Below are 72,089 nucleotides of genomic sequence, written 5' to 3'. Positions count from 1 at the left end.
CAGTAACTTAGGTTTGCTTGAACTACCCTTAAAAGGTAGACAATTCAGTTAGAGTAATATGCAGGAGAACCCTCTATTAGAAAAACTTGACTGGTTCTTCACTTCTGCTTCCTGGATGATTTCATACCCAGATTCCATGGCCCTTCCACTTGCAAGACCTATTTCTGACCACTTGCCTTGTTTGATTAAAGTGAGAACTTCTATTCCAAAAGCAAAAGTGTTTAGATTTGAGAATTACTGGTTGAAGCATAGCTCTTTTAAAGATATAGTCAAAGCTGCCTGGGATATTCCTGTGGGATACAATAATCCTACAAAATTGATCAATGCTAAGTTTAAAAATCTAAGGAGGGCCCTAAAATTATGGTCAAAGAATCTGAGTTGTCTTAAGAAACAGATTGCTGATATCAATGAGTGCATTTCTCTCTTTGATTTCTTTGAGGAATTTAGACCACTGGATACCATAGAGTGGAATTGTAGGGCCTTCCTAAAAGATCAATTGCTGACTATTTTGAGGAACCAAAAGATTTATTGGAAACAAAGAGGAAAAGTAAAAGGAGTAAAATTTGGGGATGAAAATACAAAGTTTTTTCACACAAGAGCCTCCATTAATTACAGACATAATAAGATTGCTATGCTCCTTAATGAGGATCAAATTGAAATCACTGATCATGATGGAAAGGCTGGCTTACTTTGGGAAGCCTTCAAGCAGAGATTAGGAAAATCTGAGGGACATACAATGCATTTTTGATTTGGAAGACCTTCTTGCCAACCAGATCAACCCAGATATTTTCAAGGACATTGAACAGCCATTCTCAGATGAGGAAATAAACAATGTGGTTAAGGACTTGCCTACTGACAAATCCCCTGGGCCAGATGGTTTCAACAATGAATTTATAAAAGCATGCTGGGACATTATTGGAGCTGATGTAAGAAACTTGGTGCATGCCTTCCATGAAGGTAATATTTCTCTAGAGAGCATCAACACCTCATATATCACACTCATCCCAAGAACTCTGCCCCTCTGACCCCTAGTGATTTTAGACCCATTTCCTTGCTTAATGGGGTGCTCAAGATCATCACCAAGTTATTGGCAAATAGATTGCAAAAAGTTATTTTGCAAATGATTCACATTAACCAATATGGATTTCTTAAGGACAGGGTTATCCAGGACTGTTTGGGGTGGTCCTATGAATACATTCACCAATGTTACAAATCCAGGGAAGAGTTGCTTGTGCTGAAATTAGACTTTGAAAAAGCTTTTGATTCCATTGAACACCAAGCAATTATAGATATTCTTAGAGCTAAAGGTTTTGGAAACAAGTGGATCTCATGGATACAAATGATCTTTAATTCTGCTTCAACTGCTGTAATGCTGAATGGAGTACCTGGTAAGAAGATTTACTGTAGAAGGGGAGTTCCACAAGGAGATCCTCTTTCCCCACTGTTGTTTGTTATAGCTGCAGACCTGCTTCAATCAGTAATCAATAAAGCAATGGGAATGGACCTCCTTCATGCACCTCTGCAAATAAACTTCCAACACTGATTTTCCAATTGTCCAGTATGCAGATGGCACCCTGTTAATAATGCAAGCTGATTCTAGACAGTTCATCTGTCTTAAGGCCCTTCTGAACACTTTTGCATCTGCCACTGGCTTAAAGGTAAACTACCAGAAGTCTATCATGGTACCTATTAATATCAGGGAGAGAGGGCTCAAATTTATGCTGGAACTCTTAATTGCCAGATGGGACACTTTGCATTCACATACCATGGCCTTCCTTTAGGACTTCACAAACCAACAGTGGAGCAGTGTTTACCACTCGTCAACAGGATTGCAAAAAGATTAGCTGGTATTGCCACATTCATGACCTATGCAGGTAGATTGATAATGGTTAAATCAGTCCTGGCATCTCTCACAATTTTCTATATGAGTTGCTTGGATGTTCCAGTCACTATTAAACAACAAATCTTGAAATACTTCAGGCGTTGCTTGTGGAGAGGACCAGATATGGAAGACCATAGACCAGCTTTAGTAAAATGGATCACTGTCTGTAGACCAAAGTGCCAGGGAGGGCTAGGTGTCATGGATATCTTCACACAGAACAAGGCACTGCTTATGAAAAACCTACACAAGTTCTACAACAGACATGACATTCCATGGGTGCACTTAATTTGGGAAACGCACTACAATGAGGACAAGTTGCCAGGAGGTGAGTTAGCAGGTTCCTTCTGGTGGAAGGCAAACTTGCAATTAGTCCAACAGTTTAAAGGCTTAGCAAGGTGTAACTTGGGAGATGGCAGAAGTGCTTTTTTCTAGTTTGACTTATGGTCTGAGCAAATACTGCAACATCAGTTCCCACATCTATTCTCCTTTGTGATTAATGCAAACCTTACAGTGCAGCAGGTTCTGGTCACAGAGTACTTTGAAGATCTTTTTCACCATCCACTGTCAATAGAAGCTCATGATCAATTCTTGCAGCTTGAGGAGATGTGCCACTCCATGAGGCAATCACAGTACCAGAACCACAATGACACATGGAGTTACATCTGGGGTAATGAACATTTTTCCACTGGCAAGGCCTATAATGTTATGATTGGTTTCAAACCAACTCCACCCCGCTTCAGCTAGATCTGGAACTCCTCATGCCAACCAACGCACAAAATGTTCTTCTGGATGCTTTTACATGACAAACTCAATACAAGAAAACTTTTGAGAAGGAAATCTTTTGTTTTAGAAGACTATAACTGTGCTCTCAGGGGTGCCAACAGGAGGAAACTTTGTATCTTTGTTTTGGGGATGCTCATTTGCTGAGAGATGTTGGGATCACATCTGCCCCACCAGATCTCCAAATTTATCTGTTCTTGAGGCATTTCAGGACATTAAAGAAAAACTAGGTTTACCTTTCTTCATGGACATAATTATACTCACCTCTTGGGCTATCTGGATTTCCAGAAACAACAAGATCTTCAAACATATCAATCCCACCTTCCAAGGATGGAAAAACATTTTCTTGATGGAGCTGAAGTTACTAAAGCATAGGATGAGGCCAAAGCATGCTAACCATTTCAACTCATGGCTGGCTCTCCAAGGATAGCTTTTTCCTCTGTTTTGGCAGCTTCTTCCTGCCTAGTTTTTTTAGGTTTAGCCTTAGTCCTAGCCTTTCTCTTGCTCTTTCATAGCTTCTTCTTTTTTTTTTCCTTAGGGGCTCCTCTCAAGCCCTTGTAGTTCTTTTCTGTTGTTCTTGTACTGCTGGACCTTGCCTGGTTATTTATAAAAATTGCAGTGGGGTGTTTTGCCCTATTGTTTATAGTCAAAAAAAACAGAACAAGTGACAACATAGGAGTTCAGTCGAAAACCAACTTACCTAGACATTGGCTCGGAGAACTGCACTGGCATCATAAGCATCTTGACTATTCTAGTGCATAGTCTTCACCCGCTCCATCATCAGGCTCGCTTGGCGTATAGCTTCTGCTGTGGCGCTTGCCTGATCCTCTGGGGCGCGATGGGTGGTGAAGAACGGAGTTGCCGGTTTAGTTGGAGCAGCTTGAAAATCCAAGGCGTGACGCTGAACAGATGAAGCAGGGACGGGCACGGTCGACGATGAAGGGCGTGCAGTCGACACCGGAGCTGCAAAAGTGACAGAGGTCTGGTTCACATCTTCAGGTTGTTGAACCACTGGCTCCGTTACCGGCATCGACTGAGACGTTTGGCCAGCAGTTGCCTTCTTACTCGAAGCCTTCCCCCTCCTTCCCATGGTCCTCTGCGGCACGTCTTCATCATCCGGAAGCTCAATGACATTGGGCGGAGCTTCAAAGCAATCGTTTATGAGAGTTCACTCGACCGTCAAAAAAGCAGATTAAATAATGATAGAAGGGCAAAGAGTTTTACCTGCATGAGAAGTGACCGCGTCCTCCATCTCTTCATATTCATCATCTTGGTAAATAGAAGTCCCAGAGGCAACACTGCAAAAGTCAGATTTCACTCGGTCAGAACAAGAGAGTGAGTCGACCAAAGTTTGAATCGTGCGAAAACTAAAGAGTTGGGCCCAATAATTACCCAGAAGCGATGGGGACAGACACTTTGATCTTGGGCAGAGCCTTCCGGAGTTTTGATGTCACGACTTTGGGCTGCCTGGGAGATTTTTTAGTCGGCATAGGAGAAGACGTCCGAGTACACTTTAAAGGCTGACCAGTCGGAGGAGTCATTTTACCCTGAATGCTTGCTGGATCCTGCCTCTACTTGGGGCGCCTCTCTATGCGAGGCGGAGAGTCGACCTCCTCGCCACTGCTCGAGTCCTCACTCTCCTTGTCTCCTCCTTCGTCCGAGTGCCAGTCGCCGCTGTAACCCCCGCTCGCCTCTCCCTCATGCTCTTGCTCTCCGTTGGGTATCGAGTACAGTTCAGTGAAGGTCTGCAAAGGATAGAGTCGAGTGGATACTCGTCAATTTCAAAAGCTAACACATATAGAGTAGAATACACTCGGAAGGAAAGAATCAAACCTTGTTAGGCTCGGTGGTGTTGTCGAGTGGAGGAACCCTTCTGAACCCCCTAGGGTTGTCCTTATTCCCAGTGATGCCTTGCAGCCACAGCTCCACCATCTCTTCACTGACTTCCTCCGGGTGGATCTGAGTGTTGTCCTCAACGCCCGAGTACAACCACATTGGGTGGTCACGAGCTTGGAGCGGCTGTATGTGTCGACTCAGAAAAGCTTCTAGCAAATCCATACAAGTCACGCCATCGCGGACAAGTTGGACCACTCGCTCGATGATACGTCTGATAACCCACAAGTATAGGGGATCGCAACAGTTTTCGAGGGTAGAGTATTCAACCCAAATTTATTGATTCGACACAAGGGGAGCCAAAGAATATTCTCAAGTATTAGCAGCTGAGTTGTCAATTCAATCACACCTGGAAACTTAATATCCGCAGCAAAGTATTTAGTAGCAAAGTAATATGATAGTAGTGGTAACGATGGTAAAAGGTAACGGTAGCAAAGGTAATATTTTTGGTGTTTTATAATGATGATAACAATAGCAACTGAAAAGTAAATAAGCGAAGAACAATATATGGAAAGCTCGTAGGCAATGGATCAGTGATAGAGAATTATGCCGGATATGATTGATCATGTAACAGTCATAACCTAGGGTGACACAGAACTAGCTCCAGTTCATCAATGTAATGTAGGCATGTATTCCAAATATATTCATACGTGCTTATGGAAAAGAACTTGCACGACATCTTTTGTCCTACCCTCCCGTGGCAGCGGGGTCCTATTGGAAACTAAGGGATATTAAGGCCTCATTTTAATAGAGTACCGGACCAAAGCAATAACACATCGTGAATACATGAACTCCTCAAACTACGGTCATCACCGGGAGTGGTCCCGATTATTGTAACTTCGGGGTTGCCGGATCATAACACATAGTAGGTGACTATAGACTTGCAAGATAGGATCAAGAACTCTCATATATTGATGAAAACATAATAGGTTCAGATCTAAAATCATGACACTCGGGCCCTAATGACAAGCATTAAGCATAGCAAAGTCATAGCTACATCAATCTCAGAACATAGTGGATGCTAGGGATCAAACCCTAACAAAACTAACTCGATTACATGATAAATCTCATCCAACCCATCACCATTCATCAAGCCTACGATGGAATTACTCATGCACGGCGGTGAGCATCATGAAATTAGTGATGGAGGACGATTGATGATGACGATGGCTACGGATCCCCCTCTCCAAAGCCCGAACGGACTCCAGATCAGCCCTCCCGAGAGAGTTTAGGGCTTGGCGGCGGCTCCGTATCGTACAAAATCCTTCTCCTTGGTTTTTTCCCCGAAAGTGAATATATGGAGTCAAGGTTGAGGTCGGTGGAGCGTCAGGGGGCCCACGAGGCAGGGGGCGCGCCCAAAGGAGTAGGGCGCGCCCCCGCCCTCATGGAGAGGTGGAGGCCCCCTGACGTGGATCTTCCTTCCAGTATTTATTATATATTCCAAAATAATTCTCCGTTGATTTTCAGGTCATCCCGAGAACTTTTATTTCTGCACAAAAATAACACAATGGCAATTCTGCTAAAAACAGCGTCAGTCCGGGTTAGTTCCATTCTAATCATACAAGTTAGAGTCCAAAGCAAGGGCAAAAGTGTTTGGAAAAGTAGATACGACGAAGACATATCAACTCCCCCAAGCTTAAACATTTGCTTGTCCTCAAGCAATTCAGTTGATAAACTGAAAGTGATAAAGAAAAACTATTACAAACTCTGTTTGCTCTTGTTGTTGTAAATATGTAAAGCCAGCATTCAAGTTTTCAGCAAAGATTATGAACTAACCATGCTCACAATAACATTTAGGTCTCATGTTTACTCATATCAATGGCATAATCAACTAGCGAGCAATAATAATAAATCTCGGATGACAACACTTTCTCAAAACAATCATGGTATGATATAACAAGATGGTATCTTGCTAGCCCTTTCTAAGACCGCAAAACATAAATGCAGAGCACCTTTAAAGATCAAGGACTGACTAGACATTGTAATTGATGGTAAAAGAGATCCAGTCAAGTCATACTCAATGTAAACTAACAGTAATGGATGCAAATGACAGCGGTGCTCGCTAATTGGTGCTTTTTAATAAGAGTATGATGACTCGGCATAAAAGTAAATACATAGGCCCTTCGTAGAGGGAAGCAGGGATTTGTAGAGGTGCTAGAGCTCGGTTTTGAAATAGATATGAATAATATTTTGAGCGGTATACTTTCATTGTCAACATAACAACCGAGAGATGGCAATATCTTCCATGCTACACACATTATAGGCGGTTCCCAAACAGAATGGTAAAGTTTATACTCCCCCTCCACCAACAAGCATCAACCCATGGCTTGCTCGAAACAACGAGTGCCTCCAACTAACAACAGTCCCAGGGGAGTTTTGTTTGCAATTATTTTGGTTTGATTTGCATAAAGCATGGGACTGGGCATCCCGGTGACCAGCCATTTTCTCGTGAGTGAGGAGCGGAGTCCACTCCTCTTGAGAATAACCCGCCTAACATGGAAGATACGGACACCCTAGTTGATACATGAGCTATTCGAGCATACAAAACAGAATGTTTATTTGAAGGTTTAGAGTTTGGCACATACAAATTTACTTGGAACGGCAGGTAGATACCGTATATAGGTAGGTATGGTGGACTCATATGGAACAACTTTGGGGTTTATGGAATTGGATGCACAAGCAGTATTCCCGCTTAGTACAGGTGAAGGCTAGCAAAAGACTGGGAAGCGACCAGCTAGAGAGCGACAACAGTCATGAACATGCATTAAAATTAATCAACACCGAATGCAAGCATGAGTAGGATATAATGCACCATGAACATAAATATCGTAGAGGCTATGTTGATTTTGTTTCAACTACATGCGTGAACATGTGCCAAGTGAAGCCACTCGAATCATTCAAAAGAGGATACCACCCTATCATACCACATCACAACCATTTTAATAGCATGTTGGCACGCAAGGTAAACCATTATAAGCTCCTAGCTAATTAAGCATGGCATAAGCAACTACAATCTCTAATTGTCATTGCAAACATGTTTATTCATAATAGGCTGAATCAGGAACGATGAACTAATCATATTTACAAAACAAGAGAGGTCGAGTTCATACCAGCTTTTCTCATCTCAATAAGTTCATCATATAATCATCATTATTGCCTTTCACTTGCACGACCGAATAGTGTGGAAAATAATAATAGTGCACGTGCATTGGACTAAGCTGGAATCTGCAAGCATTCAATTCAAGAGAGAAGACAAGGTAATATGGGCTCTTTGTTAGATCAACAATAATGCATACAAGAGCCACTTTAACATTTTAATTATGGTCTTCTCCTCTCGACCCCCAAAGAACAAGAAAGAAATAAAACTATTTACACGGGAAAGCTCCCAACAAGCAAAAGAAGAACGAGAAATCTTTTTGGGTTTTCTTTTTAATTATTACTACAAGCATGGAAAGTAAATTAATTAAAAGCTACAACTATTTTTTTTGTTTTTTATCAAGGTTTATTAAACACACAAGAGGAAAGCATAAAAAGGAAAATAAACTAGCATGGATGATACAGTGAAAAAGTATGAGCACCGACAACTAGCAATGAGTGTGTGAACATGAATGTAATGTCGGTGAGAAATACGTACTCCCCCAAGCTTAGCTTTTGGCCTAAGTTGGTCTATGGCCACGGCTGGCCTGGCGGATATCCAAAGTAATAGTTGGGGTCGTACTGTGAAGAAGCCTCGGATTGCCACTGGTTGGCAATCACCTCCGGATCCCACTGGTAATCAGACTGTCACGGAGGATCAAATTGTGGTTCCGGTAGGCGTGAATGGCCTCCAACGGAACAAGGTACTTGCCTGCAGATAAATCAAACAAGGAAGGAGCAGGCAAGGTAATAGTCTCAAGATGATTTTTACCAAATATTAATTTTTACTTAAGCTCCTTTTCCCTATTCTTAACAATAAAGTCATGTGCTACCATACTCTTATAATCTAGATAAACAGGAGGCAGCAACTTCTCTTCCTTCTCATAATGCCTAATAGGTATATTAAAATGTGCAGTGAGGCGCGAGGCGAAGATGCCTGCAAGGACGGGCCCCTTAGTACGGTTAATATTTAACCGCTTTGCAACAATAGCGCCCATACTAAATGTGTCATCACGAAATAAGGCATGGCACAAAATAACAATATCAGGGGCACTCAGGTTTCCACAGTTTCCGCGCCCAATTAAGCATCTACTAGCAAATATAGCAAAGTAACATAGAACAGGAAAGTGTATGCTAGTGATTCGTGCGTCGAAAACCTTCCTCGTTTCCCCTACAACAATTGTATCAATAAACCCATCCACATCGTCACGATGTGGTTCCTCCACACTGCCCTCGAAAGGGATCAAACAAACCTGACAAAAATCATGAAGTGACATCTCCTTATGCTCATCATATAAATAAAATTCCACCGTAGGTGGTGAGCTCCTAGCATGGAAATGAAAGTTTTGCACAAAGATATTGGTGAGTAAGAGATATTGTTCGCGTTGGTCGTGGAGGAAGGCGGTGAGGCCTGCATTCTCAGCCAATTCATAGAAATCATCGTAAATCCCGGCTGCTCTCAAGAAATTATCACAAGGCCACTCACATGGCGGAACTTCCGCGGTGCGAGGAAGATTATATTTGGGCCTCTTATCCTCCTCACTTTTCTTATCCTTCGAGCTTCGGCTCGATGAGCCCCTCAAAAATCTCTTCATCTTTTTCTGAAAATTTCTGAAATTTTTAGTAAATTCAAAATAAAAGTGAACCAAACTCAACAAAATTGATATCAACTACTCCTACAAGTGCCTAGAGGATATATCATGCATTAAAACTACTTTTGACCACATAAATTTGACATGCAAGCTCAAGAACAAGGTCACCTAAGCAGCAAAAATTTGCAATGAATAAAGCACTAGAACAAAAACTAATTGGACTATTGGAGGAGTCACATACCAAAGAACAATCCCCCAAAGCAGTTTTGTGAATGGAGCTTTGAGCAAGGAGATTGAAAATGGCAGCAAGATGAGCTTGGACTCGGGTTTGAGCTGGTTAGTGATGTTTGTGGGAGGAAGGAGTGTGTGGTGGCTGGAATAAGTGGAGGGGAGCCACCGTGGGCCCATGAGGCAGGGGGGCGCCCAGGGGGTGGGCGCGCCCTGGACCCTCGTGGCCAGGTGCTTGCTCCCCCTGTTGTGTTCTCGGTGCCAGATATTCTCAAATATTCCAGAAAAAATCATATCTAAATTTCAGGGCATTTGGAGAACTTTTATTTTCAGGGTATTTTTTATTGCATGGATAATTCAGATAACAGACAGAAAAAACTATTTTTGCTTTATTTAATATAAATAGTAGAAAGAAAAAAGAGGGTACAAAGAGTTGTGTTTTCTAAATTCATCCATATCATGCTCATCAAAAGGAATCCACTAACAAGGTTGATCAAGTCTTGTTAACAAACTCATTCCAAATTGCATGGAACCAGAGAATTTTCGAATAACACTAGGTTACCTCAACGGGGATATGCATGTCCCCAACAATTAGTATATCATATTTCTTCTTGACAGTAGGAAGAGGAAATTCAAAACCTCCAATGGTAATAGTTGGAATTTTTCCAGTAGAGTTTATGCTATGAACTTGAGGTTGTTTCCTTGGAAAGTGTACCGTATGCTCATTGCCATTAACATGAAAAGTGACATTGCCTTTGTTGCAATCAATAACAGCCCCCGCAGTATTCAAAAAGGGTCTTCCAAGAATAATAGACATACTATTGTCCTCAGGAACATCAAGAATAACAAAGTCCGTTAAAATAGTAACGTTTGCAACCACAATAGGTACATCCTCACAAATACCGACAGGTATAGCAGTTGATTTATCAGCCATTTGCAAATATATTTCAGTAGGTGTCAACTTATTCAAATCAAGTCTACAATATAAAGAGAGGGGCATAACACTAACACCAGCTCCAAGATCACATAAAGCAATTTTAACATAGTTTCTTTTTAATGAAGCATGGTATAGTTGGTACTCCGGGATCTCCTAGTTTCTTAGGTATTCCACCCTTAAAAGTGTAATTAGCAAGCATGGTGGAAATTTTAGCTTCCAGTATCTTTCTTTTATTAGTAACAATATCTTTCATGTACTCAGCATAAGGATTCATTTTAAGCATATCAGTCAAACGCATACGCAAAAAAGATAGGTCTAATCATTTCAGCAAAGCGCTCAAAATCCTCATCATCCTTTTTCTTGGATGGTTTAGGAGGAAAAGGCATGGGTTTCTGAACCCATGGTTCTCTTTCCTTACCTTGCTTCCTAGCAACAAAGTCTCTCTTATCATAACGTTGATTCTTTGATTGTGGGTTATCAAGATCAACGGTAGGTTCAGTTTCTACCTCATTGTCATTACTAGGTTGAGCATCAACATGAACATCATCATTAACATTATCACTAGGTTCATGCACATTACCAGATTGTGTTTCAGCATCAGAAATAGAAATATCATTAGGATTCTCAGGTGTGTCAACAACAGGTTCACTAGAAGCATGCAAAGTCCTATCATTTTTCTTTTTCTTCCTCTTAGTAGGACTAGGTGCATCAATATTATTTCTCTGAGAATCCTGCTCAATTATCTTAGGATGGCCCTTAGGATATAAAGGTTCTTGAGTCATTTTACCACCTCTAGTCATAACTCTAACAGCATTATCATTTTTCTTACTATTTAATTCATTGAGCAATTCATTCTGAGCTTTAAGTACTTGTTCTACTTGAGTGGTAACCATAGAAGCATGTTTACTAATAAGTTTTAGTTCACCTTTAACACTAGCCATATAATCACTCAAGTGTTCAATCATATAAGCATTATGTTTCAATTGTCTACCAACATAAGCATTAAAATCTTCTTGCTTAACCATAAAGTTATCAAACTCATCTAAGCATTGGCTAGCAAACTTAGTAGGAGGGATTTCAGCTTTATCATATCTATAGAGAGAATTTACCTTTACTACCTGTGTCGGGTTATCAAGACCATGTATTTCTTCAACAGATGGTAAATTAAGACCATGTATTTCTCAATACGAGGTAAATTCTTAACATCTTTAGCTTTAATACCTTTTTCTTTCATAGATTTATTTGCCTCTTGCATATCTTTAGGATTAGTCCTAGAAAACCCCTTTTCTTCGGAGTTGGCTCAGGAAGTGTCCAATTATTTTCATTGGTCAACATATTATTCAATAAAATTTCAGCTTCATCTGGTGTTCTTTCCCTGAAAACACAACCAGCACAACTATCCAGGTGGTCTCTGTTAGCATCGGTTAGTCCATTATAAAAGATATCAAGTATTTCATTTTTCTTAAGAGGATGATCAGGCAAAGCATTAAGTAATTGGAGAAGCCTCCCCCAAGCTTGTGGGAGACTCTCTTCTTCAATTTGCACAAAATTATATATTTCCCTTAAAGCAGCTTGTTTCTTATGAGCAGGGAAATATTTAGCAGAGAAGTAATAAATCATATCCTGGGGACTACGCACACAACCAGGATCAAGAGAATTAAACCGTGTCTTAGCATCACCCTTTAATGAGAACGGAAATAATTTAAGGATATAATAGTAGCGAGTTTTCTCATCATTAGTGAACAGGGTGGCTATATCATTTAATTTAGTAAGATGTGCCACAACAGTTTCAGATTCATAGCCATAGAAAGGATCAGATTCAACCAAAGTAATTATATCAAGGTCGATAGAGAATTCATAATCCTTATAAGTAACAAAGATAGGTGAAGTAGCATAAGCAGGATCATATTTCATTCTAGCATTCAAAGTTTTTTGTTTTAGCTTAGCTAATAGTTTCTTAAGATCACTCCTATCATTGCAAGCAAGAAAATATCTAGCGGTTTCTTCATCCATAACATAGCCTTCAGGTACAACAGGCAATTCATATCTAGGGGGAGAATCTTCATCATCACTTTCATCAATATTATTAGTTTCAATAATTTCATTCTCTCTAGCCCTAGCAAGTTGTTCATCGAGAAATTCACCAAGTGGCACAATAGTATCAAGCATAGAAGTAGTTTCATCATAAGTATCATGCATAGCAGAAGTGGCATCATCAATAACATGCGACATATCAGAATTAATAGCAGAAGCAGGTCTAGGTGTTGCAAGCTTACTCAAAACAGAAGGTGAGTCAAGTGCAGAGCTAGATGGCAGTTCCTTACCTCCCCTCGTAGTTGAGGGAAAAATCTTAGTTCTTGGATCTTTCAAGTTCTTCATAATGATAAGCAGATATAAATCCCAAGTGACTCAAAGAATAGATCTATGCTCCCCGGCAACGGCGCCAGAAAATAGTCTTGATAAACCACAAGTATAGGGGATCGCAACAGTTTTTGAGGGTAGAGTATTCAACCCAAATTTATTTATTCGACACAAGGGGAGCCAAAGAATATTCTCAAGTATTAGCAGCTGAGTTGTCAATTCAACCACACCTGGAAACTTAATATCTACAGCAAAGTATTTAGTAGCAAAGTAATATTATAGTAGTGTAACAATGGTAAAGGTAATGATAGCAAAAGTAATATTTTTGGTGTTTTATAATGATGATAACAATAGCAACTGAAAAGTAAATAAGCGAAGAACAATATATGGAAAGCTCGTAGGCAATGGATCAGTGATAGAGAATTTTGTCGGATTCAATCGAACATGTAACAGTCATAACCTAGGGTGACATAGAACTAGCTCCAGTTCATCAATGTAATGTAGGCATGTATTCCGAATATATCATATGTGCTTATGGAAAAGAACTTGCATGACATCTTTTGTCCTACCCTCCCGTGGCAGCGGGGTCCTATTGGAAACTAAGGGATATTAAGGCCTCCTTTTAATAGAGTACTGGACCAAAGCATTAACACATAGTGAATACATGAACTCCTCAAACTACGGTCATCACCGGGAGTGGTCCCGATTATTGTAACTTCGGGGTTGCCAGATCATAACGCATAGTAGGTGACTATATACTTGCAAGATAGGATCAAGAACTCTCATATATTGATGAAAACATAATAGGTTCAGATCTGAAATCATGGCACTCGGGCCCTAGTGACAAGCATTAAGCATAGCAAAGTCATAGCAACATCAATCTTAGAACATAGTGGATACTAGGGATCAAAACCTAACAAAACTAACTCAATTACATGATAAATCTCATCCAACCCATCACCGTTCAGCAAGCCTACGATGGAATTACTCACGCACGGCGGTGAGCATCATGAAATTGGTGATGAAGGATGGTCGATGATGACGATGGCGACGGATTCCCCTCTCCAAAGCCTCGAATGGACTCCAGATCAGCCCTCCCGATAGAGTTTAGGGCTTGGCGGCGGCTCCGTATCGTAAAACACGATGAATCCTTCTCCTTGGTTTTTTTCTCCCCGAAAGTGAATATATGGAGTCAAGGTTGAGGTCGGTGGAGCGTCAGGGGGCCCACGAGGCAGGGATCAGCCCTACCCCCCTGGGCGCGCCCCCTGCCTCATGGGCCCCCTGGTGGCCCTCCGATGCCCATCTTCTGCTATATGGAGTCTTTCGTCGAGGAAAAAATCATAAGGAAGCTTTCGGGACGAGACTCCGCCGCCACGAGGCGGAACCTTGGCGGAACCAATCTAGGGCTCCGGCGGAGCTGTTCTGCCAGGGAAACTTCCCTCCGGGAGGGGGAAATCATCACCATCGTCATCACCAACGATCCTCTCATCGGGAGGGGGTCAATCTCCAACAACATCTTCACCAGCACCATCTCATCTCAACCCCTAGTTCATCTCTTGTATCCAATCTTTGTATCCAAACCTAAGATTGGTACCTGTGGGTTGCTAGTAGTGTTGATTACTCCTTCTAGTTGATGCTAGTTGGTTTACTTGGTGGAAGATCATATGTTCAGATCCATTATGCATATTAATACCCCTCTGATTATGAACATGAATATGCTTTGTGAGTAGTTACCTTTGTTCTTGAGGACATGGGAGAAGTCTTGCTATTAGTAGTCATGTGAATTTTGGTATTCGTTCGATATTTTGATGAGATGTATGTTGTCATCCCTCTAGTGGTGTCATGTGAACATCGACTACATGACACTTCACCATTGTTTGGGCCTAGAGGGAGGCATTGGGAAGTAATAAGTATATGATGGGTTGCTAGAGTGACAGAAGCTTAAACCCTAGTTTATGCATTGCTTCGTAAGGGGTTGATTTGGATCCATATGTTTCATGCTATGGTTAGGTTTACCTTAATACTTCTATTGTAGTTGCGGATGCTTGCAATGGGGGTTAATCATAAGTGGGATGCTTGTCCAAGTAAGGACAGCACCCAAGCACCGGTCCACCCACATACCAAATTATCAAAGTACCATACGTGAATCATATGAACATGATGAAAACTAGCTTGATGATAATTCCCATGTGTCCTCGGGAGCGCTTTTCTCTATATAAGAAATTGTCCAGGCTTGTCCTTTGCTACAAAAAGGATTGGGCCATCTTGCTGCACTTTATTTACACTTGTTACTTGTTACTCATTACCAATTACCTTATCACAAAACTATCTGTTACCGATAATTTCAGTGCTTGCAGAGAATACCTTGCTGAAAACCGCTTATCGTTTCCTTCTGCTTAGGGGTGGACTAACGAGCTGCTCGGCTCGTTAAGCTCATGCTCGTTAGGCTCGTTCTCGTTAAGGCTCGACTCGTTAAGCTCGTTAATATTAACGAGCAGAAAACCCTGCTCGGCTCGGTTCGTTCGAAGCTCGTTAAACTCGTGAGTGTCCGCGAGCGCTCGTTAACAGATTCTGATGTCTTATGGTCTATAGAATGAGTCTTTATATGTGGTGTTTAAGAAGGGAGATGGTGGCTACAAAATGAAATGCTCTAGTTTGTTGCCTCCTATGTAGATTAGATTGAATAAATGGCCTGAGGTGCTATGAAACGGTTGTCATCTAAGATGAAAATATGTGTTGTGTTGTTGCTAACGAGCTTAATGAGCTACTCGTGAAACTTGTTAGATCATTCATTAAGCTCGTTAAGCTTAACGAGCTGAAATCAATGCTTGGCTCTGTTCATTAAGAAGCGAGCCACGAGCTTAACGAGTCGAACTGTCGAGCACTCATTTTGCTCGCGAGCTACGAGCTTTTGGTCCAGCCCTACTTCTGCTCCTCGTTGGGTTCGACACTCTTACTTATCGAAAGGACTACGATAGATCCCCTATACTTGTGGGTCATCAAGACTCTATTCTGGCGCCGTTGCATGGAGTGAAGCGCCTTTGGTAGGTGGAATTTCGTAAGGAAAATTTTATATAGTGTGCTAAAATTTACTGTTATATTCATGCCGGGAGGGGCTTGTTCGGGGTATCTTCACCCTGACTGGTAGAGCAAATAGTTTCTCCTCAACCTACTGGACCTACTGAAAACGAAAATGTTCACTTCGAAATTCCTTCGACTATGATAGAGAAACTGCTGGCTAATCATTTTGCAGGAGATGGAACATTGCATCCTGACTTACACTTAATCTATGTGGATGAAGTTTGTGAATTATTTAAGCTTGTAGGTATGCCCGATGATGTTATCAAGAAGAAGGTCTTCCCTTTATCTTTGAAGGGAGATGCATTGACATGGTATAGGCTATGTGATGATATGGGATCATGGGACTATAAGCGATTGAAATTGGAAATTAACCAAAAGTTTTATCCTATGCATCTTGTTCATCATGATCGTAATTATATATATAATTTTTGGCATAGCGAAGGAGAAAGCATCGCTCAAGCTTGGGGGAGGCTTAAGTCAATGTTATATTCATGCCCCAATCATGAGCTCTTAAGAGAAATGATTATTCAAAAAATTTATGCTCGGCTTTCTGACAACAATCGCTCCATGCTCGATACTTATTGTATTGGTTCCTTTATGATGAAGACTATTGAATTCAAATGGAATTTATTGGAGAGAATTAAATGCAACTCTGAAGATTGGGATCTCGGCGAAGGTAAGGAGTCAGGTATAACACCTAAGTTTGATTGTGTTAAATCTTTTATGGATACCGATGTTTTCTGTAAATTTAGCACTAAATATGGACTTGACTCTGAGATAGTAGCTTCTTTTTGTGAATCCTTTGCTACTCATGCTGATCTCCCTAAGGAGAAGTGGTTTAAATATAATTCTCCCATTGAAACAAAAGTAGTTGCACCTATTAAAGTTGAAGAAAAAACTATCACTTATGATGATCCTGTTGTTCCCACTGCTTATGTTGAGAAACCACCTTTCCCTGTTAGGATTAAGGATCATGCTAAAGCTTCAACTGTAGTCAACAAGAGTAATATTAGGCCACACAAACCCCCTGAGCAAGTTAAAGTTGAACCTAGTATTGCTATGGTGAAAGATCTCTTGGACGATAATATTGATGGGCATGTTATTTACTTCTATGATGAGACTGCTAGAATTGCTAAACCTGGTGCTAACGATAAACATAGACCTGTGGTAGGCATGCCTATTATTTTTGTTAAAATAGGAGATCATTGTTATCATGGCTTGTGTGTTATGGGTGCTAGTGCTAGTGCAATACCTATTTCCTTATACAAAGGAATTATGCATGATATTGCACCACTGAGATGGAAGATATCGATGTTACCATTAAGCTTGCTAATAGAGATACTATTTCACCAATTGGGATTGTTAGAGATGTTGAAGTCTTGTGTGGGAAGGTTAAATACCCTGCTGATTTTCTTGTTCTTGGCTCCCCTCAAGATAGCTTTTGTCCCATTATATTTGGTAGACCCTTCTTGAATACAGTTAATGCTAAGATAGATTGCAATAAGGATGTTGTTACTATTGGTTTGGATGATATGTCTCATGAGTTTAATTTTTCTAAATTTCCTAGACAACCCCGTGATGAGGAATTGCCTAGCAAAGATGAAATTATTGGTCTTGCTTCTATTGTTGTACCTCCTAATGATCCTTTAGAATAATATTTGCTAGACCATGAGAATGATATGTTTATGAATGAAAGAAGGGAAATAGATGAAGTATTCTTTAAACAAGGACCCATTCTGAAACACAATTTGCCTGTTGAAATCTTAGGGGATCCTCCTCCACCCAAGGGTGATCCCGTGTTTGAGCTTAAACCATTATGTGATACTCTTAAATATGCTTATCTTGATGAAAAGAAGATATATCCTATTATTATTAGTGCTAACCTTTCAGAGCATGAAGAAGAAAAATTATTGAAAACTCTGAAGAAGCACCGTGCTGCTATTGGATATACTCTTGATGATCTTAAGGGCATTAGTCCCAGTCTATGTCAACACAAAATAAATTTGGAGAAAGACGCCAAACCAGTTATTGATCACCAACGACGGCTGAATTCTCAAATGAAAGAAGTGGTAAGAAAGGAAATATTAAAGCTCCTTGAGGCAGGTATAATTTATCCCGTTGCTGATAGTCAGTGGGTAAGTCCTGTCCATTGTGTCCCTAAGAAGGGAGGTATCACTGTCGTTCCTAATGATAAAGATGAATTGATTCCATAAAGAATTATTACATGTTATATAATGGTAATTGATTTTTGCAAATTAAATAAAGCTACTAAAAAGATCATTACCCTTTGCCTTTCATTGATCAAATGCTAGAAAGATTATCCAAACATACACATTTTTGCTTTCTAGATGGTTACTCTGGTTTTTCTCAAATACATGTGTCAGCTGATGATCAAGCAAAGACCACTTTTACTTGCCCTTTCGGTACTTTTGCTTATAGACGTATGCCTTTTGGTTTATGTAATGCACCTGCTACCTTTCAAAGATGCATGATGGCTATATTTTCTGACTTTTCTGAAAAGATATGTGAGGTTTTCATAGAGGATTTCTCCGTTTATGGATCCTCTTTTGATGATTGCTTGAGCAACCTTGATCGAGCTTTGCAAATATGTGAAGAAACTAATCTTGTTCCGAATTGGGAGAAATGCCACTTTATGGTTAATGAAGGTATTGTCTTGGGGCATAAAATTTCTGGCATTGAAGTTGATACAGCTAAAGTTGATGCTATTGAAAAGATGCCATGTCCCAAGGACATTAAAGGTATAAGAAGCTTCCTCGGTCACGCCGGTTTTTATAGGAGGTTCATTAAGGACTTCTCAAAAATTTCTCCTCCTCTGACTAATCTATTACAAAAAGATATTCCTTTTGTCTTTGATGATGATTGCGTAGAATCATTTGAAATACTTAAGAAAGCATTGATTTCTGCACCTATTGTTTAGCCACCTAATTGGAATTTACCCTTTGAAATTATGTGTGATGCTAGTGATTATGTTGTAGGTGCTGTTCTAGGGCAAAGAGTTGATAAGAAATTAAATGTTATTCAATATGCTAGTAAAACTCTAGACAATGCCCAGAGAAATTATGCTACTACTGAAAAAGAATTTTTAGCAGTTGTTTTTGCTTGTGATAAGTTCAGACCTTATATTGTTGATTCTAAAGTAACTATTCACACTGATCATGCTGCTATTAAATACCTTATGAAAAATAAAGATGCTAAACCTAGACTTATTAGATGGGTTCTCTTGCTACAAGAATTTGATTTGCATAGTATTGATAAAAGGGAGCTGAGAACCCTGTAGAAGACAACTTGTCTAGGTTAGAAAATGTTCTTGATGACCCACTACCTATTGATGATAGCTTCCCTGATGAACAATTAAATGTCACAAATGCTTCTCAAACTGCTCCAAGGTATGCTGATTATGCTAATTATATTGTGGCTAAATTTATACCACCTAGTTTCACATACCAGCAAAAGAAAAGGTTCTTCTATGATTTGAGACATTACTTTTAGGATGACCCACATCTTTATAAATAAGGAGTAGATGGTATTATTAGATGTTGTGTACCTGAGCATGAACAGGAACAGATCCTCAATGCGACCCGGGCTTAATGGAGGACACCATGATGGAGATAGAACTGCACACAAGGTATTGCAATCCGGTTTTTATTGGCCGACCTCTCTCAAGGATCCCGAAAGTTTGTCTTGTCTTGTGATGAATGTCAAAGAATTGTATATTAGTAAAAATTCAGAAAGGGCTATGAGTTATTCAACTTGTTATTGAACATTTATGTTTGGGCTTTGATTATATGGGACCATTTCCTTCCTCTAATGGGTTATACACATATTTAGTTTGTCGATTACGTTACTAAGATGTAGAAGTTATTTTCCTGAGGTTTGAGTCCCTATATATGTAATGACTGATGTGTTCACATTTTTTTCATGGTGCTTTTGTTAAAATGCTTACTAAGTATGATTAATCATTTAGAATTGCATCTCCTTATCACCCACAGTCTAGTGGTCAAGTAGAATTAAGTAAAAGAGAGCTCAAATTAATTTGGCAAAAGACTGGTAATAGATCTAGAAAGAATTGGTCCAAGAAACTTGATGATGCATTATGGGCCTATAGAACTACATATAAAAATCCTATGGGTATGTCTCCGTATAAAATGGTTTATGGTAAAGCATGTCACTTACCTCTTGAATTAGAACATAAGGCATATTGGGCTATTAAAGAGCTCAATTATGATTTTAAACTTGCCGGTGAGACGAGGTTATTAGACATTAGTTCACTGGATGAATGGAGAACCCAAGCCTATGAGAATGCCAAACTATTTAAAGAAAAAGTTAAAAGATGGCATGATAAAAGGATACAAAAGCGTGAGTTTAATGTAGGTGATTATGTATTGTTATACAACTCTCGTTTAACATTTTTTGCAGGAAAACTTCTCTCTAAATGGGAAGGCCCTTACGTTATCGAGGAGGTATATCATTTCGGTACCATAAAAATCAACAACTTCGAAGGCACAAATCCAAATGTGGTGAACGGTTAAAGAATCAAACATCATATCTCAGGTGAAACCAATATTATTGAAACCATAACCTGGAGGAATACATAAGGGAGACTTTCTGAAATGTTTCAGACTTCGGAAAAAATAGGTATGTGGTACGGTAAGTAAATCGACTCCAAAACAGTTCTAATGGCAATATTTTTTTGTTTTGGAATATATAAAAAATAGGAAAATAAGAAGCAGTCCGGGAAGGACACGAGGCTTCCACGAGGGTGGGAGGCACGCCCTACCCCCCTGGGCGCGTCCCCTGCCTCGTGGGCACCTCGTGTGCTCTTCGGACTCCATTTTTTTTGCACGATACTCCTTTTGGTCGGTAAAAATTCATTATATAATCTCCCAAAGGTTTTGACCATCGTATCACGCAAATATCTCTTGTCTTTGTTTCAGTTGTTTTCTGTCAGGGTTGTCAAGGCCAGGCATCATGTCGTCCGCCTCCTCCAACAATGGTGACAACGGTGCTTGGCTAATGAAGATAGAACTGAAGAGGGGAGAACCAATGGAGATCAACAAGGATGAAGGGATCAAGAAGGCCATGGAGGATCAAGTTCCGGCAGCAGAAGACATCCTTCAACTTGATCACAACCTTCTTACCCCAACTAAGATCGAAGCTTTCAAGATGATTGAGTTAGCTCATATACAAAACAAATATCTCACACGTGAAAATATTTTGTTGAAGGAGCATATCATCGCACTCAAGGGCATTATCCGCAAGTTGGAGGACCTCCTACGCTCGATGTGCGACTATCCATCATCACCAACACCCTCTTCACCGACAAAGAAGGAGACATAATCACATGGGTATGGGCACTCCCCTTGGCAACTACCAAGCTTGGGGGAGTGCCCCGGTATCGTATCACCATCACTTTTATCTTTACCATTTTTCTTAGTTCGGTCCTTTTGATAATATCTTGATCTAGTAGAATAAAGTTTTAGTATGATCTAGTTGTGAGTTTTGCTTTATGATCCCTCTATGTAATCGAGTCTGAGAGCTATATAATAAAGATTAGTGTTGAGTCAAGGGCTTGATTATTTTGCTATGATCTTGAGGGAATTCAATAAAATAAAAGAGAAGAAATAAAAAGAAACAAAGAGATCATATGGATCTTATGGAAAGTAATGAGCTCACATATAAAGAGTATGATGAATAAAAGTTGTTGAGAGTTGACAAACATAGTTTTGGTCATCGTTGCAATCAATAGGAAGTAATAAAGAAAGAGAGGTTCACATATAAATATACTATCTTGGACATCTTTTTATGATTGTGAGAACCCATTAAAGTATGACATGCTAAGAGTTGACGTTGGACAAGGAAGACTACATAATGGGTTATGTTTTCTTACATCTGAGATAAATTATATTGTCATGGATCATCCAACATGTTGAGCTTGCCTTTCCCTCTCATGCTAGCCAATTTCTTTGCACCAAGTAGAGATACTACTTGTGCTTCCAAATATCCCTAAACCCAGTTTTTCCATGAGAGTCCACCATATCTACCTATGGATTGAGTAAGATCCTTCAAGTAAGTTGTCATCGGAGCAAGCAATAAAAATTGCTCTCTAAATATGTATGACTTATTAATGTGGAGAAAATAAGCTTTATACGATCTTGTGATGTGGAAGAAATAAAAGCGACGGAATGCATAATAAAGGTCCATATCAAAAGTGGCAATATAAAGTGACGTTCTTTTGCATTAAGACTTTGTGCATCCAACCAAAAAAGCGCATGACAACCTCTGCTTCCCTCTACGAAGGCCCTATCTTTTACTTTTATCTTCTACCTTATATAAGAGTCATGGTGATCTTCACCTTTCCTTTTTACATTTTATCCTTTGGCAAGCACAATGTGTTGGAAAGATCCAGATATATATAGCTAATTGGATCTGAGTTTTCATGAACTATTATGGTTGACATTACCCTTGAGGTAAAACGTTGGGATGCAAAACTATAAGCCCCTATCTTTCTCTGTGTCCGATTAAAACTCCATACCCATAAATATTGTGTGAGTGTTAGCAATTGTGAAAGACTAAATGATAGTTGAGTATGTGGACTTGCTGAAAAGCTCTTTTATTGACTCTTTCCTATGTTATGATAAATTGCAATTGCCTCAATGACTGAGATTAGAGTTTGTTGGTTCTCAACGGAGTTTATGATTCATACTTGAAATTGTGATTGAATTGTCACTTTAGCATAAGAGATCATATGACAATATATATATATATATGTTGATGTTCTAAGAATGATCATGATGCCCTCATGTCCGTATTTTATTTTTATTGACACCTCTATCTCTAAACATGTGGACATATTTTTCGATTTCGGCTTTCACTTGAGGACAAGCGAGGTCTAAGCTTGGGGGGGGGGGAGTTGATACATCCATTTTGCATCATGCTTTTATATCGATATTTATTGCATTATGGGCTGTTATTACACATTATTTCACAATACTTATGCCTATTCTCACTTATTTTACAAGGTTTACATAAAGAGGGAGAATGTCGGCAGCTGGAATTCTGGGCTGGAAAAGGAGCAAATATTAGAGACCTATTCTGCACAGCTCCAAAAGTCCTGACACTTCACGGAAGTTATTTACAGAATATATATATATATAATACTTAGCGCAAGAAGTACCAGAGGAGGGCCATCCACCAGCCACGAGGGTGGGGGCGCGCCCCCCTGCCTCGTGGGCCCCCGGGTTGCCCTCCGATGCCCATCTTCTGCTATATGGAGTCTTTCATCGAGGAAAAAATCATAAGGAAGCTTTCGGGACGAGACTCCGCCGCCACGAGGCAGAACCTTGGCGGAACCAATCTAGGGCTCCGGCGGAGCTGTTCTACCGGGGAACCTTCCCTCCGGGAGGGGGAAATCATCACCATCGTCATCACCAATGATCCTATCATTGGGAGGGGGTCGATCTCCATCAACATCTTCACCAGCACCATCTCATCTCAAACCCTAGTTCATCTCTTGTATCCAAACCTCAGATTGGTACCTGTGGGTTGCTAGTAGTGTTGATTACTCCTTGTAGTTGATGCTAGTTGGTTTACTTGGTGGAAGATCATATGTTCAGATCCATTATGCATATTAATACCCCTCTGATTATGAACATGAATATGCTTTGTGAGTAGTTACGTTTGTTCCTAGGGACATGGGAGAAGTCTTGCTATTAGTAGTCATGTGAATTTGGTATTCGTTCGATATTTTGATGAGATGTATGTTGTCATCCCTCTAGTGGTGTCATGTGAACGTTGACTACATGACACTTCACCATTGTTTGGGCCTAGAGGGAGGCATTGGGAAGTAATAAATAGATGATGGGTTGCTAGAGTGACAGAAGCTTAAACCCTAGTTTATGCGTTGCTTCGTAAGAGGCTGATTTGGATCCATATGTTTCATGCTATGGTTAGGTTTACCTTAATACTTCTGTTGTAGTTGCGGATGCTTGCAATGGGGGTTAATCATAAGTGGGATGCTTGTCCATGTAAGGACAGCACCCAAGCACCGGTCCACCCACATATCAAATTATCAAAGTACCGAACGTGAATCATATGAACGTGATGAAAACTAGCTTGACGATAATTCCCATGTGTCCTCGGGAGCGCTTTTCTCTATATAAGAAATTGTACAGGCTTGTCCTTTGCTACAAAAAGGATTGGGCCATCTTGCTGCATTTTATTTACACTTGTTACTCGTTACCAATTACCTTATCACAAAACTATCTGTTAACGATAATTTCAGTGTTTGCAAAGAATACCTTGTTGAAAACCGCTTATCATTTCCTTCTGCTCCTCGTTCGGTTCGACACTCTTACTTATCGAAAGGACTATGATAGATCCCCTATACTTGTGGGTCATCACTCGACCAGCATAGCAACCTCATCTTTCTCCTCTAGAGTCACTCTCAACGAAGAAGGCTTCTCTACTCGCTCAGTGGAATACGAAGGAAGACCAGTCGACTGACCAGGAGTCGGTTCATCCTTACAGTAGAACCAGGTCGACTGCCACCCCCTGACGGAGTCGGGAAGAACCATAGCAGGGAAAATGCTCTTTTTTCTCATCTGGATCCCTAAACCCCCACACATCTGAATCATGTTTGTTCTCTCATCACTCTGATTGGCCTTTTTTACCGACTGAGAGCAGCAGGTGAAATTATGTTTGAAGAGGCCCCAGTGTGATCAACAACCCAGAAAATTCTCGCACATGGACACATAGGCAGCGAGGTATGTGATAGTGTTGGGGGAGAAGTGATGAAGTTGAGCCCCAAAGAAATTCAGAAATCCTCGAAAGAAAGGATGGGGAGGCAAAGAAAAATTGCGGTCGACATGGGTCGCGTGTAGGACACACTCACCCTCTTGTGGTCGCGGCTCAGTCTCGTCCCCCGGAAGCCGCCAAGACTCATGGCCAATCAGCCCTCCGTCCACCAGATCTTCCATGTCCTCTTTCACGATGGTCGACCGGATCCAGTCGCCCTGGATCCAGCCGCGCGGCAGAGCGGCTCTTGACGACGACCCGCCCGACTCGTTTCTTCCCCTTCACCTTTGCTTTCTTCACGCACTCCAGAGCAGTGGTCTTGTCCTTCCCCATTGTGGTGGAACAGGCTCAAGCTGGGCGGCGGTGCCGAGAGTGGAGACGGAAGCAGTGGGGAGCGGAAGAAGGAAGAGGGGAATGGGACGCACAGTGCGAAGGCAGCGGCGTCAGCGCCTTATATGGCCCCGTTCCCCGAGTGACTGACTGGTGGACCCAGGTGATCCTGTCAAATCCTGCAACAGGCGCGCGTGCAGTACATGGCAAAAAAAGTGGCACGGGGATCGAGGCACCCCTGCCTAATCTGCTCCGATTACCACGGTCCTCTCCGCCTCGCACGCTTCCCCAAATTTTGAATCCCGCCAGATCCGGGAACAACAGGGCAGTCGATCATACCGAAGATTTTATACAACACTAGTAGTCGAAATTCATCAACAGAAACTTCACTCGGCAAACTTCTGAATGGCTCAAGGTGACTGGAAGACGAAGTCGAGGCCGTCTGCATGGTTCGTCAATCCAGTCATATGCTTCCGCAACATAAAGGTTGGATCAGAACCATTGTCAACTTCATTTTCCACTTGAACCAGAACCATTCAGGGGCTAATGATGTTGCCATGTACCTGGGGTAGAGCAATAGACCTGATTTAAGCACCCTCCCCAAGGACACTGCCCTATAGTCAAAGACATCCAAAGGATAATAAACTCTACCGACTGGAATTTCTTCAAGGTGCAACCCACTCGACCATGAGTTCCACTCGGATAACCCAATTCCATTTGACCATGATATAATCATTCGACCACATCACAAACCACTCGGAGCGCAGAAGATCAAAGGCCACTCAGGATGGCAACGGTCAGGCGTTCACTCCGTAGCCTTAAAGGTCATTTATATCACTTTAATGTTGACGTTAGCAGTAACGTCCCTTATTTATGTACATTGAACCCTTGTAACGTGGGTTGGTTGGGGTCCGGGCGCACTCTATATAAGCCACCCCCTCCTCTGGCACAAGGGTTCACACCCCCTATAACTTCATGCATAATCCAATCGACCGAGCCTCCGAGCACTGATACGTAGGGCTATTACTTCCGCCGCGAAGGGCCTGAACTCGTACATCTTGCGTGCACAATCTCACCGTAGCTAGGATCTTGCCTCTACATTCCTACCCCCCTACTTTACTGTCAGACTTAGAACCATGACAGACCGTACTCTAGTTGACCTATGAGGTTTAGTAGTAACTTGATCTGAAGTTTCATGATCATCATCATTAGCTTCCTCACTGATTGGTGTAGGAATCACTGGAACTGATTTCTGTGATGAACTACTTTCCAATTCGGGAGAAGGTACAATTACCTCATCAAGTTCTACTTTCCTCACACTCACTTCTTTCGAGAGAAACTCCTTCTCTATAAAGGATCCATTCTTAGCAATGAATATCTTGCCTTCGGATCTATGATAGAAGGTGTACCCAATAGTTTCCTTCAGGTATCCTATGAAGACACATTTCTCCTCTAAATATATACCTTCAAGCGCTAACCTCCCCGGCAATGGCGCCAGAAAAGAGCTTGATGTCTAATACACAACCTTCTTCTTGTAGACGTTGTTGGGCCTCCAAGTTCAGAGGTTTGTAGGACAGTAGCAAATTTCCCTCAAGTGGATGACCTAAGGTTTATTAATCCGTAGGAGGCGTAGGATGAAGATGGTCTCTCTCAAGCAAGCCTGCAACCAAATAACAAAGAGTCTCTTGTGTCCCCAACACACCCAATACAATGGTAAATTGTATAGGTGCACTAGTTCGGCGAAGAGATGGTGATAAAAGTGCAATATGGATGGTAGATAAAGGTTTTTGTAATCTGAAAATATAAAAACAGCAAGGTAACTAATGATAAAAGTGAGCATAAACGGTATTGCAATACGTTGAAACAAGGCCTAGGGTTCATACTTTCACTAGTGCAAGTCCTCTCAACAATAATAACATAATTGGATCACATAACTATCCCTCAACATGCAACAAAGAGTCACTCCAAAGTCACTAATAGCGGAGAACAAACGAAGAGATTATGGTAGGGTATGAAACCACCTCAAATTTATTCTTTCCAATCAATCCGTTGGGCTATTCCTATAGGTGTCACAAACAACCCTAGAGTTCGTACTAGAATAACACCTTAAGACACAAATCAACCAAAACCCTAATGTCACCTAGATACTCCAATGTCACCTCAAGTATCCATGGGTATGATTATACGATATGCATCACACAATCTTAGATTCATCTATTCAACCAACACATAGAACCTCAAAGAGTGCCCCAAAGTTTCTACCAGAGAGTCAAGATGAAAACGTGTGCCAACCCTTATGTATAGATTCCCAAGGTCACGGAACCCGCAAGTTGATCACCAAAACATACATCAAGTGGATCATAGAATACCCCATTGTCACCATAGGTATCCCACACAAGACATACATCAAGTGTTCTCAAATCCTTAAAGACTCAATCCGATAAGATAACTTCAAAGGGAAAACTCAATTCATTACAAGAGAGTAGAGGGGGAGAAACATCATAAGACACAACTATAATAGCAAAGCTCGCGATACATCAAGATCGTACCACCTCAAGAACACGAGAGAGAGAGAGAAAAATCAAACACATAGCTACTGGTACATACCCTCAGCCCCGAGGGAGAACTACTCCCTCCTCGTTATGGAGAGCACCGGGATGATGAAGATGGCCACCGGAGAAGGATTCCCCCTCCGGTAGGGTGTCGGAACGGGTCTAGATTAGTGTTCGGTGGCTACGGAGGCTTCTGGCGGCGGAACTCCCGATCTATTCTGTTCTCCGATAGTTTTAGGGTATATGGATATATATATAGGCGGAAGAAATACATTAGGGGAGCCATGAGGGGCCCACGAGGGTGGAGGGCGCGCCCCCTGCCTCGTGGCTTCCTCGTTGATCCCCTGACGTGCACTCCAAGTCTCCTGTGTTGCTTTCTTTCCAAAAATAACTTTTCCGAAGGTTTCATTCCGTTTGGACTCTGTTTGATATTCCTTTTCTTCGAAACCCTAAAACAAGGAAAAAATAGAAACTGGCACTGGGCTCTAGGTTAATAGGTAGTCCCAAAAATCATATAAAATAGCATATAAATGCATATAAAACATCCAAGGTTGATAATATAATAGCATGGAACAATAAGAAATTATAGATACATTGGAGATGTATCAGGATCCCCAAGCTTAATTCCTTCTCGTCCTCGAGTAGGTAAATGATAAAAACAGAATTTTTGATGTGGAATGCTACCTAACATATTTCTCTAAGTAATTCTTCTTTATTGTGGCAAGAATATTCAGATCCATAAGATTCAAGACAAAATTTTAATATTGACATAGAAATAATAATACTTCAAGCATACTAACTAAGCAATCATGTCTTCTCAAAATAACATGGCCAAAGAAAGTTCATCCCTACAAAATCATATAGTCTGGCTATGCTCCATCTTCACCACACAAAATATTTAAATCATGCACAACCCCGATGACAAGCCAAGAAATTGTTTCATACTTTTGATGTTCTCAAACTTTTTCAATCTTCACGCAATACATGAGCGTGAGCCATGGACATAGCACTATAGGTGGAATAGAATGGTGGTTGTGGAGAAGACAAAAAGGAGAAGATAGTCTCACATCAACTAGGCATATCAACTGGCTATGGAGATGCCCATCAATATATATCAATGTGAGTGAGTAGGGATTGCCATGCAACGGATGCACTAGAGCTATAAGTGTATGAAAGCTCAAAAATAAACTAAGTGGGTGTGCATCCAACTTGCTTACTCACGAAGACCTAGGGCATTTTGAGGAAGCCCATCATTGGAATATACAAGCCAAGTTCTATAATGAAAGATTCCCACTAGTATATGAAAGTGACAACATAGGAGACACTCTATCATGAAGATTATGGTGCTACTTTCAAGCACAAGTGTGGTAAAAGGATAGTAGCATTGTCCCTTCTCTCTTTTTCTCTCATTTTTTATTTTTTATTTATTTGGGCCTTCTCTTATTTTATGGCCTCTTGTTTTTATTTTTTTATTTTGGCTTCTTTGGCCTCTCTTTTTTGTCTGGAGTCTCATCCCGACTTGTGGGGGAATCATAGTCTCCATCATCCTTTCCTCACTGGGACAATGCTCTAATAATGATGATCATCACACTTTTATTTACTTACAACTCAAGAACTACAACTCGATACTTAGAACAAAATATGTCTCTATATGAATGCCTCCGACAGTGTACCAGGATGTGCAATGACTCAAGAGTGACATGTATGGAAGAATTGTGAACGATGGCTTTGCCACAAATACAATGTCAACTACATGATCATGCATAGCAATATGACAATGATGGAGCGTGTCATAATAAACAGAGCGGTGGAAAGTTGCATGGCAATATATCTCGGAATGGCTATGGAAATGCCATAATAGGTAGATATGGTGGCTGTTTTGAGGAAGGTATATGGTGGGTTTAAGGTACCGGCGAAAGTTGCGCGGTACTAGAGAGGCTAGCAATGGTGGAAGGGTGAGAGTGCGTATAATCCATGGACTCAACATTAGTCATAAAGAACTCACATACTTATTGCAAAAATCTTATTAGTTATCGAAACAAAGTACTACGCGCATGCTCCTAGGGGGATAGATTGGTAGGAAAAGACCATCGCTCGTCCCCGACCGCCACTCATAAAGAAGACAATCAATAAATAAATCATGCTCCGACTTCATCACATAACGGTTCACCATACGTGCATGCTACGGGAATCACAAACTTTAACACAAGTATCTCTCAAATTCAAAACTACTCAACTAGCATGACTCTAATATCACCATCTTCATATCTCAAAACAATCATCAAGTATCAAACTTCTCATAGTATTCAATGCACTTTATATGAAAGTTTTTATTATATCCCTCTTGGATGCCCATCATATTAGGACTAGTTCATAACCAAAACTACCATGCTGTTCTAAAGACTCTCAAAATAATATAAGTGAAGCATGAGAGATCAATTATTTCTATAAAATAAAACCACCACCGTGCTCTAAAAGGATATAAGTGAAGCACTAGAGCAAAAGACAAACTACTCCAAAAGATATAAGTGAAGATCAAACAGTAGTTGAATAATTATGCAACTATGTCAAGACTCTCTAATATTTAATCATTTCAGATCTTGGTATTTCATTCAAACAGCAAGCAAAACTAAATAAACTAAATTGACGCTCCAAGCAAAACACATATCATGTGGTAAATAAAAATATAGCTCCAAGTAAAGTTACCGATGAACGAAGACAAAAGAGGGGATGCCTTCCGGGGCATCCCCAAGCTTAGGCACTTGGTTGTCCTTGAATATTACCTTGGGGTGCCTTGGGCATCCCCAGTCTTAGGCTCTTGCCACTCCTTATTCCATAGTCCATCGAATCTATACCCAAAACTTGAAAACTTCACAACACAAAACTTAACAGAAAACTCAAAAGCTCCGTTAGCGAAAGAAAACAAAACACCACTTCAAGGTACTGTAATGAACTCATTCTTTATTTATATTTGTGTTAAAACTACTGTATTCCAACTTCTCTATGGTTTATAAACTCCTTTACTAGCCATAGATTCATTAAAATAAGCAAACAACACACGAAAAACAGAATCTGTCAAAAACAGAACAGTCTGTAGTAATCTGTAACTAACGCAAACTTCTGGAACCCCAAAAATTCTAAAATAAATTTCTGGACGTGAGGAATTTATCTATTAATCATCTTCAAAAATAATTAACTAAATATCACTCTCCAATAAAAAATGGCAGCAATTTTCGTGAGCGCTAAAGTTTCTGTTTTTCACAGCAAGATCAAAAAGACTTTCTCCAAGTCTTCCCAACGGTTCTACTTGGCACAAACACTAAATAAAACATAAAAAATCAATCATAACAGAGGCTAGATAAATTATTTATTACTAAACAGGAACAAAAAGTAAGGAACAAAAATAAAGTTGGGTTGCCTCCCAACAAGCGCTATCGTTTAACGCCCCTAGCTAGGCATGATGATTTCAATGATGCTCACATAAAGGATAAGAATTGAAACATAAAGAGAGCATCATGAAGAATATGACTAACACATTTAAGTATAACCCACTTCCTATGCATAGGGATTTTGTGAGCAAACAACTTTTGGGAACAATAATCAACTAGCATAGGAAGGCAAAACAAGCATAGCTTCAAAACTATAAGCGCATAGAGAGGAAACTTGATATTATTGCAATTCCTACAAGCATAAGTTCCTCCCTCATAATAATTTTCAGTAGCATCATGAATGAATTCAACAATATAACCAGAACCTAAAGCATTCTTTTCATGATCTACAAGCATAGAAATTTTATTACTCTCCACACAAGCAAAATTCTTCTCATGAATAATAGTGGGAGCAAACTCGACAAAATAATTATCATGTGAGGCATAATCCAATTGAAAACTAAAATCATGATGACAAGTTTCATGGATGTCATTATTATTTATCGGATACAAGTCATCACAATAATCATCATAGATAGCAACTTTGTTCTCATAATCAATTGGAACCTCTTCCGGAATAGTGGATTCATCACAAAATAAAGTCATGACCTCTCCAAATCCACTTTCATCAATATAATCATCATAAATAGAAGGCATGCTTTCATCATAATAAATTTGCTCATCAAAACTTGGGGGACAAAAAATATCATATTCATCAAACATAGCTTCCCCAAGCTTGTGGCTTTGCATATCATTAGCATCATGGATATTCAAGGAATTCATACTAACAACATTGCAACCATGCTCATTATTCAAAGATTTAGTGCCAAACATTTTAATGCATTCTTCTTCTAACACTTTGGCACAATTTTCCTTTCCATCATACTCACGAAAGATATTAAAAAGATGAAGCGTATGAGGCAAACTTAATTCCATTTTTTATAGTTTTCTTTTATAGACTAAACTAGTGATAAAACAAGAAACAAAAAGAATCGATTGCAAGATCTAAAGATATACCTTCAAGAGCTAACCTCCCCGGCAACGGCGCCAGAAAAGAGCTTGATGTCTACTACACAACCTTCTTCTTGTAGACGTTGTTGGGCCTCCAAGTGCAGAGGTTTGTAGGACAGTAGCAAATTTCCCTCAAGTGGATGACCTAAGGTTTATCAATCCGTATGAGGCGTAGGATGAAGATGGTCTCTCTCAAGCAACCTTGCAACCAAATAACAAAGAGTCTCTTGTGTCCCCAACACACCCAATACAATGGTAAATTGTATAGGTGCACTAGTTCAGCAAAGAGATGGTGATAAAAGTGCAATATGGATGGTAGATAAAGGTTTTTGTAATCTGAAAATATAAAAACAGCAAGGTAACTAATGATAAAAGTGAGCGTAAATGGTATTGCAATGCGTTGAAACAAGGCCCAGGGTTCATACTTTCACTAGTGCAAGTCCTCTCAACAATAATAACATAATTGGATCACATAACTATCCCTCAACATGCAACAAAGAGTCACTCCAAAGTCACTAATAGCGGAGAACAAACGAAGAGATTATGGTAGGGTACGAAACCACCTCAAAGTTATTCTTTCCAATCAATCCGTTGGGCTATTCCTATAGGTGTCACAAACAACCCTAGAGTTCGTACTAGAATAACACCTTAAGACACAAATCAACCAAAACCCTAATGTCACCTAGATACTCCAATGTCATCTCAAGTATCCGTGGGTATGATTATATGACATGCATCACACAATCTCAGATTCATCTATTCAACCAACACATAGAACCTCAAAGAGTGCCCCAAAGTTTCTACCGGAGAGTCAAGACAAAAACATGTGCCAACCCCTATGAATAGATTCCCAAGGTCACAGAACCCGCAAGTTGATCACCAAAACATACATCAAGTGGATCATAGAATACCCCATTGTCACCACAGGTATCCCACGCAAGACATACATCAAGTGTTCTCAAATCCTTAAAGACTCAATCCGATAAGATAACTTCAAAGGGAAAACTCAATTCATTACAAGAGAGTAGAGGGGGAGAAACATCATAAGATCTAACTATAATAGCAAAGCTCGTGATACATCAAGATCGTACCACCTCAAGAACATGAGAGAGAGAGAGAGATCAAACACATAGCTACTGGTACATACCCTCAGCCCCGAGGGAGAACTACTCCCTCCTCGTCATGGAGAGCACCGGGATGATGAGGATGGCCACCGGAGAAGGATTCCCCCTCCGGCAGGGTGCCAGAACGGGTCGGAGGCTTCTGGCGGCGGAACTCCCGATCTATTCTGCTCTCTGATAGTTTTAGGGTATATGGATATATATATATATAGGCGGAAGAAATACATCAGGGGAGCCACGAGGGGCCCACGAGGATGGAGGGAGCGCCCCCTGTCTCGTGGCTTCCTCGTTGATCCCCTGACGTGCACTCCAAGTCTCCTGTGTTGCTTTCTTTCCAAAAATAACTTTTCCGAAGATTTCATTCCGTTTGGACTCTGTTTGATATTCCTTTTCGTCGAAACCCTAAAACAAGAAAAAAAACAGAAACTGGCACTGGGCTCTAGGTTAATAGGTTAGTCCCAAAAATCATATAAAAAGCATATAAATGCATATAAAACATCCAAGGTTGATAATATAATAGCATGGAACTATCAAAACTTATAGATACGTTGGAGACGTATCAGTTTTGCATCTAGCGGTGCTTCCAAGACATAATTCTTCTGTACAGCAATGAGGATAATCCTCAAGTTATGGACCCAGTCCGTGTAATTGCTACCATCATCTTTCAACTTAGCTTTCTCTAGGAACGCATTAAAATTCAAAGGAACGGTAGCACGAGCCATTGATCCACAACAACATAGACATGCAAATACAATCAGGTGCTAAGTTCATGATAAATTAAAGTTCAATTAATCATATTACTTAAGAACTCCCACTTAGGTAGACATCCCTCTAGTCATCTAAATGATCACGTGGTCCATATCAACCAAACCATGTCCGATCATCACATGACATGGAGTAGTTTTCAATCGTGAACATCACTATGTTGATCATATCTACTATACGATTCACGCTCGACCTTTCGGTCTCAGTGTTCCGAGGCCATATCTGCATATGCTAGGCTCGTCAAGTTTAACCCGAGTATTATGCACGTGCAAAACTAGCTTGCACTCGTTGTATGTGAACGTAGAGCTTATCACACCCGATCATCACGTGGTGTCTTGGCACGATGAACTGTAGCAACGGTGCATACTCAGGGAGAACACTTATACCTTGAAATTTAGTGAGGGATCATCTTATAATGCTACCTCTGTACTAAGCAAAATAAGATGCATAAAGGATAAACATCACATGCAATCAAAAAAAGTGATATGATATGGCCATCATCATCTTGTGCCTTTGATCTCCATCTCCAAAGCACCGTCATGATCACCATCGTCACCGGCTTGACACCTTGATCTCCATCGTAGCATCGTTGTCGTCTCGCCAACTATTGCTTCTACGACTATCGCCACCGCTTAGTGATAAAGTAAAGCAACTACATGGCGATTGCATTTCATAGAATAAAGCAACAACCATAAGGCTCCTGCCAGTTGCTGATAACTTTTACAAAACATGATCATCTCATACAACAATTTGTATCTTATCACGTCTTGACCATATCACATCACAACATGCCCTGCAAAAACAAGTTAGACGTCCTCTACTTTGTTGTTGCAAGTTTTACGTGGCTGCTACGGGCTTCTAGCAAGAACTGTTCTTACCTACGCATCAAAACCACAATGATTTTTTGTCAAGTATGTTGTTTTAACCTTCAACAAGGACCGGGCGTAGTCAAACTCGATTCAACTAAAGTTGGAGAAATAGACACCCGCCAGCCACCTGTGTGCAAAGCACGTCAGTAGAACCAGTCTCATGAATGCGGTCATGTAATGTCGGTCCGGGCCGCTTCATCCAACAATCCCGCTGAATCAAAGTAAGATGTTGCTGGTAAGCAGTATGACTATTATCGCCCACAACTGTTTGTGTTCTACTCGTGCATATAACATCTACGCATAGACCTGGCTCGGATGCCACTGTTGGGGAACGAAGTATTTCAAAAAAATTCCTATGATCACGCAAGATCTATCTAGGAGATGCATAGCAAAGAGAGGGGAGAGTGTGTCCATGTACCCTCATAGACCGAAAGCGGAAGCGTTTAGTAACGTGGTTGATGTAGTCGAATGTCTTCGCGATCCAACCGATCCTAGCACCGAACATACGGCACCTCCGTGTTCAGCACACGTTCAGCTCGACGACGTCCCTTGAGCTGTTTATCCAATTGAGGACGAGGGAGAGTTCTGTCAGCACGACGGCGTGGTGACGGTGATGATGAAGTTACCGGTGTAGGGCTTCGCCTAAGCACTATGACGATATGACCGAGGTGTGTAACTGTGGAGGGGGGCACTGCACACGGCTAAGAGAAGACTTATTGTGCCTTTGGGGTGCCCCCCACCTCCGTATATAAAGGTGGGAGGAGAGGAGGCCGACCCCCTAGGGGCGCGCCAAGTGTGGGGAGTCCTACTAGGACTCCCTACTCCTAGTAGGATTCCCCTCTCCTTTTTCCTTTTCCGGAGTAGCAAAGGGGGAAAGAGAGGAGGAGTAGGAGAGGGAAAGGGGGGAGGGCGCTGCCCCCACCCCTTGTCAAATTAGGATTGGCAAGGGGGCGCTCGCCACCCCCTGGCCGGCCCTCTCTCTTCTCCACTAAGGCCCATGGTGGCCCATTAACCTCCCGGGGGGTTTCCGGTAACCCCCGGTACTCCAAAACTCATCTGGAACAACCTAAACCATTCCGGTGTCCAAATGTAACCTTCCAATATATGAATCTTTACCTCTCAACCATTTTGAGACTCCTCGTCATGTCCGTGATCTCATCCGGGACTCCAAACAAACTTTGGTCATCATATCACATAACTCATAATACAAATCGTCATCGAACATTAAGCGTGCGGACCCTACGGGTTCGAGAACTATGTAGACATGACCGAGACACATCTCCGGTCAATAACCAATATCGGAACCCTGGATGCTCATATTGGCTCCTACATATTCTACGAAGATCTTTATCGGTCAAACCGCATAATAGTATACGTTGTTCCCTTTGTCATCGGTGTGTTACTTGCCCGAGATTTGATCGTCGGTATCTTCATACCTAGTTCAATCTCGTCACTGGCAAGTCTCTTTACTCGTTCCATAATACATCATCCCGTAACTAACTCATTAGTCACATTGCTTGCAAGGCTCATAGTGATGTGCATTACCGAGAGGGCCCAGAGATACCTCTTCGATACACGGAGTGACAAATCCTAATATCGGTCTATGCCAACTCAACAAACACTCGGAGACACCTGTAGAGAATCTTTATAATCACCCAGTAACGTTGTGACGTTTGATAGCACACAAGGTGTTCCTCTAGTATTTGGGAGTTGCATAATCTCATAGTCAGAGGAACATGTATAAGTCATGAAGAAAGCAATAGCAATAAAATTAAATGATCATTATGCTAAGCTAACAGATGGGTCTTGTCCATCACATCATTCTCTAATGATGTGATCCCGTTCATCAAATGACAACACATGTCTATGGTCAGGAAACTTAACCATCTTTGATTAACGAGCTAGTCAAGTAGAGGCATACTAGGGACACTCAGTTTTGTCTATGTATTCACACATGTACTAAGTTTCCGGTTAATACAATTCTAGCATGAATAATAAACATTTATCATGATATAAGGAAATATAAATAAAAACTTTATTGTTGCCTCTAGGGCATATTTCCTTCAAAAAGCACTAGGAGCTGGTGGCACATCAAGTGCATAGAGACCATTATGGCGTAGTCGACCTCTAAGGAGTACGTCCCTCGTGTCCCGGTCCTTAACAAAAAATGAAAAGGATGAAATTCAGCAAGAACATTATTATCACGAGTAAGTTTAGGAACTGAAAGCAAACTACGTGAAATAGAGGGTACACAAAGGACATTAAGAAGATGTAATTGTGTGGATCGACGTGTAAAAAGTGATGCATGACCAATATGTGAGATGTGCATACCTTCCCCATTAGCAGTGCGAACCTGGTCATGTCCATGGTACAGATCCTGTGTAGAGAGCTTGCCCATATCACTCGTCAGGTGATTGGTAGCTCCCGTGTCCATGTACCAACATGCACCAACTGGATAGGAAGGAGTATGCCCCTGCTCATGACTTGCCAGGACATCTTGCTTCTCATTACCCTTGCCATTGTTCCCTATCCCCAAGAAATCGTGCTTGAAGCAATGATGACACCGAGAGGCAAGGTGACCATCAAGTCCACACAGCAGGCAGGGGACCTGAGCACCACACGAAGGGCAGCAGGCACGGACTTGACCTCCCGTGCAGGTAGTGGTGTTCCGCGAGTTGGGCGCGGTCGGCGGAGGTTTTCCACCAGTTGGTGACTTGTTGGGCTTTCCCTTCCCACGCGTTGCAGCGTTCGCGGAACGGAAACTCGACGTAGAGTGACGAGGCTGGATGCGTTGTTCTGTGGCAAGAAGGCATGCATACAACTCACGCGGCTGGATAGGGGTGTCACGACCATTGATATTCTCCACCAAATTATCATAGCCGTCACTCAGTCCATTGAGCACATAAGAGGTGAACTCTTCCGGACCAAGAGCATTGCCAATGGAGGAAAATGTGTCAGCCATACCCGTCACCTTGTTGAAGTAGCCGATGACAGTGAGATCACGAAGTTTCACCTCCCCAAGCGCAGTACGAATAGCATGAGCTTGCGCCTGAGACTGCGAAGCAAAACTGGTATGAAGAGCCGCCCACGTGTCTCAAGACATAGCGGCGAAGATGACCAGTGATGAGACCCCCTCCGTAAGAGAGGACTGGATGGCAAAGAGAATGGCCTGATCCTGAGCCACCCACGCATGATGTCCCGGATGATATGGCGGTGGGCATGGTAGAGTGCCATCAACAAACCCCTCCAAGTAGCGACTGCGGAGAAGCGACAAGACCTGAGCGCGCCATGACATATAATTATCCATCGTCAGCTTCACCGGGATGATATGCGCAAAGTAGAACGGTGCGTTAGACGCACCAGGATCCGAAGGCGGAGGCGGCGCATAAAAGCCCGAGGTGAAGGACCACTCAGTATCACGGACGAGGCGACCAATTTCGTTGACGGCCCGCCGTAGGGCGCTCCATACGAAGCGGGCGCACCATAAGAAGATGCGGTCATCGAGGTCGGTGGGTAGGCGTAGGCAAGCGGAGCCGCGGGACCGTAGGGCGATGGAGCAGGCCAGCAGCCGCCTGTCATCTGGTTCGGGCGCTGGACCCTGTCGAGTGAGACAGCCGCCGATGGGTGAGAGGTGGCGTGGAATGGCTGGGGACCCCACCACGTCGCGGGCGCAGGCGAAACGCCATTGGGCGAGACGGCCGACGGGTGGGGAACGCCGCGACGCGGCTGGTAACCCCACCAGGTCGCAGTCACGGGCGAGACGCCGTAGGTGGCGGACCCCCATACGCCTGTGGAGGTGGCGGGGCAGCGCCGTACATGCCTGGGGGCGGCACGTCCTAGAGGACTGGCGACGGCGGAGCAACGCCAGACGAGGCAGCGGCCGCCGTGGAGGCACCCACCAAAGGAAGCAGCCGTGGAGATTTTAGGAACGAAGAGTCCAGAGCGGCGACGGCAGCCGGGGCGAACGCCATCGAGTTCGATCGGAGCAGAGGCGGAAGCAACGATCAAAGAAAACCTAATCTGATACAGATACATGACATATACAGAGGCTACTTATACATATTGTCTAACAATTAGTACGTGTTGAACCAATCTGTGGTTGGATGGTTAGAGGGACAGTGGTATCCCCAGCCCACCAGGGTTCAAGTCTTGGTGCTTCCGGCGATGTGCTTTCAGTGGGAGGAGACGTTTCCGTCAACGACGAGACGTCTACGGTGACTTCGTAAATTTCTAGATGACATGCCGGCTCAGTCTCTCGAAAATGCTCATAGGGATAGAGTGTGCGTTCATAGGGCTGAGGGTATGCGCGTAGAGTTTTCGATGCGCGTATGTATGAGCGATTGTGTTTGTACTGATGTTAAAAAAATTAGTGCGTGTTTCGATCAATCATGGTGAGTTTTCATGTGTGTTTTTAACGTTGGGTGACAGAACGTGGGGGTGCGCCGTGGTGTGGCTTGGTACCACGATGGACCCCCGGCCGCCGTGGTTTGATAGAGAGTTGGACGACCAGTGGCGTAGCTGTAGGGTGGCCAGGGTGGTCCATGGACCACCCTGGAATTTGGCCCATTAGTTTAGTACTTCTCTGAAAAAATGAAACATATCCAGGCCCAAGTCAGGTCTCAGCCCATGTACATGCGAAGCGTTGGCTCCTTTCTTCCGTTTCCTGGTACGCGTACGCTGATCGTCGTCTCGTCTACTCGTCTCCTTTTCCTCTGGACTGAAACCCTAGCGGCTATCGTCAATTCGTCATCGCCCAGCGCAACTGCGCAACAGCGCAAGGCCGGCACTCCGGCTGTCCGGCAGGGCACCCGCCGACGGCGACGGCCAAGCGGCCAGCGAAGGACGCCCGTCCCGGCGGCCGGCGAGGCGAGGAAGGAACTGCGCACCTACGCACGCATAGGTACAGGCGTACAGCCCCATACACAGTCCCGTATAGAGTAAGATTTTTGTTCTTCTCTAACTCAAAGAACAACTTCCTTTTGCTCTGAAGATTTGAACGGTTTGTTGAGAGTGCAAGCTTTAAATTTTTTTGCAATTGATTAGTCAATTGAACCGATTGAATCATTAGGGCTTTGTTCCAACTGAATTAATGTATTAACTTTTTTGTAGAACTGTTGCAAAAATGAAGCGGACAGGAGACATTGCATCGCTTTTTTTGAGATATGGATCCAAGAAGAAGGTAGCTGCTCCTTTTTCACCTCCTTCTCCGGCACCGGTAGCGCCCGCAGGGGAACAACAAACCTTAGAATCAGTGCAAGAGAGAGTAAATGAAGAAATTGTGGATTCATCACCACCAGCGCCATCGCCGCCACCGCCGCCGTCGCCGCCACCACCATCTGTTTATGATATTAGTCGCCTTCCACATGATCCGGGGGATAGACTGCCCATTGCGTCTTATCCTGTCAATGATCAAGATGCCGTTCGACGAGCATATATCCTCAAGCGTCCGTTCCAACCATATGCACATCAATTTGAAAGCAGAAATATTGGAGGCAGAGATCGGCAATTCAATCCTCTCTGGTTTCATAAACATCATTGGCTTGAATATAGTATTAGCAAGAAAGCTGGATTCTGCTTTGTGTGCTACTTGTTCAAAGATAAAAAAACCAGTGGCAATAGAACCAATGCATTTACTGAAGATGGTTGGAGAACTTGGAATAGAGAGGATGCGCTTGTAAAGCATGAAGGTGGTGTAGCAAGTGTGCACCAGGCAGCTCAAGAGAGATACAACTTATTTGTTAGCCCCCGTGCTTCTCAAATTGATAATATTATGGTGAAGGGGAATAATGAGGATCTACGTCTTTACAAGATCCGATTGACTTATTCACTTAGATGTTTGAGGTTTCTTTTGCATCAAGGATTGGCCTTCCGTGGACACAGAGAAAATGAAGAGTCTAGCAACAGAGGTAACTTCATTGAGCTTTTGAAATGGCTTGCAACAAATAGTGAAGAGGTGAATAAGTATGTTTTGAATAATGCTCCACGTAATTGCAAATTGACTTCCCCTGGTATACAACAACAAATTATCCAATGTTGTGCAATAGAAACTAGAAAGAAAATTATTGAAGAACTCGGCGATGATCACTATGCTATTCTAGCGGATGAATCTAGCGATGTATCACACAAAGAACAATTGGCTCTGTGCTTGCGTTTTGTTGATAAACTAGGAAGGCCATGTGAGCACTTTCTTGGAGTTGTTCATGTAGGTGATACTACTTCACTGTCACTTAAGGAAGCAATTGAAGATTTACTTGTGGATAAGCATTTAACCATGAGTCAAATTCGTGGGCAAGGTTACGACGGGGCTAGCAATATGAAAGGGGAGATTAAAGGTCTAAAAACATTGATCATGAGAGAGTCACCTTCTGCTTATTATGTCCATTGTTTTGCTCATCAACTCCAACTAGTTCTTGTTGCTGTTGCCAAGGGAAATGATGATTGTGTGTGGTTTTTCGATCGAGTGTCTTTATTGCTGAATATTGTTGGTGTTTCTTGTAAGCGTCATGACATGCTTCGAAATGTTAGACTTCACAATATCATGAAGGCAATTGAATGTGGTGAACTGGAAACTGGGACTGGATTAAATCAAGAGATGGGCTTGCCTAGGCCGGGTGAAACTCGGTGGGGCTCTCATTATAGAACTGTTCGCAACATTATTGATATGTATGCTGAAATTCGTGATGTGCTCATCTCTCTTGGTAAAGATACTTCACAAAGGGCTGAATGGCCGAAAATACATAGTATTGTTGGAGTGTTTGAGTCATTTGACTTTGTTTTCAATGCACACTTGATGTTTCTCATTCTTGGATATACAAATGATTTGTCCGAGTGTTTGCAAAGAAGAGACCAAGATATTCTTACTGCAATGTCACTTGTTAGATTGGCAAAAAGTAGGATGCAAGAACTGAGGTCTAATGGGTGGGATGCATTCCTTGAAAAGGTCACTTCCTTTTGCAACAAACATGGCATTGAAGTTCCTGTAATGGAGAATAATTATGTCCCTTATGGAAGATCAACACGGTTTGTACAACCTCAAACAAATGCAGACCACTTTAGAAGGGAAATTTATATTGGGATTATTGATAAAATCAGTCAAGAGCTCGACAATCGGTTTGATGAGGTCAATATGGAGTTGCTTTCTTGTATGTCGGCCTTGAATCCCGCCAACTCATTTGCTGCTTTTGATGCACAAAAGGTACGTAGACTTGCTGAGTTCTACCCCAATGATTTTTCAAGCTCTGACTTGATGCACCTTGAAATGCAACTTGATAACTATATTGATGACATGAGAAAAGATGACAACTTCAAAGGCCTAGAAAATCTTGTTGATCTCTCAGTTAAGCTTGTTCAAACAAGAAGGCATATAGTTCATAATTTGGTGTACTTGCTTCTAAAATTGGTATTGCTTCTACCGGTGGCAACAGCAAGTGTTGAAAGAGCATTTTCTGCAATGAGTGTGGTCAAAAACAAGTTAAGAAACAAGATGGGTGATAGTCTTTTGGATGATTGCCTAGTCACATACATCGAACGAGATGCTTTCTCCAAAGTGACCGAAGATAATATAATTGAGACTTTCATGGTCTTGAGAAGGCGGTATACCGACAAATAAGGTGTGTCATATTTTATGCAAATGTAAGACTTGAACATGAATTTTAATATGCTTTGCAAGACCTTATTGATATGTGCTTTGGATATATTCTGTGTGCATATGTTGGTTTGTTAAATTTGTGGTGTAAATTTTATTTTGTGCCAATTGGACCACCCTGACATAAAATCCTGGCTACGCCACTGTGGACGACAACTTATCGTTGGGCAGGTACGTACTCAAATGGCATGTCAGGGTGAATACGGGAGCGCACATGCGCTGTGGGATGGAGCTGCTCTCGCAAATCAAGTTGCACAAATCGCATTCACTCGGCATGATGCATTCATTGTTTTGTGCTGCGTACGACGGTGCCTACCATCCAGCTGCGCGATTTGGATCCAAGTAGGAGTGTTGAACAATCCCACCAACATCTTTCAAAATACTTCCTCCGTTCTAAATTACTTATCGCAGGTATAGATGTATCTAGATGTATTTTAATTCTAAATACATTCATTTTTGTGACGAGTAATTTAGAACGGAGGGAGTAGGAAACATTATCCCTCCCACCAAGCATAGCGGCGCAAATGTGATTGCTAAAGCTTTCACTAATCGATATTTGCAAAAAAAAAGTGATTTCGACGTCGGCTTAATGTGAATATAGGTGCATTGCTTTTCGACGACAATTTGAATAATAACTCCAAGAGATTACTCGTGTCTCCACAGGGCCATTGTAGAATGGAAAATATAAGATAATTGTCTCCACGTTATGGTCGTAAGAAAGAAAATGAATAAGCCAACAAGGGTGAGGGGCTTACAAAACGATAGACGTGTTTCCCTGGGAAAAAAATAGACGTGTAAGGGCATCTCCAATACTGACTCGTAAATTTGCTCCTGTATACGTGTCCATGGACTAGGAGACCCAGGCATGTCAAAAAAAATACCAAATCCAAAGATCATGTGATACAAATGCTTCAAAAATGATGGTGGTCTCTTAAACATAATGATGATATTGCCCTTGTAAAGCTTTTGAGCAGTTATTTCATTTCTAATGCATGCAGTCAAGAGATCCGAGTAAGTATGGCCACTCTCTTGCTTCCCAAATTACCAAGAGCCTCTCGGTGTTTGCCACACTTAGTTCTCTCAGGTACTGAGGTCGAAACACCGAGACCATGACAGTTGCAAATCTGACCATGGCATCTCCGTATGTGCTCTCACACATCTGTAGGTACTTGTCTCACGAATCATCGGCCATACCATATGCAAGCATCCGGAGTGAGGGTGTCCTGGACTAGGGGGTGCTAGCCCCGTTGGCCTGCCAGTCATGGGACGGGCCGAGGACCCCCATACAACCGGAGAATGGGCTATATTTACCATGACCCCGGACGTGCTCAAGATGGAATCATCCGACGACTTGGCGCATACTCCAAGACATATTTGAATCTTCGGCATGTTTATTCCTATATATAACTGACCTACATGTAACCCTACGTACCCCCGACATCTATATAAGCTGAGGGGTTTAGAGCATAGGGTAGAGAATCATACATTCACATATGATCTCGAGGTAGATCATCTTGTACTCTGTATTCCAACACAATCAATACAATAGAAGCAAGACATAGGGTTTTACCTCTTTAAGAAGGTCTGAACTTGGGTAAACATTGTGTCCCTTATTCATCCTGTTACAATCTAGCTATGGTCACCAGCTCAGGACCCCTACCTGAGATCTGCCGGATTTAACCCGGACACCATGCACTTCTGGTAACCAGAGAACCCAATCCTTCCCAGGGTGTCCTTCTTCAAGATGAAGTAGTCATCAAAGGACCAGCCGTCATGGTTGAGACGATCAAAGACATTTTTTCATATATGAAAACGCTCGCGAAAATTATCGGCGAAGAGGGCATCAGGGGCAAAGTAATCGTCCAACAACGTCGAATGGCCGCGCGCCCTGTTGCAGTTGACCACTCGATGACTCTTGATTGACCCCTTAAAATTGTGAACACGCTCTTCCGCACGCTTCACGTCCACAAGGACGGCCTCCATCATCGCCGTCTCATTCGTGTAGTCCCCCTCGTCGGATCACTCGACATAGTGCTCGTATATGTACTCCATATCCGAACCCATTGCTTCAAAGAATAAGTGGCAAAAAAATTAGCACGGGCATTTCACCAAATAGTTGCCACGCATGGTGAATATTGTAGGAGCTAATCGTACATGTGCGATAGTCGAAGGAGAGGTGTGGAATGGCGATGGACGAGAGGTGGCTTGGAGGTTGGGTGTACCGTTGGAGGTGACGGACTCGTCGAGTTCCGACAGGGTGTGGCTGGGCGGGGGGAGGTAGAGTTGGTGATGACAATGTCGTCTTGAAAGTATGAGCATGCAGAGTTAGAGTAAAATGAGAAGGAGGAGGGGACAGGGGGAATCCGAAGGACCAAACAAACGAGACAAATGAAGGAGGTGGTAAGTGTAGGCAGAGAAAGACGAAACAAATACAAACGAAAAGTGTTTTTTTACGAAAATACAAGGGAAAAGTTGTAGAGTCGTGATATAATTCTCTCCAGTATTATGAACCCGACAAGTCGCGGCAAACTCCTGCGCATATAAAGGTTTTTTTTGCAAGTCAGCATGTCGACGCCAGAGCGTTGGAGAATCGAATGTGCTCACATTGCCTTTTCTGCTTTTTTGTCAAAAAAATCATACATTTTCAGGTCTTGGATCGTCGATTATCTTTATTTTTAGTATGCGAAATGTGTACCATAGCTTTATATTATACTAAGGAAAATTGAACTATCTTTTTGAAGTTGTGTTTACTCAACAATGTCGTAGACAGTTTATTTCGGATTTATTTTTGAAGCTGTGTTTCCTGACCATGGACATTGGATGTCATTAATAACGGGGTCACATCATTAGGAGAATGATGTGATGGACAAGACCTAATCCTAAGCCTAGCACAAGATCGTGTAGTTCGTATGCTAAAGCTTTTCTAATGTCAAGTATCATTTTCTTAGACCATGAGATTGTGCAACTCCCGGATACCGTAGGAATGCTTTGGGTGTACCAAACGTCACAACATAACTGGGTGGCTATAAAGGTGCACTGCGGATATCTCCAAAAGTGTTTGTTGGGTTGGCACGAATCGAGACTGGGATTTGTCACTCCGTGTAATGGAGAGGTATCTCTGGGCCCACTCGGTAGGAGATCATCATAATGTGCACAATGTGACCAAGGAGTTGATCACGACATGATGTGTTACGGAACGAGTAAAGAGACTTGCCGGTAACAAGATTGAACAAGGTATCAGGATACCGATGATCGAATCTCGGGCAAGTATCGTACCGATAGACAAAGGGAATTGTATACGGGATTGATTGAATCCTTGACATCGTGGTTCATCCGATGAGATCATCGTCGAGCATGTGGGAGCCAACATGGGTATCCAGATCACGCTGTTGGTTATTGATTGGAGAGTTGTCTCGGCCATGTCTGCATGACTCCCTAGCCCGTAGGGTCTACACACTTAAGTTTCGATGACGCTAGGGTTATAGGGAAAGTATGTACGCGGTTACCGAATGTTGTTCGGAGTCCCGGATGAGATCCCGGACGTCATGAGGAGTTCCAGAATGGTCCGGAGGTAAAGATTTATATATGAAAAGTCCCGTTTTGGTCACCGAAAAAGTTTCGGATGCTATCGGTAACGTACCGGGACCACCGAGAGGGTCCCGGGGGTCCACCCGGTGAGGCCACCAGCCCCAGAAGGCTGCGTGGGCCAAGTGTGGGAGGGGACCAACCCCAGGTGGGCTGGTACGCCCCCCCCCCCCACCAAGGACCAAGGCGCGTGGAGAGTGGGAAGGGGGCAAACCCTATGTCCAGATAGGCCTTAAGGCCCACCCTAGGGCGCCCCCCTCTCTTTTCCCCTTGGCCGCATCCTAGATGGCATCTAGGGCTGGTGCCCCCCCCCTAGGGAGGGAACCCTAGAAGGGGGCGCAACCCCTCCCCCTATATATACTTGAGGTATTGGAGGCTGCCCAACACATGATTTGATCTCCCTCTTGGCGCAGCCCTACCTCTCTCCCTCCTCGTCTCTCGTAGTGCTTGGCGAAGTCCTGCTGGAGTTCTGCGCTCCTTCACCATCACCACGCCGTCGTGCTGCTGCTGGACGGAGTCTTCCCCAACCTCTCCCTCTCTCCTTGCTGGATCAAGGCGCGGGAGATGTCACCGGGTTGTACGTGTGTTGAACGCGGAGGCGCCGTTGTTCGGCGCTTAGATCGGAATCGACCGCGATTTGAATCGCTGCGTGTACGACTCCACCAACCATGTTCTTGCAACGCTTCCGCTTAGCGATCTACAAGGGTATGTAGATGTACTCCCCTTCCACTCGTTGCTAGATTACTCCATAGATTGATCTCGATGATGCGTAGAAAATTTTAAATTTCTGCTACGATCCCTAATAGGGGGAGGCAGAGTTGGTGATGACAATGTCGTCTTGAAAGTACCGGCATGCGGAGCTAGAGTAAAATGATGAGGAGGAGGAGGGGGCAGGGGGAATCCGAAGGACCAAACAACCGAGACGAATGAAGGAGATGGCAAGTGTAGGCAGAGAAAGACGAAACAAATACAAACGAAAAGTGTTTTTTTTTTACGAAAATACAAGGGAAAAGTTGTAGAGCCGTGATATAATTCTCTCCAGTATCATGAACCAGACAAGTCGCGGCAAACTCCTGCGCAAAAAAAGGTTTTTTTTTTGCAAGTCAGCATGTCGACGCCAGAGCGTTGGAGAATCGAATGTGCACACATTGCATTTTCTGCTTTTTTGTCAAAAAAATCATACATTTTCAGGTCTTGGATCATCGATTATCTTTATTTTTAGCATGTGAAATGTGTACCATAGCTTTATATTATACTAAGGAAAATCGAACTATCCCTTTGAAGCTGTGTTTACTCAACAATGTCGTAGACAGTTTATTTCGGATTTATTTTTTTGTCTTTAGTACGTGAAAAAATGATTGATCGTTGGCCGAAACAAAAGATGCCGATCGAGGCCCCGACTGGCACGCAACGCAAGCACTCCACGTGACCATCACATCACCTCCTCGGCCCTACAGCGGAATTTGTGGAACGCTCCATGTGCCACGACGGAGCTCCCCGTAGATCCATGCAACATACTGTATCCTCGCATGGCACATTGATCAGACCAGCTCAAACACGATAGATAGCGCCCAGAACAAATCAAAAACAGTTTGTTGGACAGCGAGATGGCGGAAGGAATTAACGGCCAGCGCCCGCGAAACACGCACCCCAAATCGCGAGTCCACCAGCTACTCCGCGCTGTTATCGCGCGGCTTAATTAAAACGGCGAGGGGCGGCCAATTTAACGTAAATTTGATTAAATAAAACGCTGGCAGGTGGGCCCGCTCGCTGCGTCCGGCCGGGCCGCCTCCATCCCCCGTAGATTATTTCACTCCGCGTCCCGTCTCCTCGCCCTTCGGTTACCTCAATTATTGCGAAGCCCGGTCCTCCTCCCCCTCATCTTCTCCCCATCCGCCCCCATCTCCATTCCTCCTCCCCTCCACGGCGGCTCTCCATTGGTAATGGCGATGGCGGCGTCGTGGTGGGCGCTGCTGATGGCGGTGGTGGCTGCGGCGGCGGCGGGGTGCGGCGAGGCGGCGCCGACGGCGGCGGCCGAGGCGGCGCACGACGTGCTGCAGTCCCACGGCCTCCCGCGCGGGCTGCTCCCCGCCGGGATCGCGGCGTTCACGCACGACCCCGCCACCGGCCGGTTCGAGGCGGTCCTGGAGTCCCCCTGCACGGCGCGCACCGAGGTTGGCCTGCGGTACAACGTGACCGTCGCCGGGCAGATCACGTACGGCCGGATCGCGGAGCTCTCGGGTGTCGACGCGCAGGACCTCTTCCTCTGGTTCGCCGTGCGCAGCATCCGCGTTGACGTGCCCTCCTCCGGCGTCATCTACTTCGACGTCGGGGTCGTCTACAAGCACTTCCCTCTGTCGTTCTTCGAGGCCCCGCCGCCGTGCGTGCCCACCTCGCTCATCCTCCTGCAACCACATCAGGTAACGCCATCGCATCATCCCTGATTTCCCCTCCATGCCGATACTCCTGTTTGTAGTAGTAGTACAGTTGCAACCTCCTAACAACCGTCTTGAATTGGTCTTCTCTGTTCCCCTAGATTAGGGACGACGGATCAGTGGTGGAAGACGGCGCCGCGTTGCAACAATGATGGGATGATTTCATCGTGGAGGCGTGAACCAGAAATCGCAGTTTTGAGAGGTGATCGGCCGGCGGCGGGCAGACGGCCGGCTAGTGTGCAGATAGATAGATGTGGTCATTGGTTTTGTTTGCTCCTCGCCACCTCATCACTCTGTTCCGTTCTCGTCATCGTTCTTGTCCGCTGCATGCTAAAGTCAATCGTCGGCCGGCAGGAGCTGCCTGCGTGTACTACTCCGGCGGCGTCTGGTCGATTGTCATATTTTCCACGGTAATGGATGATGCTTGTATATGTCAAAGATTTTGTGTGATCAATGATCCTGATCTCCCTTTAGTTCTGCATATTACTCATCGAATCCAGCGTGATACCGCGCCAGTGCCTTTCTCCTCACTCCCTCAGTCTGTCAAATCCAACTGAACTGAATCGTCCTTTGCGCTGTAGTCTGTAGAGGGGAACGTGTCGCTGTTCGCTGTACTAGCGCCTCTATCGCTTGACCACTGGCATCCAATGTGATGGATTCGCAGCGGCATCTCATATTCTCGTTGCCATTCAGTCATTCACCATGATCTGGAAGTGATCAGCCACGCCGCTCAGTCAATCAAGCTCGGTTCGGTGTTCTTCTTTTTCAATGCACGGTTGGTGCTGTTGACTGATGCAATTCTGACATCCCGATTAAACTGATAAAAAATGCTACTCTAGCAAGTCTGAATCGATCCCCGGGAAACGGCAATCAATCAGCACAGCTCGTCCGCTCCTCCTCCCTCGGAGATCGCGGTGGTCGTTGTACAACTGCCATGGTTAATTAGTCCAGCGAAAAGCGCTCCCGCAAACACACAGTCCATGCAGTACAGTACACGATCGCAAAGCGGGCACTGGCATCTGGGCCACTCAGCAAGCCGGGCCCCGTGTCAGCGAGCGCGTGCGTACGCTCCCACGCGGCAGTGCTCCGGGTTGGAAGCCGGAACGGGGCAACGGCGAGGGAAGCGATGATGATGGATGGGATAAGCTGGAATACGGAGGGGGCGAGGCAGGGGCATGTGCGACGGGTGGCAATGATGAGAAATGGACAAGTGCGTCCACTGCGGCGCGGCCGGGCTGGTGCAGTGGGTGGGACGCCGGGGGTATATAAATCCGGCAAAGACGGGCACCTGGGGTGTCAGCCAGCGCCGGGCGCCCCCGTCGTTTTCTCCTGCGCCGTCAGCCGCTGCCGCTCCCGGCCGGCCGGCGACGTGGCCGTCGGTTTTGGGTTTGTTGGATCACGATAAGATAGTGAGTTCGTTGGTCGGGATAGGGTCGATGGCGCGTGCATGCAGGAGTTGAGAGCGAGTCGTCTGGCCGGCGCGGTCAGCTTGCAGGTTACGGGTGTTCAGTCGTGGTGACGTTGATGAGAAATAAATTCGTGGATTTGAAACATTCAGCTCACGTATTAAGTTATCTTATCATGATACGTACACACTTCGGGTCAATTCCTCAATTGCGCCTCCGGGGCAGTTTATCGACAAGGTTGGACTCCTTATTTTGACCGGGCAAACAACTTGGTCAGTTTTTTCTGACGCAACCAACCTCCTCAAACACACCATATACGTCCAAGCTATCCGGCACTCGGATGTAGGACGACTCGGACGAGTGTGCGACGTCGGACCAGCCCACGCTGGCTCGTGGCAACCCCACTTCAGCTCCACTAAAATCCTCACTCGAACCATACCCTACCTCACTCTCCCAATCTTCACTCCGCTTCCCGTCGATTCTTCCCCACTCTCCGTCCCCTTCTCTCCCAATGTCGAGCAATGGCAGCGCATCCGGCGGCGGATACGGATGCGAGGACGACCCCGTCGATTGGAACATCCCCGTCCACGAGCTGGAGGCCAACGACAATGAGAAACTCATCATCTGCATCAAGCTACATCGGCCGCGGGTGGACAAGGGCGGTAGCTCGAGCTCTGGTCTGTGGCGACGCAACGCGGATGCCGGCGCCTGCCCATCACGTAGCTCCGTGCGCTCCGCCCCGCTGCCCCGAGGCCCTCTCCAAACCCTCCAGCGACTGCTCCTCACGGTGATCGATGGGTGCTTGTGCCCGCGCCATCACAAATGCGGATGACCGAATCGGAGGTGCGTGTTGCACGCCGTGAGAGGCAGCAAGCAAGGGAGAGGACGGTGGAGGTAGAGGCATCTTCCTCCCGCTGGTCCCTGTCCCGCTGGCGGTCAATGCGGAGGAGAAGCTCCTCGTGATGGTCTTCCACCGCTTACTAACCATGGCAGAGACGGACACGACGGCTCCGCCACAAGAACAGGAAGGCGCTCTGGCTCGGCATTGAGTAGTCAGAGTGCCTCACGACGGAGAGGGGCGGCCGCAACGCGAAAGCCCGACTCGCGAAGCAGCAGGCATGCGCAGTCTCGTCGGATGGCCGACATGATCTCCTCCTCGTCTGAGAGCGTCACAACCAAGAATCCGTTGACGCCTCTCTCGCCGTCGACACCTATGCAGAGGGCGCATCGACGACTCGTTCTGAAGGTAGCATTGGTCGTTTAGTGGTCCATGGACATCGATGTGATTTTTATTATATTTGGGATGATTTTGTATTTTTTGTCAACCTATATAATAGATCTAGATCTTTTTTCAAAAAAAGTGTATGTGTTTTTTTAAAGATTTTTGAAATAAAAAACTGATCCAGTTTTTAGGTTTGAAAATTCCTAGTTGCCGAGAGAAGCTATTCAGAAAATTGTATATGATGTTGGACTCAACTATCCACGGATCCAACGTAGATAAAGGACAAAGGATGCTAAGAAAGCTTAGGGCAAAATTAAAAAGGATGGAATAGAAAGACAAATGTTTGGTACAAAGATATGAGAAAGACATCCTGATTAAATTGGATAACATCGACAAATATTGTGAGTTACATGCCTTGACTGTTCAAATGAGGCAGGGGCAGGAAGATCTTAGAGCTCATTTAGATAGACCGGTGAAACACGAAAGAACTGAAATGGAAATAAAGAACTAAGTTTAAAGATATCCTTGGCGCTAATACAAAATATTTTCAAGCTAACGCCAATGGAAGGCGGTGGACAAACATAACCACTCTTTGGATAAAGAGGAAGATCATATTGAAGGGGCTAAGGAATTGATTGCTTATATTGCCAATTTTCATAATATTTTTTTTGGTGTCCTGAGGTTTCTACTATCTTTGGATATAGAGGATTCTCAAACTGTTCCTAGGGAAGTTGCAGACAAATTAACTCACGATTTTCTTTGCAAGAAATTAAGTCTGGAGTGTTTAGTATGGCCCATAGTAAATCCCTGAGACCAAATGGTTTCCCTACTCCTATAAAAGCCCAGTTTGTGACAACGGTGTGTATGCCATTCGTTATTTCTAATCATCGTGGGAGGCAAGTTGTCATACTTATACAAAATGACCCATGCCACTCTGCTCTACATTCACAAAACACTCGTCAGCCCCTCCAGACTATCCACGTCTATCCCCATCTCATACTAACATATAGTCCCTCCATTTTTATATACAAGGCCACTTTGTTTTTCGTGTCAAATTTTGATATATAATTTTGGTCAAGAAAATATGGGTTGTATGTCATAAAAATATATTATCCAAACGTTCTTTCAAATGTGCATACAATGGCATACTTTTTGTGACATATAACTTACATTTTGTTGGTAAAATTAATGGTTAAAATTAGAGATAAAATTGTTAAGGGGCCTTGTATTAGTAGTTGAAGGGAGTATGAGGAATAAATTTTAGGAAAAGCCAACATATTTCTAGTGATATCTATACCAAAAATAGGGTGATTTTATTTTATGTTTGTGAACATGTATTAGTCAATTTTGGACCCGTTGCAACACACGAGCAATTTGCTAGTCACTATCGAATTTTATCAACAATTTTGGGATTCGGTTAAGTTTGATATGAAATCTTTCTTTGATGATTTTCATATAGGCAGAATAGATATATCTAGACTTGGTTATGGAATTATCTCCTTGGTTCTAAAACCAAGGGAGCCAATCAAATAAAAAAATGTCTACCTGTCTGCTTAATGTCAGTTTCAAAATTTTCACTAAAGTACCCATGAACAAATTGAATGGGGTACCTAGGGAGGTTATTTCACCAATTCAAACTGCATTATAAAAAGCATACTCACCATGGAGATGGTTATTTTACATGGAGCCCTAACCTAGGGAGGTTGCACAGGTAGTTGTGCTAGCAATGCCTCCCCAACCTGGCGAGGACTCTCTCTCTCTCTCCAACCGATGTATCAACGCTGGGACACCCTGCTGCGGTCAGACCTTCGCCAAGCTTCACTGGCACCGAGACAGTATCGCTGTAGGGTTCCCAATGAGAGGCCACCCCCAGTGTATTGCACCATCACTCGGCCCCAACCCGCGGCTATAAAAGGTCGCGCCACGGCCAAGTAGCTCACGCGCTTTAGTTCAAACACCACCACTCACAACCTCCACTTCCCTCTGCTCGTAGCCATCCGCTTCTCACGCGAACTGACTGTCAATTGCTTTCGACGAAGGAGGAGAGGATCCTAGATGAGGCGGCGGTGGTGGAGGAGACCTGACCCCATCACTGAGTAGGAGGCTCGCCTTTTTACGCAATTGAGAATACGCAAGCTCCAGACCGATGAGTGGTCGGATTGCCATTTGAAAACACACTCCATCAAGTTTGACTCGCGTGGTGTTTACGAGTTGATCCTGCATCCGCGGGAGAGACCTTGCCCACACAGCTTGTATCTGCCACCATGTGTTCCCCTTGCCTTGTTGTTAAGGAGACATGGGTTGAGCACTACAAGGCCTTTGCCTCTGCCATCTGCCATGGATAAATCTTCAAGAAATCCGCGTGTGGGAAGGCGTCATAGACCGAGACAAGTTGCGACTAACTGCGTGCAGGAATGGGACGAAGATGAGGACGCTATATTGTCATACTACCGTGCGTAGACGACGAGTGGACTCGTCACATATGCATGTGCCCCATGCACTGCATTTTCGGGGTGTGGAGCAATTAGTACTTCTTCAAGATGTAAAATCATTGTTTAGTAAAAAAATGCGCTAATCAAAATTTCCACCCCTATGTATTCACTTTAGTAAAAAATGCGCTAACCAAAATGGCCACATTTTTCCACAAATGTCGTATGATGATGAATTTTTGCAAGCTATGAAAAGATTTACCAAAGTCTCACCAAAAAAATCACTTTTTTATTTTTTCTGATTTTACTATTCACCCGAGCTCTTGTGAGCTCGGGATCAGAACATCTGCGTCTAGAATAAATTTACTTTTCTTAAAGCTCCATTATTTGGCAAACCATTTTTTTAGGTTGGCAAGCCATATTAATTTTGCTTTTTTTAGAAACATATTAATTTTGCTTTTTTTAGGTAACCCCGCAAAGCTTTATTACGTCACAATGTTTACAGGGACGAAAGGAATACCCTCGCGTTGGCCTAACCAAACATGGCGGCCAACACTCAAAGTTAAAGTATGCTTTGCTAAGTTGTGAGTATCAAAGTTTGAGCTCCTAGACTGATAAACTATGTTACAAGAAATAAAAGAAGAAACTTGCATCTCTATTTCCCTAACCACTGCGCCAAATGCCGCACTGCTCCTCCTGCCGATCTCACTTGCCACACCCTTGCAATCTGTAGCTGCATGTACCCTTGATATTGTTGGAAATATTCCCTAGAGGCAATAATAAATTGGTTATTATTATATTTCCTTGTTCATGATAATCGTTTATTATCCATGCTAGAATTGTATTGATAGGAAACTCAGATACATGTGTGGTTACATAGACAACCCCATGTCCCTAGTAAGCCTCTAGTTGACTAGCTCGTTGATCAATAGATGGTTACGGTTTCCTGACCATGGACATTGGATGTCGTTGATAACGGGATCACATCATTAGGAGAATGATGTGATGGAAAATACCCAATCCTAAGCCTAGCACAAGATCATGTAGTTCGTATGCTAAAGCTTTTCTAATGTCAAGTATCATTTCCTTAGACCATGAGATTGTGCAACTCCCGGATACCGTAGGAGTGCTTTGGGTGTGCCAAACTTCACAACGTAACTGGTTGGCTATAAAGGTACACTACAGGTATCTTCGAATGTGTCTGTTGGGTTGGCACGAATCGAGACTGGGATTTGTCACTCCGTGTAAACGGAGAGGTATCTCTGGGCCCACTCGATAGGACATCATCATAATGTGCACAATGTGATCAAGGAGTTGATCACGGGATGATGTGTTACGAAACGAGTAAAGAGACTTGCCGGTAACGAGATTGAACAAGGTATCGGAATACCGACGATCGAATCTCGGGCAAGTATAATACCGCTAGACAAAGGGAATTGAATACGGGATTGATTAAGTCCTTGACATCGTGGTTCATCCGATGAGATCATCGTGGAACATGTGGGAGCCAACATGGGTATCCAGATCCCGCTGTTGGTTATTGACCGGAGAGTTGTCTCGGTCATGTCTGCATGACTCCCGAACCTGTAGGGTCTACACACTTAAGGTTCGATGACGCTAGGGTTATAGGGAATAGATATACGTGGTTACCGAATGTTGTTAGGAGTCCCGGATGACATCCCGGATGTCACGAGGAGTTCCGGAATGGTCCGGAGGTAAAGATTTATATATGGGAAGTCCTGTTTTGGTCGCCGGAAAAGTTTCGGGTTTTATCGGTAATGTACCGGGACCACCGGGAGGGTCCCGGTGGTCCACCAAGTGGGGCCACCAGCCCCGGAGGGCTGCATGGGCCAAGTGTGGGGGGGAACCAGCCCCTGGTGGGCTGGTGCGCCCCCCCACCAAGGCCCAAGGCTCAAGGGAGAGTGGAAGGGGCAAACCCTACGCTCAGATGGGCCTAAGGCCCACCTAGTGGTGCGCCCCCCTCTCTCCCCCCTTGGCCGCCCCCCAAGATGGGATCTAGGGCTGGCCGCCACCCCTAGGGGTGGAAACCTAGGTGGGGGCGCAGCCCCTCCCTTTCCCCTATATATAGTGGGGGTTTTGGGCTGCCATACACACGATTCAATCTCCTTCTTGGCGCAGCCCTACCCCTCTCCCTCCTCGTCTCTTGCGGTGCTTGGCGAAGCCCTGCTGGAGTACCACACTCCGCCACCACCACCACGCCGTCGTGCTGCTGCTGGATGGAGTCTTCCCCAACCTCTCCTTCTCCCCTTGCTGGATCAAGGCGTAGGAGACGTCACCGGGCTGTACGTGTGTTGAACGCGGAGGTGCCGTCTGTTCGTCACTAGGATCATCGGTGATTTGGATCATGACGAGTACGACTCCATCAACCCCGTTCACTTGAACGCTTCCGCTTAGCGATCTACAAGGGTATGTAGATGCACTCTCCTTCCCCTCGTTGCTAGATTACTCCATAGATTGATCTTGGTGATGCGTAGAAAATTTTGAATTTCTGTTACGTTCCCCAACAGTGGCATCATGAGCTAGGTCTATGCGTAGTTACTATGCACGAGTAGAACACAAAGTAGTTGTGGGCGTCGATATTGTCAATTATCTTGCCGTTACTAGTCTTATCTTGATTCGGCGGCATCGTGGGATGAAGCGGCCCGGACCAACCTTACACGTACGCTTACGTGAGACCGGTTCCACCGACTGACATGCACTAGTTGCATAAGGTGGCTGGCGGGTGTCTGTCTCTCCCACTTTAGTCGGATCGGATTCGATGAACAGGGTCCTTATGAAGGGTAAATAGAAATTGGCAATTCACGTTGTGGTTTTGGTGTAGGTAAGAAACGTTCTTGCTAGAAACCTATAGCAGCCACGTAAAAACTTGCAACAACAATTAGAGGACGTCTAACTTGTTTTTGCAGCAAGTGTTTTGTGATGTGATATGGCCAAAGGATGTGATGAATGATATATATGTGATGTATGAGATCATGTTCTTGTAATAGGAATCACGACTTGCATGTCGATGAGTATGACAACCGGCAGGAGCCATAGGAGTTGTCTTTATTTTTTGTATGACCTGCGTGTCATTGAGAAACGCCATGTAAATTACTTTACTTTATTGCTAAACGTGTTAGCCATAGTAGTAGAAGTAATAGTTGGCGAGCAACTTCATGGAGACACGATGATGGAGATCATGATGATGGAGATCATGGTGTCATGCCGGTGACGATGATGATCATGGAGCCCCAAGATGGAGATCAAAGGAGCTATATGATATTGGCCATATCATGTCACTATTATTTGATTGCATGTGATGTTTATCATGTTTTTGCATCTTGTTTACTTAGAACGACGGTAGTAAATAAGATGATCCCTCATAATAATTTCAAGAAAGTGTTCCCCCTAACTGTGCACCGTTGCGACAGTTCGTTGTTTCGAAGCACCACGTGATGATCGGGTGTGATAGATTCCAACGTTCACATACAACGGGTGTAAGACAGATTTACACATGCAAACACTTAGGTTGACTTGACGAGCCTAGCATGTACAGACATGGCCTCGGAACACAGAAGACCGAAAGGTCGAACATGAGTCGTATAGAAGATACGATCAACATGAAGATGTTCACCGATGTTGACTAGTCCGTCTCACGTGATGATCGGACACGGCCTAGTTGACTCGGATCATGTAATCACTTAGATGACTAGAGGGATGTCTATCTGAGTGGGAGTTCATAAGATGAACTTAATTATCCTGAACATAGTCAAAAGGTCTTCGCAAATTATGTCGTGGCTCGCGCTTCAGTTCTACTGTTTAGATATGTTCCTGGAGAAAATTTAGTTGAAAGTTGATAGTAGCAATTATGCGGACTAGGTCCGTAAACTGAGGATTGTCCTCATTGCTTCATAGAAGGCTTGTGTCCTTAATGCACCGCTCAGTGTGCTGAACCTCGAACGTCGTCTGTGGATGTTGCGAACATCTGACATACACATTTTGATAACTACGTGATAGTTCCGTTAAACGGTTTAGAATTGAGGCACCGAAGACGTTTTTGAAACATCGCGAAACATATGAGATGTTTCAAGGGCTGAAATTGGGATTTCAGGCTCGTGCCCACGTCAAGAGGTATAAGACCTCCGACGATTTTCTTAGCCTGCAAACTAAGGGAGAAAAGCTCAATTGTTGAGCTTGTGCTCAGATTGTCTGAGTACAACAATCATTTGAATCGAGTGGGAGTTGATCTTCCAGATGAGATAGTGATGTTTCTCCGAACTCATTACCACCAAGCTGCTAGAGCTTCGTGATGAACTATAATATATCAGGGACATATATGATGATCCTTGAGATATTCGCGATGTTTGACACCACAAAAGTAGAAATCAAGAAGGAGCATCAATTGTTGATGGTTGGTGAAACCACTAGTTTCAAGAAGGGCAAGGGCAAGAAGGGATACTTCATGAAACGGCAAATCAGCTGCTGCTCTAGTGAAGAAACCCAAGGTTGAACCCAAACCCGAGACTAAGTGCTTCTGTAATAAGGGGAACAGCCACTGGAGCAGAATTACCCTAGATACTTGGTAGATGAGAAGGCTGGCAAGGTCGATAGAAGTATATTGGATATACATTGTGTTAATGTGTACTTTACTAGTACTCCTAGTAGCACCATGGTATTAGATACCGGTTCGGTTGCTAAGTGTTAGTAAACTCGAAATAAAAGGCTGCGGAGTAAACGGAGACTAGCTAAAGGTGAGCTGGCGATATGTGTTGGAAGTTTTTCCCAAGCTTGATGTGATCAAGCATCGCACGCTCCCTCTACCATCGAGATTGGTGTTTGCGTTGAGCATAGACATGATTGGATTATGTCTATCGCAATACGGTTATTCATTTAAGGAGAATAATGGTTACTCTGTTTATTTGAATAATACCTTCAATGGTCTTGCACCTAAAATGAATGGTTTATTGAATCTCGATCGTAGTGATACACATGTTCATGCCAAAAGATATAAGATAGTAATGATAGTACCACCTACTTGTGGCACTGCCACGTAAGTCATATCGGTATAAAACGCATGAAGAAGCTCCATGTTGATGGATCTTTGGGCTCACTCGTTTTTGAAAAGTTTGAGACATGCGAACCATGTCTATTGGTGTATATGCATGAAGAAACTCCATGCAAATGGACCGTTTGGACTCACTTGATTTTGAATCACTTGAGACATGCAAATCATACCACATGGGCAAGATGACTGAAAGCCTCGTTTTCAGTAAAATGGAACTAGAAAGCAACTTGTTGGAAGTAATACATTTTGATGTGTGCAGTCCAATGAGTGCTGAGGCGTGTAGTGGATATCGTTATGTTCTTACTTCACAGATGATTTGAGTAGATGTTGAGTATATTTACTTGATGAATCACGAGTCTGAATTATTGAAAGGTTCAAGTAATTTCAGGGTGAAGGTGAGAGATCGTCGTGACAAGAGGATAAAATATCTATGATATGATCATAGAGATGAATATCTGAATTACGAGTTTGGCACAGAATTAAGACATTGTGGAAATTGTTTCACAACTAATACAGCCTGAAACACCATAGTATGATGGTGTGTCCGAACATCATAACTGCACCCTATTGGATATGATGCATACCATGATGTCTCTTATCGAATTACCATGATAGTTTATGGGTTAGGCATTAGAGACAACCACATTCACTTTAAATAGGGCACCACGTAATTCCGATGAGATGACACCGTATGAACTATGGTTTAGAGAAACCTAAGCTGTCATTTGTTAAAAGGTTTGGGGCTGCGACGCTTATGTGAAAAGTTTCAGGCTGACAAGCTCGAACCCAAAGCGGATAAATGCATCTTCATAGGACACCCAAAACAGTTGGGTGTACCTCCTGTCTCAGATCCGAAAGCAATAAGGGATTGTTTCTAGAATCGGGTCCTTTCCCGAGGAAAAGTTTCTCTCGAAAGAATTGAGTGGGAGGATGGTGGAGACTTGATGAGGTTATTGAACCGTCTCTTCAACTAGTGTGTGGCAGGGCACAGGGAGTTGTTCCTGCGGCACCTACACCAATTGAAGTGGAAGCTTATGATAGTGATCATGAAACTTCAGATCAAGTCACTACCAAACCTCGTGGGATGACAAGGATGCGTACTACTTCAGAATGGTACGTAATCCTGTCTTGGAAGTCATGTTGCTAGACAACAATGAACCTACGAGCTATGGAGAAGCGATGGTGGGCCTGGATTCCAAAATGGCTCGAGGCCATATAATCCGAGAGAGGATCCATATATGAAAACAAAGTGTAGACTTTGGAAGAACTACTTGATGGTCGTAAGGCTGTTAGGTACATATGGATTTTAAAAGGAAGACGGACAATGATGGTAAGTATCACCATTAAGAAAGCTCGACTTGTCGTTAAGATGTTTTCCGACAAGTTCAAGGAGTTGACTACGATGAGACTTTCTCACTCGTAGCGATGCTAAGAGTCTGTTGGAATTATATTAGCGATTACTGCATTATTTATGAAATCTTGCAGATAGGATGTCAAAACATTGTTTCCTCGACGATTTTCTTGAGGAAAGGTTGTATGTGATACAACCGGAAGGTTTTGTCAATCCTGAAAGATGCTAACAAGTATGCAAAGCTCCAGCAATCCTTCTAAGGACTGGAGTAAGCATCTCGGAGTTGGAATGTATGCTTTGATGAGATGATCAAAGTTTTTGGGTGTATACAAAGTTTATGAGAAACTTGTATTTCCAAAGAAGTGAGTGGGAGCACTATAGAATTTCTGATGAGTATATGTTGTTGACATATTGTTGATCAGAAATGACGTAGAATTTCTGGAAAGCATATAGGGTTATTTGGAAAGTGTTTTTCAATGGAAAGCCTGGATTAAGCTACTTGAACATTGAGCATCAAGATCTATAAGGATAGATCAAAACGCTTAATGGTACTTTCAAATGAGCACATACCTTGACATGATCTTGAAGGTGTTCAAGATGGATCAGTCAAAGAAGGAGTTCTTGCCTGAGTTGTAAGGTATGAAGTTAAGACTTAAAGCTCGACCACGGCAGAAGAAAGAGGAAGGACGAAGGTCGTCCCCTATGCTTTTGTCATAGGCTCCATACGGTATGCCATGCTGAGTACCACACCTGATGTGTGCCTTGCCACATATTTGGCAAGAGGGTACAAAGGTGATCTAGGAGTAGATCACCAGATAGCGGTCTAAATTATCCTTAGAGGAATAAGGATATGTTTCTCGGTTATGGAGGTGATAAAGAGTTCGACGTAAAGAGTTACGTAGATGCAAGCTTAACACCTATCCGGATAGCTCTGAGTAGAGATACCAGATACGTATAATGGAGCAACAATTTAGAATAGCTCCAAGTAGAACAGTTATTTGAAATGGCTCCAAATGTAGCATAGTAGTTGCATCTACAAGATGACATAGAGATTTGCGAAGTACATACGGATCTGAATGTTGCAGACCCGTTGACTGAAACCTCTCTCACAAGCATAACATGATCAAACCCAGAACTCTTGGGTGTTAGTCACATGGGGATGTGACCTTGAGTGTTAATCACATATCGATGTGAACTGGATTATTGACTCTAGTGCAAGTGGGAGGCTGTTGGAAATATGCTCTAGAGGCAATAATAAATTGGTTATTATTATATTTCCTTGTTCATGATAATCGTTTATTATCCATGCTAGAATTGTATTGATAGGAAACTTAGATACATGTGTGGATACATAGACAACAACATGTCCCTAGTAAGCCTCTAGTTGACTAGCTCGTTGATCAATAGATGGTTACGGTTTCCTGACCATGGACATTGGATGTCGTTGATAACGGGATCACATCATTAGGAGAATGATGTGATGGACAAGACCCAATCCTAAGCCTAGCACAAGATCATGTAGTTCGTATGCTAAAGCTTTTCTAATGTCAAGTATCATTTCCTTAGACCATGAGATTGTGCAACTCCCGGATACCGTAGGAGTGCTTTGGGTGTGCCAAACGTCACAACGTAACTGGGTGGCTATAAAGGTACACTACAGGTATCTCCGAAAGTGTCTGTTGGGTTGGCACGAATCGAGACTGGGATTTGTCACTCCGTGTAAACGGAGAGGTATCTCTGGGCCCACTCGGTAGGACATCATCATAATGTGCACAATGTGATCAAGGAGTTGATCACGGGATGATGTGTTACGGAACGAGTAAAGAGACTTGCCAGTAACGAGATTGAACAAGGTATCGGGATACCGACGATCGAATCTCGGGCAAGTATCGTACCGCTAGACAAAGGGAATTGTATACGGGATTGATTAAGTCCTTGACATCGTGGTTCATCCGATGAGATCATCGTGGAACATGTGGGAGCCAACATGGGTATCCAGATCCCGCTGTTGGTTATTGACCGGAGAGTTGTCTCGGTCATGTCTGCATGTTCCCGAACCCGTAGGGTCTACACACTTAAGGTTCGATGACGCTAGGGTTATAGGGAATAGATATACGTGGTTACCGAATGTTGTTCGGAGTCCCGGATGAGATCCCGGACGTCACGAGGAGTTCCGGAATGGTCCGGAGGTAAAGATTTATATATGGGAAGTCCTGTTTTGGTCGCCGGAAAAGTTTCGGGTTTTATCGGTAATGTACCGGGACCACCGGGAGGGTCCCGGTGGTCCACCAAGTGGGGCCACCAGCCCCGGAGGGCTGCATGGGCCAAGTGTGGGAGGGGACCAGCCCCAGGTGGGCTGGTGCGCCCCCCCACCAAGGCCCAAGGCGCAAGGGAGAGTGGAAGGGGGCAAACCCTAGGCTCAGATGGGCCTAAGGCCCACCTAGTGGTGCGCCCCCTCTCTCCCCCCTTGGCCGCCCCCCTAGATGGGATCTAGGGCTGGACGCCACCCCTAGGGGTGGAAACCTAGGTGGGGGCGCAGCCCCTCCCCTCCCCCTATATATACTTGAGGTTTTGGGCTGCCATAGACACGATTCAATCTCCTTTGGCGCAGCCCTACCCCTCTCCCTCCTCGTCTCTTGCGGTGCTTGGCGAAGCCCTGCTGGAGTACCACGCTCCTCCACCACCACCACGCCGTCGTGCTGCTGCTGGATGGAGTCTTCCCCAACCTCTCCTTCTCCCCTTGCTGGATCAAGGCGTAGGAGACGTCACCGGGCTGTACGTGTGTTGAACGCGGAGGTGCCGTCCGTTCGGCACTAGGATCATCGGTGATTTGGATCACGACGAGTACGACTCCATCAACCTCGTTCACTTGAACGCTTCCGCTTAGCGATCTACAAGGGTATGTAGATGCACTCTCCTTCCCCTCGTTGCTAGATTACTCCATAGATTGATCTCGGTGATGCGTAGAAAATTTTGAATTTCTGCTACGTTCCCCAACAGATATATGTAAGTCTGTTGCAAGATCAAGGCCCTCTCGCAACGCCAAAGCTTCTAAAGTAGCTGGATCTTTAACATGCTTGAAAATAAAAGCCGATGCACCTAGAAAAGCTCCTTCCTGGTCCTGACATATTGCTGCCACAGCTCCGAACCGGCTCCTGCTACCCACCACAGCGTCAACATCCAGCTTCGCGTAGCCTCCAGGGGGAGCAATCCAGATCGGGTGTTGTACAATCCCACTCCGAGTTGCATGTACACTTGGTACTATAATCTGAATATCATTTATGTAAGAGTTTATGAACCCATGTGTTGCCTGTGGTGATTTGAAAATGCCCTCATACAAAGCTTTCCTCCTTGCACCCCATATAGCCCACAGTGTAACTGAGAACCTAATGAAATCATCGGGTTTGAGGGCTCTCATCAAAGCAAATAACCATATTTTTGGGCACTCTTGCTGTTGAGAGCTCAGTTGGTCCAGTATGTCCTCCGATGATAGCGCCCAGGTACATCTCGCCATGGGACAATTGAGCAGCGCATGTCTCCAACAGTCTGTCGTACCACACAAGCCACATGCCCTCGTCGTTGACATATTCCTCCTATGTAAAACGTCTCCCAACGGTATCGAGTTTCGAGCGAGGCGCCATAGAAAGACCCTTACTTTGCTTGGTACTGCGACCTTCCAAATTGCCTTCCATTCTTTGCTTTGTCCCTCACTAAAAGATGTTGTTTCTGCCTCATCCAACCATCCCTCTCTATCATATTTTGTTCGAACTAACATGCGGTATGCAGACCCGACTGAAAAATTGCCCCGTGGTTCTTGCCCCCAGGACCAGAAATCATCAACACATCGTGTGCACAAAGGTATCTGCATTATTGCTTCGGCATTAAACTCAGTAAACACCGCCCGGATCAACTCCTCCTTCTAGGAAGCCGTAGATGGCTCAATTAGTTCGGAAACCAAGCGTGGCGGGGTTGCCACCCGAGCTGCGATCGGTCTCTTGTAACTTGCTCGAGGGATCCAGTTATGATCCCAGATTCCGGTTGAAACACCATCACCAATTCTTCTGACCACTCCTTGCGCCATCACATCCCTTCCATCTAAGATTGCTCTCCAAATCTGGGACGAGTGTGACCCCAACTCAGCTTGAAAAAGTGATACCTCCAGGAAATAAACGGCCTTCAGAAGCATTGCACTCAGAGAGTCAGTATCATTCAGAAGCCTCCACGCCTATCAAGCAAGCAAAGCTAGGTTAAAAAGCTCCATGTCCCTAAACCCCATACCTCCCATGTGTTTTGGCTTGGTCATGACATCCCACGATACCCAGGCTGGCTTGCGTTTCCCCCTTCTGCTTCCCCACCAAAATTGGCGAATGATGGATGTAATGTTGTCACAAAGCCCCCTGGGTAGCCTGAAACAAGCCATGGAGAATACCGGAATAGCTTGTGCCATATATTTTATAAGGATTTCCTTCCCTGTCGCCGATAACAGCTTCTGCATCCAGCCTTTCACCTTCGCCCAAACTCTGTCGCGCAAATATTTGAATGTGCCATTCTTTGACTGGCCCACATCTGTTGGCATACCAAGATAGCATTCGTTAAGCGATTCATTATGGACATTCAGCCGATTCTTCACTTCATCTCTAAGATTCCGTGGGCACCCTTTACTGAAAAAGATTGATGATTTCTCAGTGTTAATTCTCTGACCCGAAGCATTGCAATAAATGGTCAGTAGGTGTGACACTCTTTCTGCAACCACAGCGCTAGATTTGAAAAGCAATAGGCTATCATCTGCAAAAAGAAGGTGGTTAACGGCAGGAGCCGTTGGCGCCACTCTAATACCTGCGAGTGTAGATGACTGTGAACTGGATTTCAGGAGGCAAGAAAGGCCCTCTGCTGCAATCAAAAGTAGGTAAGGTGAGATAGGATCTCCTTGCCGAATTCCTCGTGATGGGTAAAAACACTCGAGTATTTCTCCATTAAACAAAATTGAGAAGGAGACTGAAGAAACCATAGCCATGACTGTGTCAATCCAAACTGATGCAAAACCCAACTTCTCCATCATGGCCCTCAAATAGGTCCACTCCAGCCTATCATAGGCTTTCATCATATCTAACTTCAGAGCACAAAAACTATTGTTTCTTGACCTGCTTCTCTTCATAAAGTGTAGGCATTCATAGGCACAAATTATGTTGTCTGTGATCAGTCTGCCTGGCACAAACGCAGATTGCTCCTCAGAGATGATGTCTGGTAGAACAAGTTTCAACCTGTTTGCGATAACCTTGGAAGCAATCTTATACAGCACATTGCATAAACTGATCAGCCTGAACTGCGAGAGAAGATTGGGATTAGTTACCTTAGGGATCAGTACCAATACTGTGTCATTGATAGACTCCGGGCTTTCCTCTCCTTTCACAATTCTAAGTACTATTCTCGTTACATCCTCGCCACAAACATCCCAGTGCTTCTGATAGAACAAGGCTGGGAAGCCAACTGGGCCAGGTGCCTTAGTGGGAAACATTTGAAAGAGAGCTGTTTTCACCTCATCATTAGTGTAAGGGGCACACAAATCTCCATTCATAGCATCGGTCACCTTTCTTGGTACTTGATCAATAACTTGCTGTATCCCTTGCACCCCTTCCGAGGTATAAAGAGTCTGGTAAAACTCATTCGCCATTGCCCTTAATTCATTTGGATCGTCCACCAAAATCCCCATAGAATTTTACAAGGCTTTTATCATATTTTTCTTCCTTCTGAGGCTCGCACGCATGTGGAAAAACTTAGTATTTTTGTCACCGGAGGCCAGCCAGTCAACACGTGCTCTCTGTCTCCACATTATCTCCTCCCGGTGGTACAACTAAATTAGTATTTCATTAGTTTTAAGCTCAACATGCGTGGGTGCCACTCTAAGTGTTGGGGAACGTAGTAATTTCAAAAAAATTCCTACGCACACGCAAGATCATGGTGATGCATAGCAACGAGAGGGAAGAGTGTGATCTACGTACCCTTGTAGATCGACAATGGAAGCGTTTGGTTGATGTAGTCGTACGTCTCCATGGCCCGACCGATCAAGCACCGAAACTACGGCACCTCCAAGTTCTAGCACACGTTCAGCTCGATGACGATCCCCGGACTCCGATCCAGCAAAGTGTCGGGAAGAGTTCCATCAGCACGACGGCGTGGTGACGATCTTGATGCACTACCGTCGCAGGGCTTCGCCTAAGCACCGCTACAATATTATCGAGGACTATGGTGGAAGGGGGCACCGCACACGGCTAAGAATATGATCACGTGGATCAACTTGTGTGTCAAGGGGTGCCCCCTGCCCCCGTATATAAAGGATCAAGGGGAGGAGGCCGGCCGGCCCTCTATGGCGCGCCAAGGAGGAGTCCTCCTCCTAGTAGGAGTAGGACTCCTACTAGGAGGGGGAAAGAAGTGGGGAGGGAGAGGGAAAGGGGGGCGCCGCCCCCCTCTCCTAGTCCAATTCGGACCAGGGGGGAGGAGGCGCGCGGCCCACCTTTGGCTGCCCCTCTCTCTTTCCACTAAGGCCCATATGGCCCATTACTTCTCCCGGGGGGGTTCCGGTAACCCTCCGGCTCTCCGGTTTTCTCCGAAATCACCCGGAACACTTCCGGTGTCCGAATATAGCCGTCCAATATATCAATCTTTATGTCTCGACCATTTCGAGACTCCTCGTCATGTCCGTGATCACATCCGGGACTCCGAACTAACTTCGGTACATCAAAACTCATAAACTCATAATATAACTGTCATCGAAACCTTAAGCGTGCGGACCCTACGGGTTCGAGAACAATGTAGACATGACCGAGACACGTCTCCGGTCAATAACCAATAGCGGAACCTGGATGCTCATATTGGCTCCTACATATTCTACGAAGATCTTTATCGGTCAGACCGCATAACAACATACGTTGTTCCCTTTGTCATCGGTATGTTACTTGCCCGAGATTCGATCGTCGGTATCTCAATACCTAGTTCAATCTCGTTACCGGCAAGTCTCTTTACTCGTTCCGTAATACATCATCTCACAACTAACTCATTAGTTGCAATGCTTGCAAGGCTTATGTGATGTGCATTACCGAGAGGGCCCAGAGATACCTCTCCGACAATCGGAGTGACAAATCCTAATCTCGAAATACGCCAACCCAACATGTACCTTTGGAGACACCTGTAGAGCTCCTTTATAATCACCCAGTTACGTTGTGACGTTTGGTAGCACACAAAGTGTTCCTCCGGCAAACGGGAGTTGCATAATCTCATAGTCATAGGAACATGTATAAGTCATGAAGAAAGCAATAGCAACATACTAAACGATCGGGTGCTAAGCTAATGGAATGGGTCATGTCAATCAGATCATTCATCTAATGATGTGATCCTGTTAATCAAATGACAACTCTTTGTCCATGGTTAGGAAACATAACCATCTTTGATTAACAAGCTAGTCTAGTAGAGGCATACTAGTGACACTCTGTTTGTCTATGTATTCACACATGTATTATGTTTCCGGTTAATACAATTCTAGCATGAATAATAAACTTTTATCATGATATATAAGGAAATAAATAATAACTTTATTATTGCCTCTAGGGCATATTTCCTTCAGTCTCCCACTTGCACTAGAGTCAATAATCTAGATTACACAGTAATGATTCTAACACCCATGGAGCCTTGGTGCTGATCATGTTTTGCTCGTGGAAGAGGCTTAGTCAACGGGTCTGCTACATTCAGATCCGTATGTATCTTGCAAATCTCTATGTCTCCCACCTGGACTAGATCCCGGATGGAATTGAAGCGTCTCTTGATGTGCTTGGTTCTCTTGTGAAATCTGGATTCCTTTGCCAAGGCAATTGCACCAGTATTGTCACAAAAGATTTTCATTGGACCCGATGCACTAGGTATGACACCTAGATCGGATATGAACTCCTTCATCCAGACTCCTTCATTTGCTGCTTCCGAAGCAGCTATGTATTCCGCTTCACACGTAGATCCCGCCACGACGCTCTGTTTAGAACTGCACCAACTGACAGCTCCACCGTTTAATGTAAACACGTATCCGGTTTGCGATTTAGAATCGTCCGGATCAGTGTCAAAGCTTGCATCAACGTAACCGTTTACGATGAGCTCTTTGTCACCTCCATATACGAGAAACATATCCTTAGTCCTTTTCAGGTACTTCAGGATGTTCTTGACCGCTGTCCAGTGATCCACTCCTGGATTACTTTGGTACCTCCCTGCTAGACTTATAGCAAGGCACACATCAGGTCTGGTACACAGCATTGCATACATGATAGAGCCTATGGCTGACGCATAGGGAACATCTTTCATTTTCTCTCTATCTTCTGCAGTGGTCGGGCATTGAGTCTGACTCAACTTCACACCTTGTAACACAGGCAAGAACCCTTTCTTTGCTTGATCCATTTTGAACTTCTTCAAAATCTTGTCAAGGTATGTGCTTTGTGAAAGTCCAATTAAGCGTCTTGATCTATCTCTATAGATCTTTATGCCTAATATGTAAGCAGCTTCACCGAGGTCTTTCATTGAAAAACTCTTATTCAAGTATCCCTTTATGCTATCCAGAAATTCTATATCATTTCCAATCAGTAATATGTCATCCACATATAATATCAGAAATGCTACAGAGCTCCCACTCACTTTCTTGTAAATACAGGCTTCTCCAAAGGTCTGTATAAAACCAAATGCTTTGATCACACTATCAAAGCGTTTATTCCAACTCCGAGAGGCTTGCACCAGTCCATAAATGGATCGCTGGAGCTTGCACACTTTGTTAGCTCCCTTTGGATCGACAAAACCTTCCGGTTGCATCATATACAACTCTTCTTCCAGAAATCCATTCAGGAATGCAGTTTTGACATCCATCTGCCAAATTTCATAATCATAAAATGCGGCAATTGCTAACATGATTCGGACAGACTTAAGCATCGCTACGGGTGAGAAGGTCTCATCGTAGTCAACCCCTTGAACTTGTCGAAAACCTTTTGCGACAAGTCGAGCTTTGTAGACAGTAATATTACCGTCAGCGTCAGTCTTCTTCTTGAAGATCCATTTATTCTCAATTGCTTGCCGATCATCGGGCAAGTCAACCAAAGTCCATACTTTGTTCTCATACATGGATCCCATCTCAGATTTCATGGCTTCAAGCCATTTTTCGGAATCTGGGCTCACCATCGCTTCTTCATAGTTCGTAGGTTCATCATGATCTAGTAGCATGACTTCCAGAACAGGATTACCGTACCACTCTGGCGCGGATCTTACTCTGGTTGATCTACGAGGTTCAGTAGTATCTTGTTCTGAAGTTTCATGATCATTATCATTAGCTTCCTCACTAATTGGTGTAGGTGTCGCAGAAACAGGTTTCTGTGATGTACTACTTTCCAATAAGGGAGCAGGTACAGTTACCTCGTCAAGTTCTACTTTCCTCCCACTCACTTCTTTCGAGAGAAACTCCTTCTCTAGAAAGGATCCATTCTTAGCAACGAATGTCTTGCCTTCGGATCTGTGATAGAAGGTGTACCCAACAGTCTCCTTTGGGTATCCTATGAAGACACATTTCTCCGATTTGGGTTCGAGCTTATCAGGTTGAAGCTTTTTCACATAAGCATCGCAGCCCCAAACTTTAAGAAACGACAACTTTGGTTTCTTGCCAAACCATAGTTCATAAGGTGTCGTCTCAACGGATTTTGATGGTGCCCTATTTAACGTGAATGCGGCCGTCTCTAAAGCATAACCCCAAAATGATAGCGGTAAATTTGTAAGGGACATCATAGATCGCACCATATCAAGTAAAGTACGATTACGACGTTCGGACACACCATTACGCTGAGGTGTTCCGGGTGGCGTGAGTTGCGAAACTATTCCGCATTGTTTCAGATGTAGACCAAACTCGTAACTCAAATATTCTCCTCCACGATCAGATCGCAGAAACTTTATTTTCTTGTTACGATGATTTTCAACTTCACTCTGAAATTCTTTGAACTTTTCAAATGTTTCAGACTTATGCTTCATTAAGTAGATATACCCATATCTGCTTAAATCATCTGTGAAGGTGAGAAAATAACGATATCCGCCACGAGCCTCAACATTCATCGGACCACATACATCTGTATGTATGATTTCCAACAAATCTGTTGCTCTCTCCATTGTACCGGAGAACGGTGTTTTAGTCATCTTGCCCATAAGGCACGGTTCGCAAGTACCAAGTGATTCATAATCAAGAGGTTCCAAAAGTCCATCGGTATGGAGTTTCTTCATGCGCTTTACACCGATATGACCTAAACGGCAGTGCCACAAATAAGTTGCACTATCATTATCAACTCTGCATCTTTTGGCTTCAACATTATGAATATGTGTGTTACTACTATCGAGATTCATCAAAAATAGACCACTCTTCAAAGGTGCATGACCATAAAAGATATTACTCATATAAATAGAACAACCATTATTCTCTGATTTAAATGAATAACCGTCTCGCATTAAACAAGATCCAGATATAATGTTCATGCTCAACGCTGGCACCAAATAACAATTATTTAGGTCTAATACTAATCCCGAAGGTAGATGTAGAGGTAGCGTGCCGACCGCGATCACATCGACTTTAGAACCATTTCCCACGCGCATCGTCACCTCGTCCTTTGCCAGTGTTCGCTTAATCCGTAGTCCCTGTTTCGAGTTGCAAATATTAGCAACAGAACCAGTATCAAATACCCAGGTGCTACTGCGAGCTCTAGTAAGGTACACATCAATAACATGTATATCACATATACCTTTGTTCACCTTGCCATCCTTCTTATCCGCCAAATACTTGGGGCAGTTCCGCTTCCAGTGACCAGTCTGCTTGCAGTAGAAGCACTCAGTTTCAGGCTTAGGTCCAGACTTGGGTTTCTTCTCCTGATCAGCAACTTGCTTGCTTTTCTTCTTGAAGTTCCCCTTCTTCTTCCCTTTGCCCTTTTTCTTGAAACTAGTGGTCTTGTTGACCATCAACACTTGATGCTCCTTCTTGATTTCTACCTCCGCAGCTTTCAGCATTGCGAAGAGCTCGGGAATAGTCTTATTCATCCCTTGCATATTATAGTTCATCACAAAGCTCTTGTAGCTTGGTGGCAGTGATTGGAGAATTCTGTCAATGACGCAATCATCTGGAAGATTAACTCCCATCTGAATCAAGTGATTATTATACCCAGACATTTTGAGTATATGCTCACTGACAGAACTGTTCTCCTCCATCTTGCAGCTATAGAACTTATTGGAGACTTCATATCTCTCAATCCGGGCATTTGCTTGAAATATTAACTTCAACTCCTGGAACATCTCATATGCTCCATGACGTTCAAAACGTCGTTGAAGTCCCGATTCTAAGCCGTAAAGCATGGCACACTGAACTATCGAGTAGTCATCAGCTTTGCTCTGCCAGACGTTCATAACATCTGGTGTTGCTCCAGCAGCAGGCCTGGCACCCAGCGGTGCTTCCAGGACGTAATTCTTCTATGCAGCAATGAGGATAATCCTCAAGTTACGGACCCAGTCCGTGTAATTGCTACCATCATCTTTCAACTTTGCTTTCTCAAGGAACGCATTAAAATTTAACGGAACAACAGCACGGGCCATTTATCTACAATTAACATAAACAAGCAAGATACTATCAGGGACTAAGTTCATGATAAATTTAAGTTCAATTAATCATATTACTCAAGAACTCCCACTTAGATAGACATCCCTCTAATCATCTAAGTGATCACGTGATCCAAATCAACTAAACCATAACCGATCATCACGTGAAATGGAGTAGTTTTCAATGGTGAACATCGCTATGTTGATCATATCTACTATATGATTCACGCTCGATCTTTCGATCTCAGTGTTCCGAGGTCATATCTGCATATGCTAGGCTCGTCAAGTTTAACCTGAGTATTCTGCGTGTGCAAAACTGGCTTGCACCCGTTGTAGATGGACGTAGAGCTTATCACACCCGATCATCACGTGGTGTCTGGGCACGACGAACTTTGGCAACGGTGCATACTCAGGGAGAACACTTTTATCTTGAAATTTAGTGAGAGATCATCTTATAATGCTACCGTCAATCAAAGCAAGATAAGATGCATAAAAGATAAACATCACATGCAATCAATATAAGTGATATGAT

At 43.7% G+C, this 72,089-nt stretch overlaps 2 protein-coding genes across 3 annotated transcripts; both read left to right on the top strand.

Annotated features, from left to right (window-relative positions):
* Positions 1 to 39,299: 39,299 nt before the first annotated feature.
* LOC123058996 (zinc finger MYM-type protein 1) lies at positions 39,300 to 42,563 on the top strand. The gene is made up of 2 exons (XM_044481662.1): positions 39,300 to 39,679; positions 39,889 to 42,563. Exon 2 carries the CDS (start codon positions 39,902 to 39,904, stop codon positions 42,386 to 42,388), a length of 2,487 nt encoding a protein of 828 aa, XP_044337597.1. The 5' UTR covers positions 39,300 to 39,679; positions 39,889 to 39,901; the 3' UTR covers positions 42,389 to 42,563.
* Positions 42,564 to 47,802: 5,239 nt separating this feature from the next.
* Positions 47,803 to 48,898, top strand: LOC123063025 (uncharacterized). Of its 2 annotated transcripts, none has more exons than XM_044486739.1 (2): positions 47,803 to 48,429; positions 48,551 to 48,898. In XM_044486739.1, exons 1-2 carry the CDS (start codon positions 47,953 to 47,955, stop codon positions 48,602 to 48,604), a joined length of 531 nt encoding a protein of 176 aa, XP_044342674.1. In that variant the 5' UTR covers positions 47,803 to 47,952; the 3' UTR covers positions 48,605 to 48,898. The 2 variants fall into 2 exon arrangements, with proteins under 2 accessions (XP_044342674.1, XP_044342675.1); XM_044486740.1 differs by having other exon boundaries at positions 47,822 to 48,429; positions 48,546 to 48,898.
* The last annotated feature ends 23,191 nt before the right edge of the window (positions 48,899 to 72,089 follow it).

Source organism: Triticum aestivum, chromosome 3A (assembly GCF_018294505.1).
Source record: "Triticum aestivum cultivar Chinese Spring chromosome 3A, IWGSC CS RefSeq v2.1, whole genome shotgun sequence".
Classification (NCBI taxonomy): Eukaryota; Viridiplantae; Streptophyta; class Magnoliopsida; order Poales; family Poaceae; genus Triticum; species Triticum aestivum.
Note: the sequence above shows the minus strand (reverse complement) of the source record. Positions and strands in the feature narration are given on the sequence as shown.

What these genes read in the sequence shown, in the direction of transcription:
- LOC123058996 (XM_044481662.1), top strand. Translation starts at nt 39,902, where the DNA reads ATGAAGCGGACAGGAGACATTGCATCGCTTTTTTTGAGATATGGATCC.
- LOC123063025 (XM_044486739.1), top strand. Translation starts at nt 47,953, where the DNA reads ATGGCGATGGCGGCGTCGTGGTGGGCGCTGCTGATGGCGGTGGTGGCT. An exon ending in TCCTCCTGCAACCACATCAG is followed by an intron (nt 48,430 to 48,550) that starts GTAACGCCATCG and finishes CCCCTAGATTAG; the next exon opens with GGACGACGGATCAGTGGTGG.